Source organism: Salmo salar, chromosome ssa17, assembly GCF_905237065.1.
Source record: "Salmo salar chromosome ssa17, Ssal_v3.1, whole genome shotgun sequence".
NCBI lineage: Eukaryota > Metazoa > Chordata > Actinopteri > Salmoniformes > Salmonidae > Salmo > Salmo salar.
This window is the reverse complement of record NC_059458.1, coordinates 78,372,322-78,438,403: the sequence shown is the minus strand read 5'-3', so window position 1 is coordinate 78,438,403 and position 66,082 is coordinate 78,372,322. Positions and strand designations below refer to the sequence as shown.

At 43.6% G+C, this 66,082-nt stretch overlaps 3 protein-coding genes across 3 annotated transcripts; all 3 read right to left on the bottom strand.

Annotated features, from left to right (window-relative positions):
- Positions 1 to 10,474: 10,474 nt before the first annotated feature.
- LOC123728109 (interferon gamma 1) lies at positions 10,475 to 16,745 on the bottom strand. Its single transcript, XM_045698695.1, has 4 exons — positions 16,475 to 16,745; positions 14,984 to 15,043; positions 14,601 to 14,804; positions 10,475 to 11,042 (listed from the first exon to the last, which is right to left on the bottom strand). The coding sequence occupies exons 1-4, from the start codon at positions 16,601 to 16,603 to the stop codon at positions 10,893 to 10,895; spliced, it is 543 nt and encodes a 180-aa protein (XP_045554651.1). The 5' UTR covers positions 16,604 to 16,745; the 3' UTR covers positions 10,475 to 10,892.
- Positions 16,746 to 25,668: 8,923 nt separating this feature from the next.
- LOC123728108 (interferon gamma 1) lies at positions 25,669 to 32,826 on the bottom strand. The gene is made up of 4 exons (XM_045698694.1): positions 32,556 to 32,826; positions 31,031 to 31,090; positions 30,622 to 30,825; positions 25,669 to 26,227 (listed from the first exon to the last, which is right to left on the bottom strand). The coding sequence occupies exons 1-4, from the start codon at positions 32,682 to 32,684 to the stop codon at positions 26,090 to 26,092; spliced, it is 531 nt and encodes a 176-aa protein (XP_045554650.1). The 5' UTR covers positions 32,685 to 32,826; the 3' UTR covers positions 25,669 to 26,089.
- An 8,383-nt stretch (positions 32,827 to 41,209) lies between these two features.
- On the bottom strand, positions 41,210 to 46,434 carry ifng (interferon gamma). Its single transcript, NM_001123558.1, is given in 4 exon segments — positions 41,210 to 41,786; positions 44,166 to 44,369; positions 44,677 to 44,736; positions 46,167 to 46,434. Coding segments are annotated over 4 exon segments (543 nt in total). The 5' UTR covers positions 46,296 to 46,434; the 3' UTR covers positions 41,210 to 41,636.
- Between the last annotated feature and the right edge of the window lie 19,648 nt (positions 46,435 to 66,082).

Sequence of the window (66,082 nt, the reverse complement as noted above, 5' to 3'; positions counted from 1 at the left end):
GTACCAGTACACCCCCTGGACAGGACACTAGTCTATCTCCTGTTTCTGTAGTGAGGCAGCTTGATGTACAGTACACCCCCTGGACAGGACACTAGTCTATCTCCTGTTTCTGTAGTGAGACAGCTTGATGTACAGTACACCCCCTGGACAGGACACTAGTCTATCTCCTGTTTCTGTAGTGAGACAGCTTGATGTACAGTACACCCCCTGGACAGGACACTAGTCTATCTCCTGTTTCTGTAGTGAGACAGCTTGATGTACCAGTACACCCCCTGGACAGGACACTAGTCTATCTCCTGTTTCTGTAGTGAGGCAGCTTGATGTACAGTACACCCCCTGGACAGGACACTAGTCTATCTCCTGTTTCTGTAGTGAGACAGCTTGATGTACAGTACACCCCCTGGACAGGACACTAGTCTATCTCCTGTTTCTGTAGTGAGACAGCTTGATGTACCAGTACACCCCCTGGACAGGACACTAGTCTATCTCCTGTTTCTGTAGTGAGACAGCTTGATGTACCAGTACACCCCCTGGACAGGACACTAGTCTATCTCCTGTTTCTGTAGTGAGGCAGCTTGATGTACAGTACACCCCCTGGACAGGACACTAGTCTATCTCCTGTTTCTGTAGTGAGACAGCTTGATGTACCAGTACACCCCCTGGACAGGACACTAGTCTATCTCCTGTTTCTGTAGTGAGACAGCTTGATGTACCAGTACACCCCCTGGACAGGACACTAGTCTATCTCCTGTTTCTGTAGTGAGGCAGCTTGATGTACAGTACACCCCCTGGACAGGACACTAGTCTATCTCCTGTTTCTGTAGTGAGACAGCTTGATGTACAGTACACCCCCTGGACATGATGCTAGTTGGTCTTATATGTTGTCACAATATCACCTAAACATTATATATCTTTTGAGGGCTGTTATATCATTGTAATGTACAATATAATAACTTTCTCATCTCAGTGTATCAGTGGCTCTTCCTGTATTTCCCTTTTGTATGGTTTATTAAACTACTTGCTGGTACAGTCTTTTTGTGTGGTTTATTAATCTACTTCCTGGTACAGTCCTTTTGTGTGGTTTATTAATCTACTTCCCGGTACAGTCCTTTTGTGTGGTTTATTAATCTACTTCCTGGTACAGTCCTTTTGTGTGGTTTATTAATCTACTTCCTGGTACAGTCCTTTTGTGTTGTTTATTAATCTACTTCCTGGTACAGTCCTTTTGTGTGGTTTATTAATCTACTTCCTGGTACAGTCCTTTTGTGTTGTTTATTAATCTACTTCCTGGTACAGTCCTTTTGTGTTGTTTATTAATCTACTTCCTGGTACAGTCCTTTTGTGTGGTTTATTAATCTACTTCCTGGTACAGTCCTTTTGTGTGGTTTATTAATCTACTTGCTGCTACTGTACAGACCTTTGGGCTGCATTCCAAACACTTAACAGACACACCCTATCCCCTCAGCCCTCAAATTAAGTGGACACTTCTGATGATGTTCCGTGACATCTGACGAGTTTACACTTGCAGGGCGAGGGGCAAGGGAAGAGGGGCGAGGGGGGAAGGAATAAATTATAAATGGACCGCCTTTGCCCGGAAAATCGTCACTCGTTCGTCCCGCGACAATTGTATTTTCAGCCTCTTACTTACACTTGTATGTTGACTCCATATTGACGTTGAGGTTTTAAGTTTTGGTTAACTTTTCTTAGCTGATGTACAATCATCATGAATTGAATTATGGGGCGTTTCAGGCCCCGAAGTGAACATAATTGTACACTCGCACACAAGACTAAAAAGCGAATGCTGAGGGGCTTACATTGCAATCTTCCCTTGCTTGGCTAATCATTTGGTTCGATGAGTGTAACGACTGTCGTCTAATGGGGACCAAGACGCGGCGTGTGACGTGCTCATATTTACTTTTATTTAACTCAAAATCAAACAAACAACAACAAAACGACCGTAAACAGTCCCGTCAGGTGCAACATACACAAAACAGGAAACACCCACCCACAGAACACAGGAAAAACACCCCCTACTAAATAGGACCTTCAATTAGAGGCAACGAGGAACAGCTGCCTCCAATTGAAGGTCAACCCAAGAAACTTAAACATAGAAATAGACACACTAGAATAAACATAGAAATATACTAACATAGAACATAAACCAAAAACCCCGAAACACATAAAACAAACGCCCCCCTGTCACGCCCTGACCAAACTACAATAACAAATAACCCCTTTACTGGTCAGGACGTGACAATGAGAAACATAGCCGCGGTGATTCGCCCAAGAGCATAACACGAGGTTAAGTGGATGAGGATGTGTCTTTTATGAGTTTGAAACGCAGCTCAGGTGTGGTTTATTCATCTACTTCCTGGTATTGTATATAAAGGCTTTACGTCCACAGTGACTAGACTATCATTAGCATCATACAACAATTACAGGAAAATCCCAGCTCCACATTGTGTTGACGAAACAAATCACAGCACACCTCGTAATATGAGCGATGGATTTAGGTGTGTCCCCCGAATGATGGGCCTGGGATTCATGAAACAGTGTATGTAATAAACCATCCTTCTTCTCTGGTTAACTTCAATGACTAAAGCAACGAGGGAACAGAATTACCCTCTCATGGAGTTGTATTTTACCTCTGTATGATTTTAGTGTATGTGTGTGTATGTGTATGTGTATGTGTATGTGTATGTGTATGTGTATGTGTGTGTGTGTGTGTGTGTGTATGTGTATGTGTGTGTGTGTGTGTGTGTGTGTGTGTGTGTGTGTGTGTGTGTGTGTGTGTGTGTGTGTGTGTGTGTGTGTACAAACAAAACCGGTCCTCTGCTAGATCATTATCCTTTCTCGGGCTCATCTGATTGTATTTCCAAACTTCACAAAAAGAGTTGTTGGACCTGCTTTGGTCTGTAACCACACCAAGTGTGAAGGGACAAGCTCCTCCCTGCCTGCCTGCCCGCCCGCCCGCCTGCCTGCCTGCCTGCCTGCCTGCCTGCCTGCCTGCCTGCCTGCCTGCCTGCCTGCCTGCCTGCCTATCTACCTACCCTGTCTTTCCTGTCTTCCCTGTCTACACAAGCATTTTGCTACACTCGCATTAACATCTGCTAACCATGTGTATGTGACCAATAAAATTTGATTTGATTTGCCCTCCCTGTCTGTTCCCTTTGTCCTCCCTGTCTGCCCTGTCTGTGTGCCCTCCCTGTCTGCCCTGTCTGTTCCCCTGTCTGCCCTGTCTGTCTTCCCTGTCTGTCTGCCCTCCCTGTCTGTTCCCTTTGTCCTCCCTGTCTGCCCTGTCTGTCTGCCCTGTCTGTCTGCCCTGTCTGTCTGCCCTGTCTGTCCCCCTGTCTGCCCTGTCTGTCTGCCCTGTCAGATCCCCTGTCTGCCCTGTCTGTCTGCCCTCCCTGTCTGTTCCCTTTGTCCTCCCTGTCTTCCCTGTCTGTCTGCCCTGTCTGTCTGCCCTGTCTGTTCCCCTGTCTGTCTGCACTGTCTGCCCTGTCTGTTCCCCTGTCTGCCCTGTCTGTCTGCCCTCCCTGTCTGTTCCCTTTGTCCTCCCTGTCTGCCCTGTCTGTCTGCCCTGTCTGTTCCCCTGTCTGCCTGCCCTGTCTGCCCTGTCTGTTCCCCTGTCTGCCTGCCCTGTCTGCCCTGTCTGTTCCCCTGTCTGCCCTGTCTGTCTGCCCTGTCTGTCTGCCCTGTCTGTCTGCCCTGTCTGTTCCCCTGTCTGCCTGCCCTGTCTGCCCTCCCTGCATTTCTAAATGGCACCTTATTCCCTATAAAGTGCACAACTTTTGCCCAGAGTCCTATGGGCCCTGTAGTAGTGCACTATATAGGGAATAGGGTGCCATTTGGGAACGTAACATAAAGCAGTGGCAGGTAACCTGACCTTAGCTGTGTCTGTTAATCTGTATGACAAACACTGTTGGAGTATATATGGGAGGATGGGGACTATCTGGTCTGCACTGGTCTATCACAGTGCCATCCGTTTTGTCACCAAAGCCCCATATACTACCCACCACTGCGACCTGTACGCTCTCGTTGGCTGGCCCTCGCTTCATACTCGTCGCCAAACCCACTGGCTCCAGGTCATCTACAAGACCCTGCTAGGTAAAGTCCCCCCTTATCTCAGCTCACTGGTCACCATAGCAGCACCCACCTGTAGCACGCGCTCCAGCAGGTATATCTCTCTGGTCACCCCTAAAGCCAATTCCTCCTTCGGCCGTCTCTCCTTCCAGTTCTCTGCTGCCAATGACTGGAACGAACTACAAAAATCTCTGAAACTGGAAACACATCTCCCTCACTAGCTTTAAGCACCACCCCATTATTTCTATTTCTACTTTGCACTTTCTTCCACTACAAATCTACCATTCCAATGTTTTACTTGCTATATTGTATTTACTTTGCCACCATGGCCTTTTTTGCCTTTACCTCCCTTATCTCACCTCATTTGCTCACATTGTATATAGACTTATTTTTCTACTGTATTATTGACTGTAAGTTTGTTTTACTCCATGTGTAACTCTGTGTTGTTGTATAACTGCTTTGCTTTATCTTGGCCAGGTCGCAATTGTAAATGAGAACTTGTTCTCAACTTGCCTACCTGGTTAAATAAAGGTGAAATAAAATAAATAAATAAATAAATAAATAAAAATGACAAACACTGTTGAAGTCTATATGGGATGACGGGGACTGTCTACATGACAAACACTGTTGAAGTCTATATGGGAGGATGGGGACTGTCTGCATGACAAACACTGTTGAAGTCTATATGGGAGGATGGGGACTGTCTGCATGACAAACACTGTTGAAGTCTATAGGGGAGGATGGGACTGTCTACATGACAAACACTGTTGAAGTCTATATGGGAGGATGGGACTGTCTACATGACAAACACTGTTAAAGTCTATATGGGAGGATGGGGACTGTCTGCATGACAAACACTGTTGAAGTCTATATGGGAGGATGGGACTGTCTACATGACAAACACTGTTGAAGTCTATATGGGAGGATGGGGACTGTCTGCATGACAAACACTGTTGAAGTCTATATGGGAGGATGGGGACTGTCTGCCTGACAAACACTGTTGAAGTCTATAGGGGAGGATGGGGACTGTCTGCATGACAAACACTGTTGAAGTCTATATGGGAGGATGGGGACTGTCTGCATGACAAACACTGTTGAAGTCTATATGGGAGGATGGGGACTGTCTGCATGACAAACACTGTTGAAGTCTATATGGGAGGATGGGGACTGTCTGCATGACAAACACTGTTGAAGTCTATATGGGAGGAAGGGGACTGTCTGCCTGACAAACACTGTTGAAGTCTATAGGGGAGGATGGGGACAGTCTGCATGACAAACACTGTTGAAGTCTATATGGGAGGACGGGGACTGTCTGCATGACAAACACTGTTGAAGTCTATATGGGAGGATGGGGACTGTCTGCATGACAAACACTGTTGAAGTCTATATGGGAGGATGGGGACTGTCTGCATGACAAACACTGTTGAAGTCTATATGGGAGGATGGGGACTGTCTGCATGACAAACACTGTTGATGTCTATATGGGAGGATGGGGACTGTCTGCATGACAAACACTGTTGAAGTCTATATGGGAGGATGGGGACTGTCTGCATGACAAACACTGTTGAAGGCTATATGGGAGGATGGGACTGTCTGCATGACAAACACTGTTGAAGTCTATATGGGAGGATGGGGACTGTCTGCATGACAAACACTGTTGAAGTCTATAGAGGAGGATGGGACTGTCTGCATGACAAACACTGTTGAAGTCTATATGGGAGGATGGGACTGTCTGCATGACAAACACTGTTGAAGTCTATATGGGAGGATGGGGACTGTCTGCATGACAAACACTGTTGAAGTCTATATGGGAGGATGGGGACTGTCTGCCTGACAAACACTGTTGAAGTCTATAGGGGAGGATGGGGACAGTCTGCATGACAAACACTGTTGAAGTCTATATGGGAGGACGGGGACTGTCTGCATGACAAACACTGTTGAAGTCTATATGGGAGGATGGGGACTGTCTGCATGATAAACACTGTTGAAGTCTATATGGGAGGATGGGGACTGTCTGCATGACAAACACTGTTGAAGTCTATATGGGAGGATGGGGACTGTCTGCATGATAAACACTGTTGAAGTCTATATAGGAGGATGGGGACTGTCTGCATGACAAACACTGTTGAAGTCTATATGGGAGGATGGGGACTGTCTGCATGACAAACACGGTTGAAGTCTATGTGGGAGGATGGGGACTGTCTGCATGACAAACACTTTTGAAGTCTATATGGGAGGATGGGGACTGTCTGCATGACAAACACTGTTGAAGTCTATATGGGAGGATGGGGACTGTCTGCATGACAAACACTGTTGAAGTCTATATGGGAGGATGGGGACTGTCTGCATGACAAACACTGTTGATGTCTATATGGGAGGATGGGGACTGTCTGCATGACAAACAATGTTGAAGTCTACATGGGAGGATGGGGACTGTCTGCATGACAAACACTGTTGAAGTCTATATGGGAGGATGGGGACTGTCTGCATGACAAACACTGTTGAAGTCTATATGGGAGGATGGGGACTGTCTGCATGACAAACACTGTTGCAGTCTATATGGGAGGATGGGGACTGTCTGCATGACAAACACTGTTGAAGTCTATATGGGAGGATGGGACTGTCTACATGACAAACACTGTTGAAGTCTATATGGGAGGATGGGGACTGTCTACATGACAAACACTGTTGAAGTCTATATGGGAGGATGGGGACTGTCTACATGACAAACACTGTTGAAGTCTATATGGGAGGATGGGACTGTCTACATGACAAACACTGTTGAAGTCTATATGGGAGGATGGGGACTGTCTGTATGACAAACACTGTTGAAGTCTATAAGGGAGGATGGGGACTGTTTAAATGAATGAAAGCCTGTCAGGGCTATGGCAAAAATTGAGAGTTTTCTTTAAGAAATACATGTTTAAATGGCTAAATGATTTAACAGTGCACCAGGAGTACTTGCTACTGTGATTCCTGTAATGCATAGCCTGTCGAATCTGAAATTATACTTTTGATATATTGTTTGCTAGCTCAGCTGGTTAGCTAGCTCTCGGTCTCACTGACCACCAAACGTTGCTAACACTAGGTAGCTAGCCACTTAATATAAATAGTTTTCTCAAAATGCACAGTATGTTAGCTAGCTAAGTTAGCAATGTTATGAATCCAACTCCCATCTGATGTCAACATCAGAATATGATTTCAGAGTGCTAGTTAGCTCCAAAAGTGGTTATAGTTTTGACTGCATGCTAACAGTGAATTCTGAGCCATTCAGTGGCTAGCTACACTAGGCTACAAACATAATTTTACCAGGTTCCCATGAAGCAATTGTAATAACAGTCCACCACCCAAGAGTTTCCTGATTAGCAAGAAGTAGTCTGTTTTTAATTTAATCTCTTCCAATGGTGCGGTTGCTGTCGGCATCCAAAGATTATCCAACTTGAATAAACACTTGGAGGTAAGGATGAAAGCAGCGGTGAAGTCTACGACGATCACTTATTATTGATATCTACATAGCACGTTGATGTGAATCACACTGCTGCTCTCTCATTTCGCTATTTGCGCCTTACGGATTGTGGTTGTTGAGGATGGCTGTTCACAAATCACACATTCTGATTGACTTAAAGAGGAAATCTGTAGTTGCAGCATCCATTTCTGTATTTATAAATTATATATATATCCATTGATTCTTGAAGAATATAACTTATAAATGCCTCATGGGCTTAGTTCAACTGTCGTACCCCATCAGAACCCAAAATATAAGCTTGTTTTTCTCCAATGTTCGTAAACATTGTAAATGTAAACAAACACTGTATAGCCTCAAAACATGCTTAAACAATACTTTTGATATCATGGATGGTCAGTCCTTGCATCCATAGCTCTGAGAGTGGTTACTACCCAACCCTGATTGTGTACTGGAAACACAGTTTGAGATCACTGTGAGGGGATTTCAGCATTGTTTAGAAGGGGGAATTGGGCTTCCCGGGAAAATGTTGTCCGAGGTTGCAACAGTAACCAAGGTGGGCGGAGCTTAGCAAAGGGTCAATTATACCTCTATCTCTGCAGGGGGAAGTCCCTAGTGGATGTTTGGCATCTTAGCTGAGCAGTCATGTCTATTTATAAGTCTATTCTTAGGTGATTTGTTTGTGAGTTTGTCTATTTTTAGAATAGAATTACTTTAATGTTCCTAGAAAAAAACTGGCAAGTTGTGTCAAGTTGGATAAGATGTGTAAAGTAAACATATAACAGCAATATGACATCAGAATTCACACAAGACAGACACACATACAGTTGAAGTCGGAATTTTACATTCATCTTAGCCAAATACATTTCAACTCAGTTTTTTTCACAATTGCTGACATTTAATCCTAGTAAACATTCCCTGTTTCAGGTCAGTTAGGATCACCACTTTATTTTAAGAATGTGAAATGTCAGAATAATAGTAGAGAGAATGATTTATTTCAGCTTTTATTTTTCATCACATTCCCATTGGGTCAGAAGTTAACATACACTCAATTAGTATTTGGTAGCATTGCCTTTAAATTGTTTAACTTGGGTCAAACGTTTTGGGTAGCCTTCCACAAGCTTCCCACAATACGTTGGGTGAATTTTGGCCCATTCCTCCTGACAGAGCTGGTGTAACAGAGTCAGGTTTGTAGATCTCCTTGCTCGACATGCTTTTTCAGTTCTGTCCACACATTTTTTATAGGATTGATGTCAGGGCTTCATGATGGCCACTCCAATATCTTGACTTTGTTGTCCTTAAGCCATTTTGCCACAACTTTGGAAGTATGCTAGGGGTCATTGTCCATTTGGAAGACCCATTTGCGACCAAGCTTTAACTTCCTGACTGATGTCTTGAGATGTTGCTTCAATATATCCACATCATTTTTCTACCTCATGATGCCATCTATTTTGTGAAGTGCACCAGTCCCTCCTGCAGCAAAGCACCCCCACAACAAGATGCTGCCACCCCCGTGCTTCACGGTTGGGATGGTGTTCTTCGGCATGGAAGTCTCCCCTTTTCTCCTCCAAAAATGACTATGGTCATTATGGCCAAACAGTTCTATTTTTGTTTCATCAGAGCAGAGGACATTTCTCCAAAAAGTACGATCTTTGTCCCCATGTGCAGTTGCAAACCGTAGTCTGGCATTTTTATGGCGGTTTTGGAGCAGTGGCTTCTTCCTTGCTGAGCGGCCTTTCAGGTTAGGTTGATATAGAACTCGTTTTACTGTGGATATAGATACTTTTGTACCCGTTTCCTCCATCATCTTCACAAGGTCCTTTGCTGTTGTTCTGTGATTGATTTGCACTTTTCGCACCAAAGTACGTTAATCTCCAGGAGACAGAACACATCTCCTTCTTGAGTGGTATGATGGCTACATGGTCCCATGGTGTTTATACTTGTGTACTATTGTTTGTACAGATGAACGCGGTACCTTCAGGCGTTTGGAAATTGCTCCCAAGGATGAACCAGACTTCTGGTCTACAATTTTTTACTGAAGTCTTGTCTGATTTCTTTTGATTTTCCCATGATGTCAAGCAAAGAGGCACTGAGTTTGAAGGTAGGCCTTGAAATACATCCACAGGTACACCTCCAATTGACTCAAATGATGTCAATTAGCATATCAGAAGCTTCTAAAGCTATGACATAATTTCTGGAATTTTCCAAGCTGTTTAAAGGCACAGTCAACTTAGTGTATGTAAACTTCTGACCCACTGGAATTGTGATACAGTGAGTTATAAGTTAAATAATCTGTCTGTAAACAATTGTTTGAAAAATGACTTGTGTCATGCACAAAGTAGATGTCCTTACCGACTTGCCAAACCTTAGTGTGTTAACAAGACATTTGTGGAGTGGTTGGAAAACAAATTTTAATGACTCTAATGACTGTAAACTTCAGACTTCAACAGTAAGGGTTGATCTTAACCCTATAAACACAAGTGTTTAGGTTAGTGTATTTGGTTTATTCCTGTTTCTGAGGACGGACGGCTTGTGGTGTTATCTTGTGGGCATCCCAAATCGCAGCCTAGCCCCTATAGAGTGCACTACCTTTGGCCAGGACCCTATGGGCCGCCCATTTGGGACACGGCCGTTGTGTGGGCCCCAGCCGTTGTGTGGGCCCCATGCAGGGGAGGGTTTTGGTTTCAATACAAGAACAATTATAAAAGTCAGTCCGCCAATGTGTGATATTTCCATACAGCACCATACATAGATTTGTGTGTGTGTGTGTGTGTGTGTGTGTGTGTGTGTGTGTGTGTGTGTGTGTGTGTGTGTGTGTGTGTGTGTGTGTGTGTGTGTGTGTGTGTGTGTGTGTGTGTGTGTGTGTGTGTAGATAGATAATATCAGTCATCAGAATTGTTTCCTCAGTGTCCATTTATTCAGTCATAGATTTTACAGATCCTGCATAATCTGCAATAAATAACTATTTATAAAAAAAACATTTTCTAGATAATGAATAATAAATATAAATTAACAACATTTATTGATTCAAGAAAAATAGATACTCTTAACAATGATAATATACCATTGAGTATTGTGCATGATTTCATAGATTAAATAAATACATTTTATAAATAGATGGCCAGTTGAGGCATTTTGTATCAAGGAAATATGTAACTTCAATATGTATCTCCACTGTGGCTCCGGAGGGAAGTTTCCCCTTGGTACACACAGATCTAGAATCAGCTCCCCCTCCCACAATCCTAACCTTCACCGTTAGAGGGAGAAATGCTAAACTGACCCAAGATCAGCTTCCAGGTGTAACTTCACCCTACACCTAGCCTTCACACTAGACACGGTTGGTCATCTACATGATGTGTGATTTGAGCCTCTGGGCTTGCCGTCTCTTCCTGCGGTTGTCCTTCTTTAGATGGATCTTAAGGGCCAGTTTGGAGGCTTTCTCGTAGATGGTAATGAACTCGGACAGAGCCTTCCCCTGGACTGTGGTGTTACTGGTCTGAGACAGAAGATACAGGCATTAACGATCAGGTAATTAGTTCATCAGGTGTCATGATGACGGTGTCTATACAGTAGACTATACTACAGTCATAATGATGGTGTCTATACAGTAGACTATACTACAGTCATGATGATGGTGTCTATACAGTAGACTATACTACAGTCATGATGATGGTGTCTATACAGTAGACTATACTACAGTCATAATGATGGTGTCTATACAGTAGACTATACTACAGTCATAATGATGGTGTCTATACAGTAGACTATACTACAGTCATGATGATGGTGTCTATACAGTAGACTATACTACAGTCATGATGACGGTGTCTATACAGTAGACTATACTACAGTCATAATGATGGTGTCTATACAGTAGACTATACTACAGTCATAATGATGGTGTCTATACAGTAGACTATACTACAGTCATAATGATGGTGTCTATACAGTAGACTATACTACAGTCATGATGATGGTGTCTATACAGTAGACTATACTACAGTCATGATGATGGTGTCTATACAGTAGACTATACTACAGTCATGATGATGGTGTCTATACAGTAGACTATACTACAGTCATGATGATGGTGTCTATACAGTAGACTATACTACAGTCATAATGATGGTGTCTATACAGTAGACTATACTACAGTCATGATGATGGTGTCTATACAGTAGACTATACTACAGTCATAATGATGGTGTCTATACAGTAGACTATACTACAGTCATGATGATGGTGTCTATACAGTAGACTATACTACAGTCATGATGATGGTGTCTATACAGTAGACTATACTACAGTCATAATGATGGTGTCTATACAGTAGACTATACTACAGTCATGATGATGGTGTCTATACAGTAGACTATACTACAGTCATGATGATGGTGTCTATACAGTAGACTATACTACAGTCATGATGACGGTGTCTATACAGTAGACTATACTACAGTCATGATGATGGTGTCTATACAGTAGACTATACTACAGTCATGATGATGGTGTCTATACAGTAGACTATACTACAGTCATGATGATGGTGTCTATACAGTAGACTATACTACAGTCATAATGATGGTGTCTATACAGTAGACTATACTACAGTCATAATGATGGTGTCTATACAGTAGACTATACTACAGTCATGATGATGGTGTCTATACAGTAGACTATACTACAGTCATGATGACGGTGTCTATACAGTAGACTATACTACAGTCATAATGATGGTGTCTATACAGTAGACTATACTACAGTCATAATGATGGTGTCTATACAGTAGACTATACTACAGTCATAATGATGGTGTCTATACAGTAGACTATACTACAGTCATGATGATGGTGTCTATACAGTAGACTATACTACAGTCATGATGATGGTGTCTATACAGTAGACTATACTACAGTCATGATGATGGTGTCTATACAGTAGACTATACTACAGTCATGATGATGGTGTCTATACAGTAGACTATACTACAGTCATAATGATGGTGTCTATACAGTAGACTATACTACAGTCATGATGATGGTGTCTATACAGTAGACTATACTACAGTCATAATGATGGTGTCTATACAGTAGACTATACTACAGTCATGATGATGGTGTCTATACAGTAGACTATACTACAGTCATGATGATGGTGTCTATACAGTAGACTATACTACAGTCATAATGATGGTGTCTATACAGTAGACTATACTACAGTCATGATGATGGTGTCTATACAGTAGACTATACTACAGTCATGATGATGGTGTCTATACAGTAGACTATACTACAGTCATGATGACGGTGTCTATACAGTAGACTATACTACAGTCATGATGATGGTGTCTATACAGTAGACTATACTACAGTCATGATGATGGTGTCTATACAGTAGACTATACTACAGTCATGATGATGGTGTCTATACAGTAGACTATACTACAGTCATGATGATGGTGTCTATACAGTAGACTATACTACAGTCATAATGACGGTGTCTATACAGTAGACTATACTACAGTCATAATGATGGTGTCTATACAGTAGACTATACTACAGTCATGATGATGGTGTCTATACAGTAGACTATACTACAGTCATGATGATGGTGTCTATACAGTAGACTATACTACAGTCATGATGATGGTGTCTATACAGTAGACTATACTACAGTCATGATGATGGTGTCTATACAGTAGACTATACTACAGTCATAATGACGGTGTCTATACAGTAGACTATACTACAGTCATGATGATGGTGTCTATACAGTAGACTATACTACAGTCATGATGATGGTGTCTATACAGTAGACTATACTACAGTCATGATGATGGTGTCTATACAGTAGACTATACTACAGTCATGATGATGGTGTCTATACAGTAGACTATACTACAGTCATGATGACGGTGTCTATACAGTAGACTATACTACAGTCATGATGATGGTGTCTATACAGTAGACTATACTACAGTCATAATGATGGTGTCTATACAGTAGACTATACTACAGTCATAATGATGGTGTCTATACAGTAGACTATACTACAGTCATAATGATGGTGTCTATACAGTAGACTATACTACAGTCATAATGATGGTGTCTATACAGTAGACTATACTACAGTCATGATGATGGTGTCTATACAGTAGACTATACTACAGTCATGATGATGGTGTCTATACAGTAGACTATACTACAGTCATGATGATGGTGTCTATACAGTAGACTATACTACAGTCATAATGATGGTGTCTATACAGTAGACTATACTACAGTCATGATGATGGTGTCTATACAGTAGACTATACTACAGTCATAATGACGGTGTCTATACAGTAGACTATACTACAGTCATAATGATGGTGTCTATACAGTAGACTATACTACAGTCATAATGATGGTGTCTATACAGTAGACTATACTACAGTCATGATGATGGTGTCTATACAGTAGACTATACTACAGTCATAATGACGGTGTCTATACAGTAGACTATACTACAGTCATGATGATGGTGTCTATACAGTAGACTATACTACAGTCATGATGATGGTGTCTATACAGTAGACTATACTACAGTCATAATGATGGTGTCTATACAGTAGACTATACTACAGTCATGATGATGGTGTCTATACAGTAGACTATACTACAGTCATAATGATGGTGTCTATACAGTAGACTATACTACAGTCATGATGATGGTGTCTATACAGTAGACTATACTACAGTCATGATGATGGTGTCTATACAGTAGACTATACTACAGTCATAATGATGGTGTCTATACAGTAGACTATACTACAGTCATGATGATGGTAGCACAGTGCTAAAGGATTATTAATCCAGAATGCTGCTGATTTAAATGTTGCATAGTCCATGGGATGTTTCATTCTAATTCACATATCCTTAATATCATTATTTTTTTTTTATATGCAGAAGTACATGTCATTGCTATGTGTCTTCATCTGCTAACATATTAAGCGATGACCATGTGAAAGTCGACTATACCAGATCTGTGTTCTACTTCATGGAGGGAAGCTCACCTCGATGGCCCACAGGTTCTGCAGGTGTGTCCTCAGCTCAGGTATCCTCTTCAGGAAGTAGTGTTTCTGGAGATCCTGAATTTTCCCCTTGACATATTTCAGACTCTCAATCACTTCCTGGTCCACCGTCTGGTTCAGCATCTGGCTGAAGATACTCCGATACACGTCCAGAACCACACTCATTAACACCCTCCGCTCACTGTCCTGAGGGAGGGAGGGAGGAGGAGGAGGGAGGGAGGGAGGGAGGGAGGGAGGGAGGGAGGAGAATATTTTTAATATCTTGAAACGTAGTTTTGTCTCCAGCCTAGCCCGAGGGTAAGCAGTAGTTCCACATTGGTGATATTAGCCTGAAAGGGATAACAATGTGTAACTATATATCTTACCTCAAACGTGTCCTTGGGGAAAACAGGTTTTCCGTTGAACAGCTGGTCCTTGGAGATCTTCTGAAAGAGCAAGACATGATGACAATCAGTGATGTTGCTTTTCTCCTTCAACTTGTTGCAGTTTATTGCATATAGTGGACTCTTCTACCCCTAATCACAAGTATAGAGTCTGTCAGACCTGGGCTAAATATGTCAAATAACTTAAAATACATCATTTAGTTTGTCAGGTACAATGGCAACAATGGAGTAGTCCCAAACGTGCAAACTCTAAACTACATCTAAGCTAAAGCTCACCTCAGATGGAAGTGTTTGAGCCAGGTCTGGTGTCTATGGGCCTACCTGGAAATGCACTGTTATGATGATGTCATCATTTTCAGATTCATTTCAGTCTCACTGACAAGTCTTTCCTGCTTGGGCAGGAAGTGTGGAACTCCTCTTGGTTTTAGTCAAACATTTTATCTCTAACTCATCAACATCCAATGTTCTCCCTGTTCTGTCCTACTGTTGGTCTCCCATTAGGAAGGAGATCTCCCTGTTCTGTCCTACTGTTGGTCTCCCATTAGGAAGGAGATCTCCCTGTTCTGTCCTACTGTTGGTCTCCCATTAGGAAGGAGATCTCCCTGTTCTGTCCTACTGTTGGTCTCCCATTAGGAAGGAGATCTCCCTGTTCTGTCCTACTGTTGGCCTCCCATTAGGAAGGAGATCTCCCTGTTCTGTCCTACTGTTGGTCTCCCATTAGGAAGGAGATCTCCCTGTTCTGTCCTACTGTTGGTCTCCCATTAGGAAGGAGATCTCCCTGTTCTGTCCTACTGTTGGTCTCCCATTAGGAAGGAGATCTCCCTGTTCTGTCCTACTGTTGGTCTCCCATTAGGAAGGAGATCTCCCTGTTCTGTCCTACTGTTGGTCTCCCATTAGGAAGGAGATCTCCCTGTTCTGTCCTACTGTTGGTCTCCCATTAGGAAGGAGATCTCCCTGTTCTGTCCTACTGTTGGCCTCCCATTAGGAAGGAGATCTCCCTGTTCTGTCCTACTGTTGGTCTCCCATTAGGAAGGAGATCTCACTGTTCTGTCCTACTGTTGGTCTCCCCATTAGGAAGGAGGAGTCTAAAGTTTGCTAATGCAAACACAGTCAGTAGAGGCCAATCTATCTATCTATCTATCTATCTATCTATCTATCTATCTATCTATCTATCTATCTATCTATCTATCTATCTATCTATCTATCTATCTATCTATCTATCTATCTATCTGTCTGTCTGTCTGTCTGTCTGTCTGTCTGTCTGTCTGTCTGTCTGTCTGTCTGTCTGTCTGTCTGTCTGTCTGTCTGTCTGTCTGTCTGTCTGTCTGTCTGTCTGTCTCGTCTGTCTGTCTGTCTGTCTGTCTGTCTGTCTGTCTGTCTGTCTGTCTGTCTGTCTGTCTGTCTGTCTGTCTGTCTGTCTGTCTGTCTGTCTAAACCCCTGTTTCCCCAGTTAATAATGTGTATGATACTTACATAGTGGACCTTCAGTTTGTCTATGTTGCTCTTCATGTTAATTGATGTGTACTGAGCGGCATTACTCCATCCTAAAGTCATCCAGCCCATCAAGCAGAAACACATCACTGCCCTTAATAACACATCCATGGCTCTCAACCTCACGCTGAAGTTCCCTCAAAGCTCAATAGTCCTCAATCGGTGTACGGTAACTTCAGTCAAAGGCCTTGACTTGAGTTGACTTAACGAGACCGCCTTGTATCTGACACTATCCAAGTCTTGTTCTTCTGTGTCTGTCTGACTGATGCTGAGGCTAAGACAGACAAGTATTTATATAGTTGAGGCAGAGGCAGAAACGATAGAGGTGTGAGGTTGTGGGTTCTCTGACTGAGCGAAGTTTCCTTTAAATCACACACCAACACACGGCCACTCATTAACACCTTGTTTTTGCAGCAGAGCATGGGGTCTTGGGTTGGAATCCCTAGGAAACAGGTAGTTTTGACACATTCTGGGGAAGTTCTTTGGTGATGTGGGTATGATGAGGGGGAAGAGGAGGAAAATCAGGAGAAGGTATGTGGGGAGGGGGATGTCTGGGTTGAAGTCATCTTGGGTTGAAGTCATGAACAGGTGAAGAGCTTGTGTGCGTCCCAAACGGCACACTATTCCCCTACATAGTACGCTACTTTTGACCAGAGCCATGATTGGCGGTTGGTGATTAGTGGTTGTAGCTGATCAACTAATGAAACTGTGGTGTTTCCTCTGACTGGCTTTGTAGTAAATGATGCATGGTTTGATGTAATAGTGAAACTAACATCAATGCCATCTTGCTCTTATTAGATACTGTCATTACTGATATATACCTTCTGTTGGTCTCTGTAGGTGTACTTCTCATTCATCATTGTAGGTCTGCCTCTCAAATGGCACCCTATTCCCTATGAGGTGCACTACTTTAGATCAGGGCCCATAGGGGTAGTGCACTACTTTAGACCAGGGCCCATAGGGGTGGTGCACTACTTTAGATCAGGGCCCATTGGAGTAGTGTACTACTTTAGATCAGGGCCCATAGGAGTAGTGTACTACTTTAGACCAGGGCCCATAGGGGTAGTGCACTACTTTAGACCAGGGTGAATAGGGTAGTGAACTACTTTAGACCAGGGCCCATAGGGTAGTGCACTACTTTAGACCAGGGCCCATAGGGGTAGTGCACTACTTTAGACCAGGGCCCATAGGGTAGTGCACTACTTTAGACCAGGGACCATAGGGTAGTGCATTACTTTAGACCAGGGCCCATAGGGTAGTGCACTACTTTAGACCAGGGCCCATAGGGGTAGTGCACTACTTTAGACCAGGGACCATAGGGTAGTGCACTACTTTAGACCAGGGTGAATAGGGTAGTGAACTACTTTAGACCAGGGCCCATGGGGGTAGTGCACTACTTTAGACCAGGGACCATAGGGTAGTGCACTACTTTAGATCAGGGCCCATAGGAGTAGTGTACTACTTTAGATCAGGGCCCATAGGAGTAGTGTACTACTTTAGACCAGGGCCCATAGGGGTAGTGCACTACTTTAGACCAGGGTCCATAGGGGTAGTGCACTACTTTAGACCAGGGTCCATAGGGGTAGTGCACTACTTTAGACCAGGGTGAATAGGGTAGTGAACGACTTTAGACCAGGGACCATAGGGTAGTGCACTACTTTAGACCAGGGCCCATAGGGTAGTGCACTACTTTAGACCAGGGCCCATAGGGGTAGTGCACTACTTTAGACCAGGGACCATAGGGTAGTGCACTACTTTAGACCAGGGTGAATAGGGTAGTGAACTACTTTAGACCAGGACCCATAGGGTAGTGCACTACTTTAGACCAGGGCCCATAGGGGTAGTGCACTACTTTAGACCAGGGCCCATAGGGTGCCATTTGGGATATATCCCTCGTTTCTGTAAGAATACAGTGTATGTCTCTTTCGTCAGTGAATGAATAGGTTTTATAGACAGCTGAAAGTTGAAGACATAGTCATAATATCAATACATATAGACTACATGACCAACAGGATGTGGACACCTGCTCGTCCCACATCTCATTCTAAAATCATGGGCATTAATATGGAGTTGGTCCCCCCCTTGCTGCTATAACTCTTCTGGGAAGGCTTTCCACTAGATGTTGGAACATTGCTGCGGGGACTTGCTTCCATTCAGCCACAAGGGCATTAGTGAGGTCGAGCCCTGATGTTGGGGAGGTTAGGCCTGGCTCGCAGTCGGCATTCCAATTCATCCCAAAGGTGTTCGAGGGGGTTGATGTCAGGGCTCTGTGCAGGCCAGTCGAGTTCTTTCACACCAATCTCCACACAAAACCATTTCTGTATGGAGCTCGCTTTGTGCACGGAAGCATTGTCTTGCTGAAACAGGAACTTCCCCAAACAAAGTTGGAAGCACAGAATCGTCTAGAATGTCATTGTATGCTGTAGCGTTAAGATTTCCCTTCACAAGGGGCCTAGCCCGAACCATGAAAAACAGGCCCAGACCATTATCCCTCCTCCATCAAACTTTACAGTTGGCACTATGCATTCAGACAGGTAGCGTTCTCCTGGCATCCGCAAAACTCAAATTCGTCCGTCGGACTGCCAGATGGTGAAGCATGATTCATCACTCCAGAGAACGTGTTTCCACTGCTGGCGAGCTTTACACCACTCCAGCTGACGCTTGGCATTGCGCATGGTGATCTTATGCTTGTGTGTGGCTGCTTGGCCATGGAAACCCATTTCATGAAGCTCCCGACAAACAGTTATTGTGCTGACGTTGCTCCCAGAAGCAGTTTGGAACTCGGTGAGTGTTGCATCTCAGCACTCGGTGGTCCTGTTCTGTGGGCTTGCGTGGCCTACCACTTTGCGGCTTAGCCGTTGTTGCTCCTAGACGTTTCCACTTCACTATAACAGTACTTCCAGTTGACCAGGGCAGCTCTAGCAGGGCAGTAATTTGACAAACTGACTTGTTGGAAAGTTGACATCCTATGATGGTGCCATGTTGAAAGTCACTGAGCTCTTCAGTAAGGCCATTCTACTACAAATGTTTGTCAATGGAGATCACGTGTGCTAGATTTTATACACCTGTCAGCAACTGGTGTGGCTGAAATAGCCGAATCCACTCATTTGAAACGCTGTCCACGTACTTTTGTATATATAGTGTACGATGTAAATGCACATAGACGTTTCAGTATTTAGAGAAAATTAATCAATATTCCCAAGAAAACGTCATTCATTCAGAGCAGGATTTGCATTGACTGTAAACCAGCTATATCCTATCTATTTTATCATCAACTATAGTTTACATATAGTTCATATTTCACCACTGCATTGTTTATTTATTGTGAATGGGAAAGAAAAGCTACTTATTCTTGGTATTTATTGCTATCTAGGCCAAAGTGCATTCATTGTGTCTGCTGGCATTACAAAGGCACAGATAGCAGAGCAGTGGAGAATGCCTCTCTCTCTCTCGCTGTCTCTCTCTCTGTCTCACTGTCTCTCTCTCTCGCTCTCTCTTTCTCTCTCTGTCTCTCTCTTCCTCTCTCTAACTCTCTGTTTCTCTCTCTCTCTCCCTCTCTCTCTCTCTAACTCTCTGTTTCTCTCTCTCTCTCTAACTCTCTGTTTCTCTCTCTAACTCTCTGTTTCTCTCTCTAACTCTCTGTCTCTCTCTCTCTCTGTCTCTCTCTCTCTCTCACTGTCTCTCTCTCTCTCTCTCACCCCAGTCAGTGTGCTAGCTTCCTAAAATGGCACCCTATTCCCAATTTGTGCACTACTTTTGACCAGGTAGTGCACTATATAGGGAATGGGGTGTAATTTGAGACGCATCCTTTATCAGCACTCAGAAGAGACGGGCCCCATGTGGTGTGAAACAGGAAGGGGCTTGGGCGCTCATGTCACTTAGGAGTAACACTGTCATAAAGCATTTCTTAGAAGACTTCTGTGTTGCTAGATGCTAGTTGCTGCTTGCTAATGCTAGTACAGATAGATGCTGATGCTACTTTAATTGACACCCAGGCTTTTTCAAAGGGGGGACAGCGGCATCACATTCAGACAAATATTGATGTTGAAAGAATGTGGTTTGATTCAACTATCTATTGAAAATTGTTTATTTTCATGAACCACTTTTGCTTATTCAGGCTAGCTGCTAGTTGCTAGTGCATAGACGCTTGTCAGTTTCCATGAGAGAGAAATGGTTAGGGTTGAGGGTGTCACTCTGTCACCTCAGAAAGGGTGACAGGTTGGGGTTTCAGCGTAGGTCGGCCGCGCAACCCCATAACACATCAGGTGACAAAACGGAATGGTTGGATCTGAAATAAAGGTTCCTACAACACACTCATCCTGCGACACCACCGAATGAATGACCTCACCTTTACAATTCCAGAACCCCGGGACAACACCGAATGAATGATCTCACCGTCATAGTTCCAGAACCCCGGGACAACACCGAATGAATGATCTCACCGTCATAGTTCCAGAACAACACCGAATGAATGATCTCACCGTCATAGTTCCAGAACCCCGGGACAACACCGAATGAATGATTTCACGTCTTTACAGTTCCGGAACTGCAATCGGAAATAATGTGACTGAGCACAAATCAATTCACATCAGGGAAATAAAACTACGAAATGAACCCAATACTCAAATATCACTCACTGTAAGAAAAACTGTAGGTCTACTAAGAAAGAACAGCACTTCAGTAACATAGAATCCATAATAAAAACCAGACTCAAGACATGTAACAGGATATATTTTCAGGGTGATTTTATTTCCAGGATATAAATACAGTACATATGATCCATTGATTGTGAACTATGATATCAAATCAAATAGTACTACATTACCACTGTTATAGGATGTAACGGCCGTCGTCAGAATTAGACCAAGGTGCAGCGGAGGATGTGTTCATCCTTAGAATTTTAATTGAAAAAGAGAACACTACAAAAATAAACAAAAGACGACAGCAAAACAGTCCTGTCAGGATTAACTCTACACAGAAAACAATCACCCACAAAACCCAAAGGAAAAACAGGCTACTATTGTGTGACACCCAATCAGCAACAACGAACTACAGCTGTGCCTGATTAGGAGCCACACACGGCCCAAAACAAAGAAATACAAAAACATAGAAAAATGAACATAGAACACCCACCCAATGTAACACCCTGGCCTAACCAAAATAAAGAACAAAAACCCCTCTCTATGGCCAGGGCGTTACATAGGACCAATGGAAATTCCCTTCATACAAAGTTGATTAATATTCACTACTACAAATAATTACATAATTAAATTACATTGCACTTAAATATACAATAAATATGTTAAATGATGTTTAAGTTAAATAAATAGCACCGTGAACAAGCATGGTGACCAGTAGGTGAGGAAGCTGGGAGGCAGTTGTTAAGTAAACGTTGGGAAAGTGACTGTTTCCACCTTTCTTCAGGTATCCACTTTTCCTGTTTTTGACTGCACTTAAAGATGATATCATTCAATTCATGAAAACACGCCCATTTCAGGTAATATATGATGCTTTTTATGAAAGTGTTCAGTTGCGTTTTTATTTCTGCAGGTTTTGCGCTTGAAGTGGATACCGGCAGTGAAATGACATCACACTTTCCTAATGTATTACAGTCTGTAGTCTCCTCTGTCTTCAATCAGTCAGTTGGTGGTTCTGTCTGGTATCAGCTCTGTGTTTCAATCTCGGCTCTCGGATGGAGACAGGTCCCCAGCTGGGAAGCTCTCTGGTAGACCACTTTGAACTCGTTCACAGCCTTCCTCTGGACAACAGCATCATTGGTCTAAACAGAAGTCACAACATACATTTAGAGAGACGTCATCATCTTGACCTGACCAGTGGAGTGTCCACACTTGGAAGACGGCATTCAGACAACAATGGACTTTTTAAAAACTATGAGACACACAAGCACACATTTATTCTCTCTCTCTCTCTATCTCTCTCTCTCTCTCTCTCTCTCTCTCTCTCTCTCTCTCTCTCTCTCTGTCTCTCTCTCTCTGTCTCTCTCTCTCTGTCTCTCTCTCTCTGTCTCTCTCTCTCTCTCTCTGTCTCTCTCTCTCTGTCTCTCTCTCTCTGTCTCTCTCTCTCTCTCTCTGTCTCTCTCTCTCTGTCTCTCTCTGTCTCTCTCTGTCTCTCTCTGTCTCTCTCTGTCTCTCTCTCTCTCTCTCTCTCTCTCTCTCTCTCTCTCTCTCTCTCTCTCAATTCAATTTCAATTTAAGGTCTTTATTGGCATGGGAAACATGTAAACATTTCCAAAGCAAGTGAAGTAGATAATAAACAAAAGAGAAATAAACAATTAAAATGAACAGTAAACATATCTCTCACACATTTCTTTACATTGACTCAATCATCTGTTTTTTACCCACTTAACTCACACAGACATGATACCCAATGGTACCACATTACATATATAGAGCACTACGCTTGACCCATAGGGCTCTGGTCAAAAGTAGTGCACTATATAGGGAATAGAATGCCATTTGGACCACAGCCGTTGTGTGGGCCCCATGCAGGAGAGGGTTTTGGTTTCAATACAAGAACAATTATAAAAGTCAGTTCGCCAATGTGTGATATTTCCATACAGCACCATACATAGATTTGTGTGTGTGTGTGTGTGTGTGTGTGCGTGCGTGCGTGCTCATGCGTGTGTGTGTGTGCGTGCTCATGCGTGTGTGCGTGCGTGCTCATGCGTGCGTGCGTGCTCATGCGTGTGTGCGTGCGTACTCATGCGTGTGTGCGTGCGTGCTCGTGCGTGTGTGCTTGCGTGCGTGCTCATGCGTGTGTGCGTGTGTGCTCATGCGTGTGTGCGTGTGTGCGTGCGTGCTCATGCGTGTGTACGTGCGTGCTCATGCGTGTGTGCGTGTGTGTGTGTGTGCGTGCTCATGCGTGTGTGCGTGCGTGCGTGCTCGTGCGTGTGTGCTTGCGTGCGTGCTCATGCGTGTGTGCGTGCATGCTCATGCGTGTGTGCGTGTGTGCGTGCGTGCTCATGCGTGTGTACGTGCGTGCTCATGCGTGCGTGCTCATGCGTGTGTGCGTGTGTGCGTGCGTGTTCATACGTGTGTGGGTGCATGCGTGCTCATGCGTGTGTGCGTGCGTGCTCATGCGTGTGTGCGTGTGTGCGTGCGTGTTCATGCATGTGTGCGTGCATGCGTGCTCATGCGTGTGTGCGTGCGTGCGTGCTCATGCGTGCTCATGCGTGTGTGCGTGCGTGCTCATGTGTGCGTGCGTCCTCATGCGTGCGTGCGTGCTCATGCGTGCGTGCTCATGCGTGTGTGCGTGCGTGCTCATGTGTGTGTGCGCGCGTGCGTCCTCATATGTGCGTGCGTGCGTGCTCATGCGTGCTCATGCGTGCGTGCGTGCGTGCGTGCTCATGTGTGCTCATGCGTGCGTGTGCATGTGTGCGTGCGTGCTCATGCGTAAGTGCGTGCGTGCTCATGCGTGCGTGTGTGCGTGCGTGCTCATGCGTGCGTGCTCATGCGTGCGTGCTCATGCGTGCTCATGCGTGCGTGCGTGCTCATGCGTGCTCATGCGTGTGTGCGTGCGTGCGTGCTCATGCGTGTGTGCGTGCGTGCTCGTGCGTGTGTGCTTGCGTGCGTGCTCATGCGTGTGTGCGTGTGTGCTCATGCGTGTCTGCGTGTGTGCGTGCGTGCTCATGCGTGTGTGCGTGCGTGCTCATGCGCGTGTGTGTGTGCGTGCTCATGCGCTGTGTGCGTGTGTGCGTGCGTGTTCATACGTGTGTGGGTGCATGCGTGCTCATGCGTGTGTGCGTGCGTGTTCATGCATGTGTGCGTGCATGCGTGCTCATGCGTGTGTGCGTGCGTGCTCATGCGTGTGTGTGTGCGTGCTCATGCGTGCTCATGCGTGTGTGCGTGCGTGCTCATGTGTGTGTGCGTGCGTGCGTCCTCATGCGTGCGTGCGTGCGTGCTCATGCGTGCGTGCTCATGCGTGTGTGCGTGCGTCCTCATATGTGCGTGCGTGCGTGCTCATGCGTGCTCATGCGTGCGTGCGTGCGTGCTCATGTGTGCTCATGCGTGCGTGTGTGCGTGCGTGCTCATGCGTGCGTGCTCATGCGTGCTCATGCGTGCGTGCGTGCTCATGCGTGCTCATGCGTGTGTGCGTGCGTGCTCATGCGTGCTCATGCGTGCGTGCTCATGCGTGCTCATGCTCATGCGTGCTCATGCGTGTGTGCGTGCGTGCTCATGCGTGCTCATGCGTGCTCATGCGTGCGTGCGTGCGTGCGTGCTCATGCGTGTGTGCGTGCGTGCTCATGCGTGCTCATGCGTGCGTGCTCATGCGTGCTCATGCTCATGCGTGCTCATGCGTGTGTGCGTGCGTGCTCATGCGTGTGTGCGTGCGTGCTCATGCGTGCTCATGCGTGCGTGCTCATGCGTGCTCATGCTCATGCGTGCTCATGCGTGTGTGCGTGCGTGCTCATGCGTGTGTGCGTGCGTGCTCATGCGTGTGTGCGTGCGTGCTCATGCGTGCTCATGCGTGCGTGCTCATGCGTGCTCATGCTCATGCGTGCTCATGCGTGTGTGCGTGCGTGCTCATGTGTGTGTGCGTGCGTGCGTCCTCATATGTGCGTGCGTGCGTGCTCATGCGTGCTCATGCGTGCGTGCGTGCGTGCTCATGTGTGCTCATGCGTGCGTGTGTGCGTGCGTGCTCATGCGTGCGTGCTCATGCGTGCTCATGCGCGTGCGTGCGTGCTCATGCGTGCTCATGCGCGTGTGTGCGTGCGTGCTCATGCGTGCTCATGCGTGCGTGCTCATGCGTGCTCATGCTCATGCGTGCTCATGCGTGTGTGCGTGCGTGCTCATGCGTGCTCATGCGTGCTCATGCGTGCGTGCGTGCGTGCTCATGCGTGTGTGCGTGCGTGCTCATGCGTGCTCATGCGTGCGTGCTCATGCGTGCTCATGCTCATGCGTGCTCATGCGTGTGTGCGTGCGTGCTCATGCGTGTGTGCGTGCGTGCTCATGCGTGCTCATGCGTGCGTGCTCATGCGTGCTCATGCTCATGCGTGCTCATGCGTGTGTGCGTGCGTGCTCATGCGTGCTCATGCGTGCGTGCTCATGCGTGCTCATGCTCATGCGTGCTCATGCGTGTGTGCGTGCGTGCTCATGTGTGTGTGCGTGTGTGCGTGCGGATAGATAATATCAGTCACCAGAACTGTTTTCTTAATGTCAGTTTATTCACTCATAGAACTTACAGATCTTGCTTCAACTGCAAGAAATAACTCTTTATATTCCAAGAGAAAAGCATTTTCTAATTAATAAATAATAAATATGAATTAGCAAAATAGATTTCTTTTGATTCATGAAAAATAAATACTCTTTTGACAATGATAAATAACTTAATAATAGAATAAATATCTTAACAAAATAAATAGAGTTTTGTATCAAGGATGTATGTAGCTTCAATATGTATCTCCACTGTGGCTCCGGAGGGAAGTTTCCCCTTGGTACACACAGATCTAGAATCAGCTCCCCCTCCCACAATCCTAACCTTCACCGTTAGAGGGAGAAATGCTAAACTGACCCAAGATCAGCTTCCAGGTGTAACTTCACCCTACACCTAGCCTTCACAGTAGACATGATTGGTCATCTACATGATGCTTGATTTGAGCCTCTGGGCTTGTCGTCTATTCCTGCGGTTGTCCTTCTTATGGGCCAGTTCGGAGGCTTTCTCGTAGATGGTAATGAACTCGGACAGAGCCTTCCCCTGGACTGTGGTGTTACTGGTCTGAGACAGAAGATACAGGCATTAACAATCAGGTAATTAGTTCATCAGGTGTCATGATGATGGTGTCTATACAGTAGACTATACTACAGTCATAATGATGGTGTCTATACAGTAGACTATACTACAGTCATGATGATGGTGTCTATACAGTAGACTATACTACAGTCATGATGATGGTGTCTATACAGTAGACTATACTACAGTCATGATGATGGTGTCTATACAGTAGACTATACTACAGTCATGATGATGGTGTCTATACAGTAGACTATACTACAGTCATGATGATGGTGTCTATACAGTAGACTATACTACAGTCATGATGATGGTGTCTATACAGTAGACTATACTACAGTCATAATGATGGTGTCTATACAGTAGACTATACTACAGTCATGATGATGGTGTCTATACAGTAGACTATACTACAGTCATAATGATGGTGTCTATACAGTAGACTATACTACAGTCATGATGATGGTGTCTATACAGTAGACTATACTACAGTCATGATGATGGTGTCTATACAGTAGACTATACTACAGTCATGATGATGGTGTCTATACAGTAGACTATACTACAGTCATAATGATGGTGTCTATACAGTAGACTATACTACAGTCATGATGACGGTGTCTATACAGTAAACTATACTACAGTCATAATGATGGTGTCTATACAGTAGACTATACTACAGTCATAATGATGGTGTCTATACAGTAGACTATACTACAGTCATGATGATGGTGTCTATACAGTAGACTATACTACAGTCATGATGATGGTGTCTATACAGTAGACTATACTACAGTCATGATGATGGTGTCTATACAGTAGACTATACTACAGTCATGATGATGGTGTCTATACAGTAGACTATACTACAGTCATGATGATGGTGTCTATACAGTAGACTATACTACAGTCATGATGATGGTGTCTATACAGTAGACTATACTACAGTCATGATGACGGTGTCTATACAGTAAACTATACTACAGTCATAATGATGGTGTCTATACAGTAGACTATACTACAGTCATAATGATGGTGTCTATACAGTAGACTATACTACAGTCATGATGATTGTGTCTATACAGTAGACTATACTACAGTCATGATGATGGTGTCTATACAGTAGACTATACTACAGTCATAATGATGGTGTCTATACAGTAGACTATACTACAGTCATGATGATGGTGTCTATACAGTAGACTATACTACAGTCATGATGATGGTGTCTATACAGTAGACTATACTACAGTCATAATGATGGTGTCTATACAGTAGACTATACTACAGTCATAATGATGGTGTCTATACAGTAGACTATACTACAGTCATGATGATGGTGTCTATACAGTAGACTATACTACAGTCATGATGATGGTGTCTATACAGTAGACTATACTACAGTCATGATGATGGTGTCTATACAGTAGACTATACTACAGTCATGATGACGGTGTCTATACAGTAGACTATACTACAGTCATGATGATGGTGTCTATACAGTAGACTATACTACAGTCATGATGATGGTGTCTATACAGTAGACTATACTACAGTCATAATGACGGTGTCTATACAGTAGACTATACTACAGTCATGATGATGGTGTCTATACAGTATACTATACTACAGTCATGACGATGGTGTCTATACAGTAGACTATACTACAGTCATGATGATGGTGTCTATACAGTAGACTATACTACAGTCATGATGATGGTGTCTATACAGTAGACTATACTACAGTCATGATGATGGTGTCTATACAGTAGACTATACTACAGTCATAATGATGGTGTCTATACAGTAAACTATACTACAGTCATGATGATGGTGTCTATACAGTAGACTATACTACAGTCATGATGATGGTGTCTATACAGTAGACTATACTACAGTCATGATGATGGTGTCTATACAGTAGACTATACTACAGTCATAATGATGGTGTCTATACAGTAGACTATACTACAGTCATGATGATGGTGTCTATACAGTAGACTATACTACAGTCATAATGATGGTGTCTATACAGTAGACTATACTACAGTCATGATGATGGTGTCTATACAGTAGACTATACTACAGTCATGATGATGGTGTCTATACAGTAGACTATACTACAGTCATGATGATGGTGTCTATACAGTAGACTATACTACAGTCATGATGATGGTGTCTATACAGTAGACTATACTACAGTCATGATGATGGTGTCTATACAGTAGACTATACTACAGTCATGATGATGGTGTCTATACAGTAGACTATACTACAGTCATAATGATGGTGTCTATACAGTAGACTATACTACAGTCATAATGATGGTGTCTATACAGTAGACTATACTACAGTCATGATGATGGTGTCTATACAGTAGACTATACTACAGTCATAATGATGGTGTCTATACAGTAGACTATACTACAGTCATGATGATGGTGTCTATACAGTAGACTATACTACAGTCATGATGATGGTGTCTATACAGTAGACTATACTACAGTCATGATGATGGTGTCTATAAAGTAGACTATACTACAGTCATAATGATGGTGTCTATACAGTAGACTATACTACAGTCATGATGATGGTGTCTATACAGTAGACTATACTACAGTCATAATGATGGTGTCTATACAGTAGACTATACTACAGTCATGATGATGGTGTCTATACAGTAGACTATACTACAGTCATGATGATGGTGTCTATACAGTAGACTATACTACAGTCATAATGACGGTGTCTATACAGTAGACTATACTACAGTCATAATGATGGTGTCTATACAGTAGACTATACTACAGTCATGATGATGGTGTCTATACAGTAGACTATACTACAGTCATAATGACGGTGTCTATACAGTAGACTATACTACAGTCATAATGATGGTTTCTATACAGTAAACTATACTACAGTCATGATGATTGTGTCTATACAGTAGACTATACTACAGTCATGATGACGGTGTCTATACAGTAGACTATACTACAGTCATAATGACGGTGTCTATACAGTAGACTATACTACAGTCATGATGATGGTGTCTATACAGTAGACTATACTACAGTCATGATGATGGTGTCTATACAGTAGACTATACTACAGTCATAATGACGGTGTCTATACAGTAGACTATACTACAGTCATGATGATGGTGTCTATACAGTAGACTATACTACAGTCATGATGATGGTGTCTATACAGTAGACTATACTACAGTCATAATGATGGTGTCTATACAGTAGACTATACTACAGTCATGATGATGGTGTCTATACAGTAGACTATACTACAGTCATAATGACGGTGTCTATACAGTAGACTATACTACAGTCATAATGACGGTGTCTATACAGTAGACTATACTACAGTCATAATGATGGTGTCTATACAGTAGACTATACTACAGTCATGATGATGGTGTCTATACAGTAGACTATACTACAGTCATAATGACGGTGTCTATACAGTAGACTATACTACAGTCATAATGACGGTGTCTATACAGTAGACTATACTACAGTCATAATGACGGTGTCTATACAGTAGACTATACTACAGTCATAATGATGGTGTCTATACAGTAGACTATACTACAGTCATAATGATGGTGTCTATACAGTAGACTATACTACAGTCATAATGACGGTGTCTATACAGTAGACTATACTACAGTCATAATGACGGTGTCTATACAGTAGACTATACTACAGTCATGATGATGGTGTCTATACAGTAGACTATACTACAGTCATAATGATGGTGTCTATACAGTAGACTATACTACAGTCATGATGATGGTGTCTATACAGTAGACTATACTACAGTCATGATGATGGTGTCTATACAGTAGACTATACTACAGTCATAATGATGGTGTCTATACAGTAGACTATACTACAGTCATGATGATGGTGTCTATACAGTAGACTATACTACAGTCATGATGATGGTGTCTATACAGTAAACTATACTACAGTCATGATGATTGTGTCTATACAGTAGACTATACTACAGTCATGATGATGGTGTCTATACAGTAGACTATACTACAGTCATAATGACGGTGTCTATACAGTAGACTATACTACAGTCATAATGACGGTGTCTATACAGTAGACTATACTACAGTCATGATGATGGTAGCACAGTGCTAAAGGATTATTAATCCAGAATGCTGCTGATTTAAATGTTGCATAGTCCATGGGATGTTTCATTCTAATTCACATATCCTTAATTTCATTATTTTTTTTTTATATGCAGAAGTACATGTCATTGCTATGTGTCTTCATCTGCTAACATATTAAGCGATGACCATGTGAAAGTCGACTATACCAGATCTGTGTTCTACTTCATGGAGGGAAGCTCACCTCGATGGCCCACAGGTTCTGCAGGTGTGTCCTCAGCTCAGGTATCCTCTTCAGGAAGTAGTGTTTCTGGAGATCCTGAATTTTCCCCTTGACATATTTCAGACTCTCAATCACTTCCTGGTCCACCGTCTGGTTCAGCATCTGGCTGAAGATACTCCGATACACGTCCAGAACCACACTCATTAACACCCTCCGCTCACTGTCCTGAGGGAGGAGGGAGGGGAAGGGAGGGAGGGAGGAGGGAGGGAGGGAGGGAGGGAGGGAGGAGGGAGGGAGGGAGGGAGGGAGGAGAATATTTTTAATATCTTGAAACGTAGTTTTGTCTCCAGCCTAGCCCGAGGGTAAGCAGTAGTTCCACATTGGTGATATTAGCCTGAAAGGGATAACAATGTGTAACTATATATCTTACCTCAAACGTGTCCTTGGGGAAAACAGGTTTTCCGTTGAACAGCTGGTCCTTGGAGATCTTCTGAAAGAGCAAGACATGATGACAATCAGTGATGTTGCTTTTCTCCTTCAACTTGTTGCAGTTTATTGCATATAGTGGACTCTTCTACCCCTAATCACAAGTATAGAGTCTGTCAGACCTGGGCTAAATATGTCAAATAACTTAAAATACATCATTTAGTTTGTCAGGTACAATGGCAACAATGGAGTAGTCCCAAACGTGCAAACTCTAAACTACATCTAAGCTAAAGCTCACCTCAGATGGAAGTGTTTGAGCCAGGTCTGGTGTCTATGGGCCTACCTGGAAATGCACTGTTATGATGATGTCATCATTTTCAGATTCATTTCAGTCTCACTGACAAGTCTTTCCTGCTTGGGCAGGAAGTGTGGAACTCCTCTTGGTTTTAGTCAAACATTTTATCTCTAACTCATCAACATCCAATGTTCTCCCTGTTCTGTCCTACTGTTGGCCTCCCATTAGGAAGGAGATCTCCCTGTTCTGTCCTACTGTTGGTCTCCCATTAGGAAGGAGATCTCCCTGTTCTGTCCTACTGTTGGTCTCCCATTAGGAAGGAGATCTCCCTGTTCTGTCCTACTGTTGGTCTCCCATTAGGAAGGAGATCTCCCTGTTCTGTCCTACTGTTGGTCTCCCATTAGGAAGGAGATCTCCCTGTTCTGTTCTACTGTTGGCCTCCCATTAGGAAGGAGATCTCCCTGTTCTGTCCTACTGTTGGTCTCCCATTAGGAAGGAGATCTCCCTGTTCTGTCCTACTGTTGGTCTCCCATTAGGAAGGAGATCTCCCTGTTCTGTCCTACTGTTGGTCTCCCATTAGGAAGGAGATCTCCCTGTTCTGTCCTACTGTTGGTCTCCCATTAGGAAGGAGATCTCCCTGTTCTGTCCTACTGTTGGTCTCCCATTAGGAAGGAGATCTCCCTGTTCTGTCCTACTGTTGGTCTCCCATTAGGAAGGAGATCTCCCTGTTCTGTCCTACTGTTGGCCTCCCATTAGGAAGGAGATCTCCCTGTTCTGTCCTACTGTTGGTCTCCCATTAGGAAGGAGATCTCCCTGTTCTGTCCTACTGTTGGTCTCCCATTAGGAAGGAGGAGTCTAAAGTTTGCTAATGCAAACACAGTCAGTAGAGGCCAATCTATCTATCTATCTATCTATCTATCTATCTATCTATCTATCTATCTATCTATCTATCTATCTATCTATCTATCTATCTATCTATCTATCTATCTATCTATCTATCTATCTATCTATCTATCTATCTATCTATCTATCTATCTGTCTGTCTGTCTGTCTGTCTGTCTGTCTGTCTGTCTGTCTGTCTGTCTGTCTGTCTGTCTGTCTGTCTGTCTGTCTGTCTGTCTGTCTGTCTGTCTGTCTGTCTGTCTGTCTGTCTGTCTGTCTGTCTGTCTGTCTGTCTGTCTGTCTGTCTGTCTAAACCCCTGTTTCCCCAGTTAATAATGTGTATGATACTTACATAGTGGACCTTCAGTTTGTCTATGTTGCTCTTCATGTTAATTGATGTGTACTGAGCGGCATTACTCCATCCTAAAGTCATCCAGCCCATCAAGCAGAAACACATCACTGCCCTTAATAACACATCCATGGCTCTCAACCTCACGCTGAAGTTCCCTCAAAGCTCAATAGTCCTCAATCGGTGTACGGTAACTTCAGTCAAAGGCCTTGACTTGAGTTGACTTAACGAGACCGCCTTGTATCTGACACTATCCAAGTCTTGTTCTTCTGTGTCTGTCTGACTGATGCTGAGGCTAAGACAGACAAGTATTTATATAGTTGAGGCAGAGGCAGAAACGATAGAGGTGTGAGGTTGTGGGTTCTCTGACTGAGCGAAGTTTCCTTTAAATCACACACCAACACACGGCCACTCATTAACACCTTGTTTTTGCAGCAGAGCATGGGGTCTTGGGTTGGAATCCCTAGGAAACAGGTAGTTTTGACACATTCTGGGGAAGTTCTTTGGTGATGTGGCTATGATGAGGGGGGAAGAGGAGGAAAATCAGGAGAAGGTATGTGGGGAGGGGGATGTCTGGGTTGAAGTCATCTTGGGTTGAAGTCATGAACAGGTGAAGAGCTTGTGTGCGTCCCAAACGGCACACTATTCCCCTACATAGTACGCTACTTTTGACCAGAGCCATGATTGGCGGTTGGTGATTAGTGGTTGTAGCTGATCAACTAATGAAACTGTGGTGTTTCCTCTGACTGGCTTTGTAGTAAATGATGCATGGTTTGATGTAATAGTGAAACTAACATCAATGCCATCTTGCTCTTATTAGATACTGTCATTACTGATATATACCTTCTGTTGGTCTCTGTAGGTGTACTTCTCATTCATCATTGTAGGTCTGCCTCTCAAATGGCACCCTATTCCCTATGAGGTGCACTACTTTAGATCAGGGCCCATAGGGGTAGTGCACTACTTTAGACCAGGGCCCATAGGGGTGGTGCACTACTTTAGATCAGGGCCCATTGGAGTAGTGTACTACTTTAGATCAGGGCCCATAGGAGTAGTGTACTACTTTAGACCAGGGCCCATAGGGGTAGTGCACTACTTTAGACCAGGGTGAATAGGGTAGTGAACTACTTTAGACCAGGGCCCATAGGGTAGTGCACTACTTTAGACCAGGGCCCATAGGGGTAGTGCACTACTTTAGACCAGGGCCCATAGGGTAGTGCACTACTTTAGACCAGGGACCATAGGGTAGTGCACTACTTTAGACCAGGGCCCATAGGGTAGTGCACTACTTTAGACCAGGGCCCATAGGGGTAGTGCACTACTTTAGACCAGGGACCATAGGGTAGTGCACTACTTTAGACCAGCGTGAATAGGGTAGTGAACTACTTTAGACCAGGGCCCATGGGGGTAGTGCACTACTTTAGATCAGGGCCCATAGGAGTAGTGTACTACTTTAGATCAGGGCCCATAGGAGTAGTGTACTACTTTAGACCAGGGCCCATAGGGGTAGTGCACTACTTTAGACCAGGGTCCATAGGGGTAGTGCACTACTTTAGACCAGGGTGAATAGGGTAGTGAACGACTTTAGACCAGGGACCATAGGGTAGTGCACTACTTTAGACCAGGGCCCATAGGGGTAGTGCACTACTTTAGACCAGGGACCATAGGGTAGTGCACTACTTTAGACCAGGGTGAATAGGGTAGTGAACTACTTTAGACCAGGGCCCATAGGGGTAGTGCACTACTTTAGACCAGGGTGAATAGGGTAGTGAACTACTTTAGACCAGGGCCCATAGGGGTAGTGCACTACTTTAGACCAGGGCCCATAGGGTGCCATTTGGGATATATCCCTCGTTTCTGTAAGAATACAGTGTATGTCTCTTTCGTCAGTGAATTAATAGGTTTTATAGACAGCTGAAAGTTGAAGACATAGTCATAATATCAATACATATAGACTACATGACCAACAGGATGTGGACACCTGCTCGTCCCACATCTCATTCTAAAATCATGGGCATTAATATGGAGTTGGTCCCCCCCCCTTGCTGCTATAACTCTTCTGGGAAGGCTTTCCACTAGATGTTGGAACATTGCTGCGGGGACTTGCTTCCATTCAGCCACAAGGGCATTAGTGAGGTCGAGCACTGATGTTGGGGAGGTTAGGCCTGGCTCGCAGTCGGCATTCCAATTCATCCCAAAGGTGTTCGAGGGGGTTGATGTCAGGGCTCTGTGCAGGCCAGTCGAGTTCTTTCACACCAATCTCGACACAAAACCATTTCTGTATGGAGCTCGCTTTGTGCACGGAAGCATTGTCTTGCTGAAACAGGAACTTCCCCAAACAAAGTTGGAAGCACAGAATCGTCTAGAATGTCATTGTATGCTGTAGCGTTAAGATTTCCCTTCACAAGGGGCCTAGCCCGAACCATGAAAAACAGGCCCAGACCATTATCCCTCCTCCATCAAACTTTACAGTTGGCACTATGCATTCAGACAGGTAGCGTTCTCCTGGCATCCGCAAAACTCAAATTCGTCCGTCGGACTGCCAGATGGTGAAGCATGATTCATCACTCCAGAGAACGTGTTTCCACTGCTGGCGAGCTTTACACCACTCCAGCTGACGCTTGGCATTGCGCATGGTGATCTTATGCTTGTGTGTGGCTGCTTGGCCATGGAAACCCATTTCATGAAGCTCCCGACAAACAGTTATTGTGCTGACGTTGCTCCCAGAAGCAGTTTGGAACTCGGTGAGTGTTGCATCTCAGCACTCGGTGGTCCTGTTCTGTGGGCTTGCGTGGCCTACCACTTTGCGGCTTAGCCGTTGTTGCTCCTAGACGTTTCCACTTCACTATAACAGTACTTCCAGTTGACCAGGGCAGCTCTAGCAGGGCAGTAATTTGACAAACTGACTTGTTGGAAAGTTGACATCCTATGATGGTGCCATGTTGAAAGTCACTGAGCTCTTCAGTAAGGCCATTCTACTACAAATGTTTGTCAATGGAGATCACGTGTGCTAGATTTTATACACCTGTCAGCAACTGGTGTGGCTGAAATAGCCGAATCCACTCATTTGAAACGCTGTCCACGTACTTTTGTATATATAGTGTACGATGTAAATGCACATAGACGTTTCAGTATTTAGAGAAAATTAATCAATATTCCCAAGAAAACGTCATTCATTCAGAGCAGGATTTGCATTGACTGTAAACCAGCTATATCCTATCTATTTTATCATCAACTATAGTTTACATATAGTTCATATTTCACCACTTCATTGTTTATTTATTGTGAATGGGAAAGAAAAGCTACTTATTCTTGGTATTTATTGCTATCTAGGCCAAAGTGCATTCATTGTGTCTGCTGGCATTACAAAGGCACAGATAGCAGAGCAGTGGAGAATGCCTCTCTCTCTCTCGCTGTCTCTCTCTCTCTGTCTCACTGTCTCTCTCTCTCGCTCTCTCTTTCTCTCTCTGTCTCTCTCTTCCTCTCTCTAACTCTCTGTTTCTCTCTCTCTCCCTCTCTCTCTCTCTAACTCTCTGTTTCTCTCTCTCTCTCTAACTCTCTGTTTCTCTCTCTAACTCTGTTTCTCTCTCTAACTCTCTGTCTCTCTCTCTCTCTGTCTCTCTCTCTCTCACTGTCTCTCTCTCTCTCACCCCAGTCAGTGTGCTAGCTTCCTAAAATGGCACCCTATTCCCAATTTGTGCACTACTTTTGACCAGGTAGTGCACTATATAGGGAATGGGGTGTAATTTGAGACGCATCCTTTATCAGCACTCAGAAGAGACGGGCCCCATGTGGTGTGAAACAGGAAGGGGCTTGGGCGCTCATGTCACTTAGGAGTAACACTGTCATAAAGCATTTCTTAGAAGACTTCTGTGTTGCTAGATGCTAGTTGCTGCTTGCTAATGCTAGTACAGATAGATGCTGATGCTACTTTAATTGACACCCAGGCTTTTTCAAAGGGGGGACAGCGGCATCACATTCAGACAAATATTGATGTTGAAAGAATGTGGTTTGATTCAACTATCTATTGAAAATTGTTTATTTTCATGAACCACTTTTGCTTATTCAGGCTAGCTGCTAGTTGCTAGTGCATAGACGCTTGTCAGTTTCCATGAGAGAGAAATGGTTAGGGTTGAGGGTGTCACTCTGTCACCTCAGAAAGGGTGACAGGTTGGGGTTTCAGCGTAGGTCGGCCGCGCAACCCCATAACACATCAGGTGACAAAACGGAATGGTTGGATCTGAAATAAAGGTTCCTACAACACACTCATCCTGCGACACCACCGAATGAATGACCTCACCTTTACAATTCCAGAACCCCGGGACAACACCGAATGAATGATCTCACCGTCATAGTTCCAGAACAACACCGAATGAATGATCTCACCGTCATAGTTCCAGAACCCCGGGACAACACCGAATGAATGATTTCACGTCTTTACAGTTCCGGAACTGCAATCGGAAATAATGTGACTGAGCACAAATCAATTCACATCAGGGAAATAAAACTACGAAATATCACTCACTGTAAGAAAAACTGTAGGTCTACTAAGAAAGAACAGCACTTCAGTAACATAGAATCCATAATAAAAACCAGACTCAAGACATGTAACAGGATATATTTTCAGGGTGATTTTATTTCCAGGATATAAATACAGTACATATGATCCATTGATTGTGAACTATGATATCAAATCAAATAGTACTACATTACCACTGTTATAGGATGTAACGGCCGTCGTCAGAATTAGACCAAGGTGCAGCGGAGGATGTGTTCATCCTTAGAATTTTAATTGAAAAAGAGAACACTACAAAAATAAACAAAAGACAACAGCAAAACAGTCCTGTCAGGATTAACTCTACACAGAAAACAATCACCCACAAAACCCAAAGGAAAAACAGGCTACTATTGTGTGACACCCAATCAGCAACAACGAACTACAGCTGTGCCTGATTAGGAGCCACACACGGCCCAAAACAAAGAAATACAAAAACATAGAAAAATGAACATAGAACACCCACCCAATGTAACACCCTGGCCTAACCAAAATAAAGAACAAAACCCCTCTCTATGGCCAGGGCGTTACATAGGACCAATGGAAATTCCCTTCATACAAAGTTGATTAATATTCACTACTACAAATAATTACATAATTAAATTACATTGCACTTAAATATACAATAAATATGTTAAATGATGTTTAAGTTAAATAAATAGCACCGTGAACAAGCATGGTGACCAGTAGGTGAGGAAGCTGGGAGGCAGTTGTTAAGTAAACGTTGGGAAAGTGACTGTTTCCACCTTTCTTCAGGTATCCACTTTTCCTGTTTTTGACTGCACTTAAAGATGATATCATTCAATTCATGAAAACACGCCCATTTCAGGTAATATATGATGCTTTTTATGAAAGTGTTCAGTTGCGTTTTTATTTCTGCAGGTTTTGCGCTTGAAGTGGATACCGGCAGTGAAATGACATCACACTTTCCTAATGTATTACAGTCTGTAGTCTCCTCTGTCTTCAATCAGTCAGTTGGTGGTTCTGTCTGGTATCAGCTCTGTGTTTCAATCTCGGCTCTCGGATGGAGACAGGTCCCCAGCTGGGAAGCTCTCTGGTAGACCACTTTGAACTCGTTCACAGCCTTCCTCTGGACAACAGCATCATTGGTCTAAACAGAAGTCACAACATACATTTAGAGAGACGTCATCATCTTGACCTGACCAGTGGAGTGTCCACACTTGGAAGACGGCATTCAGACAACAATGGACTTTTTAAAAACTATGAGACACACAAGCACACATTTATTCTCTCTCTCTCTCTATCTCTCTCTCTCTCTCTCTCTCTCTCTCTCTCTCTCTCTCTCTCTCTCTCTCTCTGTCTCTCTCTCTCTGTCTCTCTCTCTCTCTCTCTTTCTTCTCTCTCTCTTTGTCTCTCTCTCTCTGTCTCTCTCTGTCTCTCCTTCTCTCTCTCTCTGTCTCTCTCTCTCTGTCTCTCTCTCTCTCTGTCTCTCTCTCTGTCTCTCTCTCTCTCTCTCTGTCTCTCTCTCTCGTCTCTCTCTCTCTGTCTCTCTCTCTCTCTGTCTCTCTCTCTGTCTCTCTCTGTCTCTCTCTGTCTCTCTCTGTCTCTCTCTCTCTCTCTCTCTCTCTCTCTCTCTCTCTCTCTCTCAATTCAATTTCAATTTAAGGTCTTTATTGGCATGGGAAACATGTAAACATTTCCAAAGCAAGTGAAGTAGATAATAAACAAAAGAGAAATAAACAATTAAAATGAACAGTAAACATATCTCTCACACATTTCTTTACATTGACTCAATCATCTGTTTTTTTTAACTCACACAGACATGATACCCAATGGTACCACATTACATATATAGAGCACTACGCTTGACCCATAGGGCTCTGGTCAAAAGTAGTGCACTATATAGGGAATAGAATGCCATTTGGACCACAGCCGTTGTGTGGGCCCCATGCAGGAGAGGGTTTTGGTTTCAATACAAGAACAATTATAAAAGTCAGTTCGCCAATGTGTGATATTTCCATACAGCACCATACATAGATTTGTGTGTGTGTGTGTGTGTGTGTGTGCGTGCGTGCGTGCTCATGCGTGTGTGTGTGTGCGTGCTCATGCGTGTGTGCGTGCGTGCTCATGCGTGCGTGCGTGCTCATGCGTGTGTGCGTGCGTACTCATGCGTGTGTGCGTGCGTGCTCGTGAGTGTGTGCTTGCGTGCGTGCTCATGCGTGTGTGCGTGTGTGCTCATGCGTGTGTGCGTGTGTGCGTGCGTGCTCAAGCGTGTGTGCGTGCGTGCTCATGCGTGTGTGCGTGTGTGTGTGTGCGTGCTCATGCGTGTGTGCGTGCGTGCGTGCTCGTGCGTGTGTGCTTGCGTGCGTGCTCATGCGTGTGTGCGTGCATGCTCATGCGTGTGTGCGTGTGTGCATGCGTGCTCATGCGTGTGTGCGTGCGTGCTCATGCGTGCGTGCTCATGCGTGTGTGCGTGTGTGCGTGCGTGTTCATACGTGTGTGGGTGCATGCGTGCTCATGCGTGTGTGCGTGCGTGCTCATGCGTGTGTGCGTGTGTGCGTGCGTGTTCATGCGTGTGTGCGTGCATGCGTGCTCATGCGTGTGTGCGTGCGTGCGTGCTCATGCGTGCTCATGCGTGTGTGCGTGCGTGCTCATGTGTGCGTGCGTCCTCATGCGTGCGTGCGTGCTCATGCGTGCGTGCTCATGCGTGTGTGCGTGCGTGCTCATGTGTGTGTGCGTGCGTCCTCATATGTGCGTGCGTGCGTGCTCATGCGTGCTCATGCGTGCGTGCGTGCGTGCGTGCTCATGTGTGCTCATGCGTGCGTGTGCATGTGTGCGTGCGTGCTCATGCGTAAGTGCGTGCGTGCTCATGCGTGCGTGTGTGAGTGCGTGCTCATGCGTGCGTGCTCATGCGTGCGTGCTCATGCGTGCGTGCGTGCTCATGCGTGCTCATGCGTGTGTGCGTGCGTGCTCATGCGTGTGTGCGTGCGTGCTCGTGCGTGTGTGCTTGCGTGCGTGCTCATGCGTGTGTGCGTGTGTGCTCATGCGTGTGTACGTGCGTGCTCATGCGTGTGTGCGTGTGTGTGCGTGCTCATGCGTGTGTGCGTGCGTGCTCGTGCGTGTGTGCTTGCGTACGTGCTCATGCGTGTGTGCGTGCGTGCTCATGCGCGTGTCTGCGTGTGTGCGTGCGTGCTCATGCGTGTGTACGTGCGTGCTCATGCGTGTGTGCGTGCGTGCTCATGCGTGTGTGCGTGTGTGCGTGCGTGTTCATACGTGTGTGGGTGCATGCGTGCTCATGCGTGTGTGCGTGCGTGTTCATGCATGTGTGCGTGCATGCGTGCTCATGCGTGTGTGCGTGCGTGCTCATGCGTGTGTGCGTGCGTGCTCATGCGTGCTCATGCGTGTGTGCGTGCGTGCTCATGTGTGTGTGCGTGCGTGCGTCCTCATGCGTGCGTGCGTGCTCATGCGTGCGTGCTCATGCGTGTGTGCGTGCGTGCTCATGTGTGTGTGCGTGCGTGCGTCCTCATATGTGCGTGCGTGCGTGCTCATGCGTGCTCATGCGTGCGTGCGTGCGTGCTCATGTGTGCTCATGCGTGCGTGTGTGCGTGCGTGCTCATGCGCGTGCGTGCTCATGCGTGCTCATGCGTGCGTGCATGCTCATGCGTGCTCATGCGTGTGTGCGTGCGTGCTCATGCGTGCTCATGCGTGCGTGCTCATGCGTGCTCATGCTCATGCGTGCTCATGCGTGTGTGCGTGCGTGCTCATGCGTGCTCATGCGTGCTCATGCGTGCGTGCTGCTCATGCGTGTGTGCGTGCGTGCTCATGCGCGTGCTCATGCGTGCGTGCTCATGCGTGCTCATGCTCATGCGTGCTCATGCGTGTGTGCGTGCGTGCTCATGCGTGTGTGCGTGCGTGCTCATGCGTGCTCATGCGTGCGTGCTCATGCCTGCTCATGCTCATGCGTGCTCATGTGTGTGTGCGTGCGTGCTCATGCGTGTGTGCGTGCGTGCTCATGCGTGCTCATGCGTGCGTGCTCATGCGTGCTCATGCTCATGCGTGCTCATGCGTGTGTGCGTGCGTGCTCATGTGTGTGTGCGTGTGTGCGTGCGGATAGATAATATCAGTCATCAGAACTGTTTTCTTAATGTCAGTTTATTCACTCATAGAACTTACAGATCTTGCTTCAACTGCAAGAAATAACTCTTTATATTCCAAGAGAAAAGCATTTTCTAATTAATAAATAATAAATATGAATTAGCAAAATAGATTTCTTTTGATTCATGAAAAATAAATACTCTTTTGACAATGATAAATAACTTAATAATAGAATAAATATCTTAACAAAATAAATAGAGTTTTGTATCAAGGATGTATGTAGCTTCAATATGTATCTCCACTGTGGCTCCGGAGGGAAGTTTCCCCTTGGTACACACAGATCTAGAATCAGCTCCCCCTCCCACAATCCTAACCTTCACCGTTAGAGGGAGAAATGCTAAACTGACCCAAGATCAGCTTCCAGGTGTAACTTCACCCTACACCTAGCCTTCACAGTAGACATGATTGGTCATCTACATGATGCTTGATTTGAGCCTCTGGGCTTGCCGTCTCTTCCTGCGGTTGTCCTTCTTTAGATGGATCTTAAGGGCCAGTTTGGAGGCTTTCTCGTAGATGGTAATGAACTCGGACAGAGCCTTCCCCTGGACTGTGGTGTTACTGGTCTGAGACAGAAGATACAGGCATTAACAATCAGGTAATTAGTTCATCAGGTGTCATGATGACGGTGTCTATACAGTAGACTATACTACAGTCATGATGATGGTGTCTATACAGTAGACTATACTACAGTCATAATGATGGTGTCTATACAGTAGACTATACTACAGTCATAATGATGGTGTCTATACAGTAGACTATACTACAGTCATGATGATGGTGTCTATACAGTAGACTATACTACAGTCATAATGATGGTGTCTATACAGTAGACTATACTACAGTCATGATGATGGTGTCTATACAGTAGACTATACTACAGTCATGATGATGGTGTCTATACAGTAGACTATACTACAGTCATGATGATGGTGTCTATACAGTAGACTATACTACAGTCATAATGACGGTGTCTATACAGTAGACTATACTACAGTCATAATGATGGTGTCTATACAGTAGACTATACTACAGTCATGATGATGGTGTCTATACAGTAGACTATACTACAGTCATGATGACGGTGTCTATACAGTAGACTATACTACAGTCATGATGATGGTGTCTATACAGTAGACTATACTACAGTCATAATGATGGTGTCTATACAGTAGACTATACTACAGTCATGATGATGGTGTCTATACAGTAGACTATACTACAGTCATAATGATGGTGTCTATACAGTAGACTATACTACAGTCATAATGATGGTGTCTATACAGTAGACTATACTACAGTCATGATGATGGTGTCTATACAGTAGACTATACTACAGTCATGATGACGGTGTCTATACAGTAGACTATACTACAGTCATGATGATGGTGTCTATACAGTAGACTATACTACAGTCATGATGATGGTGTCTATACAGTAGACTATACTACAGTCATAATGATGGTGTCTATACAGTAGACTATACTACAGTCATGATGATGGTGTCTATACAGTAGACTATACTACAGTCATGATGATGGTGTCTATACAGTAGACTATACTACAGTCATAATGATGGTGTCTATACAGTAGACTATACTACAGTCATGATGATGGTGTCTATACAGTAGACTATACTACAGTCATGATGATGGTGTCTATACAGTAGACTATACTACAGTCATGATGATGGTGTCTATACAGTAGACTATACTACAGTCATGATGATGGTGTCTATACAGTAGACTATACTACAGTCATAATGATGGTGTCTATACAGTAGACTATACTACAGTCATGATGACGGTGTCTATACAGTAGACTATACTACAGTCATGATGATGGTGTCTATACAGTAGACTATACTACAGTCATGATGACGGTGTCTATACAGTAGACTATACTACAGTCATAATGATGGTGTCTATACAGTAGACTATACTACAGTCATGATGATGGTGTCTATACAGTAGACTATACTACAGTCATAATGACGGTGTCTATACAGTAGACTATACTACAGTCATAATGACGGTGTCTATACAGTAGACTATACTACAGTCATGATGATGGTGTCTATACAGTAGACTATACTACAGTCATAATGACGGTGTCTATACAGTAGACTATACTACAGTCATGATGATGGTGTCTATACAGTAGACTATACTACAGTCATGATGATGGTGTCTATACAGTAGACTATACTACAGTCATAATGATGGTGTCTATACAGTAGACTATACTACAGTCATAATGATGGTGTCTATACAGTAGACTATACTACAGTCATGATGATGGTGTCTATACAGTAGACTATACTACAGTCATGATGATTGTGTCTATACAGTAGACTATACTACAGTCATAATGATGGTGTCTATACAGTAGACTATACTACAGTCATAATGATGGTGTCTATACAGTAGACTATACTACAGTCATGATGATGGTGTCTATACAGTAGACTATACTACAGTCATAATGACGGTGTCTATACAGTAGACTATACTACAGTCATAATGATGGTGTCTATACAGTAGACTATACTACAGTCATGATGATGGTGTCTATACAGTAGACTATACTACAGTCATAATGATGGTGTCTATACAGTAGACTATACTACAGTCATAATGATGGTGTCTATACAGTAGACTATACTTGATGAACGTGCTGCAGTTCGGTTAGCCAAACTCGACTGGGTGGCAGCCGAACGGCAGCATGTTGATAACTTTAGTCCCTGTAGACGAGTGTGGCTTGTTTCATTTACAGGCAGAGTAACAAAACAAATAATAGATTGAATGAAGACGTGTGGAAGTAGACTAAACCAGACCGGTCTACAGTAAGTTGGTCTTCTTCCCCATGGAAGGAAGCTCACCTTCACGGCCCAAAGGGTTAAATTACTGATTGACTGATTGATTGATGCTGTGGAAGGAGCTCACCTCGATGGCCCACAGGTTCTGCAGGTGTGTCCTCAGCTCAGGTATCCTTTTCAGGAAGTAGTGTTTCTGGGTCTCCTGAACCTTCCCCTTGACCTGGTCCAGCCTCTCCCTCACTTCCTGGTCCCCCGTCTGGTTCAGCATCTGGTTGAAGATACTCCGATACACGTCCAGAACCACACTCATCCACACCCTCCGCTCACTGTCCTGATGGAGGGAAGGAAGGAAGGAAGGAAGGAAGGAAGGAAGGAAGGAAGGGGAAGGAGGAAGGAAGGAAGGAAGGAAGGAAGGAAGGAAGGAAGGAAGGAAGGAGGAAGGAATGAGGGAGGGAGGGAGGGAAGAGGGAGGGAGGGAGGGAGGGAGGGAGGGAGGGAGGGAGGGAGGGAGGGAGGGAGGGAGGGAGGGAGGGAGGGAGAAAACATAGTTTTGTCTCCAGCCTAGCCCGAGGGTAAGCAGTAGTTCCACATTGGTGATATTAGCCTGAAAGGGATAACAATGTAACTATATATCTTACCTCAAACGTGTCCTTGGGGAAAACAGGTTTTCCGTTGAACAGCTGGTCCTTGGAGATCTTCTGAAAGAGCAAGACATGATGACAATCAGTGATGTTGCTTTTCTCCTTCAACTTGTTGCAGTTTATTGCATATAGTGGACTCTTCTACCCCTAATCACAAGTATAGTGTCTGTCAGACCTGGGCTAAATATGTCAAATAACTTAAAATACATCATTTAGTTTGCCAGGTACAATGGCAACAATGGAGTAGTCCCAAACGTGCAAACTCCAAACTACATCTAAGCTAAAGCTCACCTCAGATGGAAGTGTTTGAGCCAAGTCTGGTGTCTATGGGCCTACCTGGAAATGCACTGTTATGATGATGTCATCATTTTCAGATTCATTTCAGTCTCACTGACAAGTCTTTCCTGCTTGGGCAGGAAGTGTGGAACTCCTCTTGGTTTTAGTCAAACATTTTATCTCTAACTCATCAACATCCAATGTTCTCCCTGTTCTGTCCTACTGTTGGTCTCCCATTAGGAAGGAGATCTCCCTGTTCTGTCCTACTGTTGGTCTCCCATTAGGAAGGAGATCTCCCTGTTCTGTCCTACTGTTGGTCTCCCATTAGGAAGGAGATCTCCCTGTTCTGTCCTACTGTTGGTCTCCCATTAGGAAGGAGATCTCCCTGTTCTGTCCTACTGTTGGTCTCCCATTAGGAAGGAGATCTCCCTGTTCTGTCCTACTGTTGGTCTCCCATTAGGAAGGAGATCTCCCTGTTCTGTCCTACTGTTGGTCTCCCATTAGGAAGGAGATCTCCCTGTTCTGTCCTACTGTTGGCCTCCCATTAGGAAGGAGATCTCCCTGTTCTGTCCTACTGTTGGCCTCCCATTATGAAGGAGATCTCCCTGTTCTGTCCTACTGTTGGTCTCCCATTAGGAAGGAGATCTCCCTGTTCTGTCCTACTGTTGGTCTCCCATTAGGAAGGAGATCTCCCTGTTCTGTCCTACTGTTGGTCTCCCATTAGGAAGGAGGAGTCTAAAGTTTGCTAATGTTGCCCCAAACACAGTCAGTTGAGGTCTCCCTATCATCTATCTATCTATCTATCTATCTATCTATCTATCTATCTATCTATCTATCTATCTATCTATCTATCTATCTATCTATCTATCTATCTATCTATCTATCTATCTATCTATCTATCTATCTATCTATCTATCTATCTATCTATCTATCTATCTATCTATCTATCTATCTATCTATCTATCTATCTATCTATCTATCTATCTATCTGTCTGTCTGTCTGTCTGTCTGTCTGTCTGTCTGTCTGTCTGTCTGTCTGTCTGTCTGTCTGTCTGTCTGTCTGTCTGTCTGTCTGTCTGTCTGTCTGTCTGTCTGTCTGTCTGTCTGTCTGTCTGTCTGTCTGTCTGTCTGTCTGTCTGTCTGTCTGTCTGTCTGTCTGTCTGTCTGTCTAAACCCCTGTTTCCCCAGTTAATAATGTGTATGATACTTACATAGTGGACCTTCAGTTTGTCTATGTTGCTCTTCATGTTAATTGATGTGTACTGAGCGGCATTACTCCATCCTAAAGTCATCCAGCCCATCAAGCAGAAACACATCACAGCCCTTGATAACACATCCATGGCTCTCAACCTCACGCTGAAGTTCCCTCAAAGCTCAATAGTCCTCAATCGGTGTACGGTAACTTCAGTCAAAGGCCTTGACTTGAGTTGACTTAACGAGACCGCCTTGTATCTGACACTATCCAAGTCTTGTTCTTCTGTGTCTGTCTGACTGATGCTGAGGCTAAGACAGACAAGTATTTATATAGTTGAGGCAGAGGCAGAAACGATAGAGGTGTGAGGTTGTGGGTTCTCTGACTGAGCGAAGTTTCCTTTAAATCACACACCAACACACGGCCACTCATTAACACCTTTCTTTTTGCAGCAGAGCATGGGGTCTTGGGTTGGAATCCCTAGGAAACAGGTAGTTTTGACACATTCTGGGGAAGTTCTTTGGTGATGCAATAAAGTTCAGGTTGGTATGCATGTCTGTTGACTTCTGTGTTGCTGGAGGACAGAGCCCTGTCTGTTGACTTCTGTGTTGCTAGAGGACAGAGCCCTGTCTGTTGACTTCTGTGTTGCTAGAGGACAGAGCCCTGTCTGTTGACTTCTGTGTTGCTAGAGAACAGAGCCCTGTCTGTTGACTTCTGTGTTGCTAGAGGACAGAGCCCTGTCTGTTGACTTCTGTGTTGCTAGAGGACAGAGCCCTGTCTGTTGACTTCTGTGTTGCTAGAGAACAGAGCCCTGTCTGTTGACTTCTGTGTTGCTAGAGGACAGAGCCCTGTCTGTTGACTTCTGTGTTGCTAGAGGACAGAGCCCTGTCTGTTGACTTCTGTGTTGCTAGAGGACAGAGCCCTGTCTGTTGACTTCTGTGTTGCTAGAGAACAGAGCCCTGTCTGTTGACTTCTGTGTTGCTACAGTAGACGATAGTTGCTGGTTGCTAATGCTAGTACAGATAGATGCTGATGCTATCTTTCATTGACACCCAGGCGTTTTCAAAGGTGGGACAGTGGCATCACTTTCAAACAAATATTGATATTGAAAGAATGTGGTTTGATTTAACAAGGAACCACTTTTGCTTATTCAGGCTAGTTGCTAGTTTCTAGTGACACCCAGGCTTTTTCAGTTGTATCACTTTCACACAAATTGTAATGAATGTAGTATTTTTTAATCATCCTCTTCTACAATCATAAGTCCATGTTGACCCCTGTAACCTCCAACTGTCGTCTTCAGAGCTGCACTCTGTTGAAGGACACTCCCACATATAAATACAACCCAGAGAAGCCAAGGCAGCATGACTCAGTGGTATATCCATCTCATCAATGGCATTTGTGGGTGAATGTGTCAACTTTACACTGGAACTCAACAGATACTAGTCAGTTTCCATGAGAGAGAAATGGTTCATCTCTAGTATTGATGGTGTCACTCTGTCACCTCAGAAAGGACGACAAGTTGGGGTTTCTGTGTAGACCAGCCGCGCAACCCCAATACACGTCAGGTGACAACACGGAAATGTGGGATCTGAGTTAAAGGTTCCTACAACACACTCATCTCAGGACACAATCAAATGAATGGTCTGACCTTTACAGCTCCAGAACCACAATCTGAAATAATGTGACTCAGCATAATTTAATTCACATCAGGAAATAAACTGGATGCTTTCTACATCCATTATTAAAATGACCAAGAAATAGAAAATAACTAATTAAGACGAAGAGAATTAAGAAAGAACAGCACTTCAGTAACATAGAATCCTAATTGGAAAATGGATAAAAAACACATTTTTAAAAACCAGACTCAAGACATGTAACAGGATATATTTTCAAGGTGAATTTATTTCCAGGATATAAATACAGTACATATGATCCATTGATTGTGAACTATGATATCAAATCAAATAGTACCACATTACCACTGTTATAAGGACCAATGGAAATTCCCTTCATACAAAGTTGATAAATATTCACTACTATAAATACTAACATTATGTCATTGCACTTAAATTTATAATAAATATGTTAAGTTATGTTTAAGTTAAATAAATAGCACCGTGAACAAGCGTGGTGACCAGTAGGTGAGGAAGCTGTGAGGCAGTTGTTAAGTAAACGTTGGGAAAGTGACTGTTACCCCTTTTATGAAGGTGTTCGGTTGCGTTTTTATTTCTGCAGGTTTTGCGCTTGAAGTGGATACCGGCAGTGAAATGACATCACACTTTCCTAATGTATTACAGTCTGTAGTCCCCTCTGTCTTCAATCAGTCAGTTGGTGGTTCTGTCTGGTATCAGCTCTGTGTTTCAATCTCGGCTCTCTGATGGAGACAGGTCCCCAGCTGGGAAGCTCTCTGGTAGACCTCTTTGAACTCGTTCACAGCCTTCCTCTGGACAACAGCATCATTGGTCTAAACAGAAGTCACAACATACATTTAGAGAGACGTCATCATCTTGACCTGACCAGTGGAGTGTCCACACTTGGAAGACGGCATTCAGACAACAATGGACTTTTTAAAAACTATGAGACACACAAGCACACATTTACTCTCTCTCTCTCTCTCTCTCTCTCTCTCTCTCTCTCTCTCTCTCTCTCTCTCTCTCTCTCTCTCTCTCTCGCTCTCTCTCTCACACACTTTCTCTCAATCTCTCTCTCACTCTCTCTTTCTCTCACACACAATTCATTTTTTTGGTACCATATGGTACCATATTCCCGATATAGTGCACTGTCTATAGGGCTCTGGTTAAAAGTAGTGCACTATATAGGGAATAGGATGCCATTTGGGATGCAAACAGAATAAGTGAATATCTTAGTTTAGTCTTTTGACCTTAATGTCTGCCAGAGCCTGTATCTTCATCTTCAGTCTGTCCTGGTAGTAGCTCCTCTTCAGATCCTCCACCTTCCCACGGAGTCTGCTGAGGCCCTGCTTGACTTCCTCTGGATAGTTCTCCTTCAGCATGTTGGAGAAGATGTTTAGGTACACGTCCAGAGTGGCATTCAGGAGCAGCCACTGTTCATGCTTCTAATGGAGAGAAGACCACAAAAGGGGAGAGGAGCGAGAGGGAGAGAGAGAGAGAGAGAAAGACAGAGAGAGAGAGATGAATAGAGAGAGAGAAAGAGAGACAGACAGAGAGAGAGAAAGAGAGAGAGACAGAGAGAGAGAGAAAGAGAGAGAGAGAGAAAGAGAGAAAAAAGGCACACCATTAACAATGAGTTCGTCCTCAGTACATGTGACAGCAGGTTGACAGGGCCAGCAGGTTGAATCTACAATAGCAGGGCCAGCAGGTTGAATCTACAATGGCAGGGCCAGGAGGTTGAATCTACAATAGCAGGGCCAGCAGTTTGAATCTACAATAGCAGTGGCAGCAGTTTGAATCTAAAATAGCAGGCCAGCAGGTTGAATCTACAACAGCAGGGCCATCAGTTTGAATCTACAACAGCAGGGCCAGGAGGTTGAATCTACAATAGCAGGGCCAGGAGGTTGAATCTACAATAGCAGGGCCAGCAGTTTGAATCTACAATAGCAGTGGCAGCAGTTTGAATCTAAAATAGCAGGCCAGCAGGTTGAATCTACAACAGCAGGGCCATCAGTTTGAATCTACAACAGCAGGGCCAGGAGGTTGACAGAGCCATCAGGTTGAATCTACAACAGCAGGGCCAGCAGGTTGAATCTATAATAGCAGGGCCAGCATGTAGAATATACAGCAGCAGGGCCAGCATGTTGAATCTATAATAGCAAGGCCAGCAGGTTGAATCTATAATAGCAGGGCCAACAGGTTGAATATACAGCAGCAGGGCCAGCAGGTGGAATCTATAATAGCAGGGCCAGCAGGTTGAATATACAAATCATGTTGGCTTTAAAACTGAAAAATTCAACTATGTACAGAACTTTTTGAGTTCAGTAACATTTGTTGAAAAACTGAAATGAATATGAGATATTTACCTCAAACTTGCCATCAAGCTCTCTCATGAGCTCTAGGAAGACAGGTTGGCTGACCAAGTTGGTGTCCAGCAGATCCTGAATAAAATGAGTACATTTGTCATTTAGTACACAGACTCAAGCAGAGTTTTAAGAACAATTTATCATATAGTTCTTGCCTTTTTTAAAATGTGTACATCATGAAGTTGGAAAATACATCCCTTTAATTTACTGCTTTCGCCATCATAATCAAATGATGTAACTCAGGCCACCTTTCCCTCTCCTCCCCCTAGGGGGCGACCTCACTGTAGTCTATGGTTCTCTCTGATGGTGGGAACTAGGCTACTGTAACTGTAAACATCATAGCCCACATCTAACCCTTGGGGGGCTTTGAACATTTGCATGAAACTTTGAGACCCAGATAAAGAAGTGATAAAATCCCAAGACGTCTGTAAATTGACTGTAAGTTTGTTGTTTGTCATCTGATGAAGGCCAGGAGAAGGGAACCTCTCAGTAGTACAGGACAGGACTGTCATAGTACGACATGCATTAGGCATTATAACATATTATCAACCGGGTGGGTCGAGCCCTGAATGCTGATTGGCTGAAAGATGTGGTATATCAGACCCTACATCACAAAAAATGACTTATTTATGGTTCTAATTTACATCGGTAAACTATTTATAATAGCAAGAAGGCACCTCGGGTGTTTGTGGTATATGACCAAAGTAGTGTGCTATAAACTGAATAAGGTGCTATTTGGGACACATCCATGACCACGGACCAGAGAAATCAGTTTAAACAGGTTTAAGGCTTTCTATTGTAACTCACCAAAGGGCCTTGCAGGGTTTCGATGTCCTCCTCTATGATTCTGGACACGAAGCTGGGCCCATGGCCAGAGCCAGAGTGGTGGGGGCGTCCCAGAACCACAACAGAGCAGAATCCCAACCATACTACCACAACAAGATCCAGGGCTGAATTCATATTATTATCCTGGTTACAGTGGCTCACGTTCTTTCAATCCACAGAACAAAAGCCTCGTAAAATATATCAAAATATGCCCTTGAGAAGCCTTTCGAAGTCTTTGAGAAGTCTTTCAAGGAGTCCTTTTAGAGTTAAACTGTGGAGTCTATGTTGACTGTACCCGTCTGTAGATGGAGTGTCAATGTGAGTCAGTAATGGTGGCCTGGTGTCTCTCTGGGGTTTATTTATATGTGAGACAGAGAGCTGTGCAGCAGCAGAGTCTGCTGGAGACAGCGATGATGGTTAGAGGTTACGGAGGTTTTGGGGTTTGTGGGTTCCTCTTCTCGGTAGGTTTCCTTTAAATCAGAGGTGTTCTGCTCCTAAATGGGTGACTCTTCCTCAGTACCCCCCCAGCTACCTCAGATCAGGTCATTTTCGAGGGATTTTTTGGAAGGGCCACTATGGGGGTGGGGGAGCGGGGTGAGTCAGTTTGGTGAGTGACGTGAAGAAAAAGAGGTTGGTATTGTCACGTTTGTCATATGATGGAGACCAATGCACAGCGTGTGTAACTTTCCACATTTTATTGTCACTGTGAAACTATGCAAGACATACAAATAAACTAATGAACACAACAACAAACCGTGACGAAGAGGTGCAACATATACTTACTCAAAATAATCTCCCACAAAACCTAGTGGGAAAACCAACAACTTAAATATGATCCCCAATTAGAGACAACGATGACCAGCTGCCTCTAATTGGAGATCATCCCCCCAAAAAACAACATAGAAATACAGAAACTAGAAACCCACATAGAAATACAGAAACTAGACAAACCCCCAAGATAGAAAAAAGAAACTAGAACCAACATAGAAATAAATAAAGTAGACAAAACCCCCTGTCACGCCCTGACCTACTCTACCATAGAAAATAAAAGCTTTCTATGGTCAGAACGTGACAGTACCCCCCCCCCAAAGTGCGGACCCTGAACACAAAACCCTAAACAAAAAAAGGGTTAGGGTGGGTGTCTAATGTTGGTGGCGGCTCTGGTGCAGGACAAAGAACATTCTCATCCCGCGGATTCTCCTGCATCGGAGGCGGTTCTGGTGCAGGACAAAGAACCCTCTCATCCTGCTTATCCCCCAGCATAAGAGGTGGCTCCGGTTCGGGGCATAGCCCCCGCTCTGCCAGCTGATCCCTCCGCTTTCGTGTCACCGGACTGCGGATCATCGCCGGAGGCTCTGGACTGCAGAATATCGCTGGAGGCTCCGGACTGTGGGCCGCCGCCTCAGGAGGCTCCGGACTGGGAACTGTCGCCGGAAGCTCTGGACTGGGAACTGTCGCCGGACGCTCTGGACTGGGAACTGTCGCCGGAAGCTCTGGACTGGCAACTGTCGCCGGAAGCTCTGGACTGGGAATGTGCACTGGAGGCCTGATGCGTGGGGTTGGCACAGGTGGTGCCAGACTGGTAACACGCACCTCAGGGTGAGTGCTGGGAGCAGGAACAGGACACCCCGGACTGGGCAGGTGCACTGGAGGCCTGATGCGTGGGGCTGGCACAGGTGGTGCCAGACTGGTGACAGGCACTTCAGGGCGAGTATGAGGAGCAGGCACAGGGCGTACTGGGCTGTGGAGGCGCACTGGAGGTCTGAAGCGTAGGGCTGGCACAATCCGTCCTGGCTGGATGCTCACTTTAGCCCGGCAAGTGCGGGGCGCTGGCACAGGACACACTGGGCTGTGAATGCGCACTGGAGACACCGTGCATATCACCGCAAAACATGGTGCCTGACAGGTCACACGCTCCCTCAAGCGAGTGCGTGGAGGAGACACAAGACATACCAGACTCAGGAGGTGCACTGAAGGCCAGATGCGTGAAACTGGTGCATATGACACCGGACTGGTGTCACGCTCCTCAGCACGCCCGCTCTGCAGCGCTCTCAATGCCAACACCTCTCTCCGGAATCTTGCGTCGAGTTCCTCACTTGTCTCCCTGACTGGCTCTGGTTCACCCCTCAGCTCTCCACAGTAAGCACGAGGAGTTGGCTCAGGTCCCAAACCTGACTCCACCAAACTCCCCGTGTCCCCCCCCAAAAAAACATTTTGGGGGGAGCTGCCTTTCGGGCTTCCGTCGTTGCCATGCTAGTTCTTCGTGTTGTCGCCGTTCCTCTCTCGCTGTCTCCGCCTGCTTGCCTTGATGGTATAACGCCTCGTAATATCAGCGTTCTGCTCTCGCTGCTTCAATCTCCTCCTTTGGACGGCGATACTCCCCGGGCCTTGTCCAGGGTCCTGCCCCATCCAGGATTTCCTCCCAGGTCCAGTCCTCCTGACCACGCTGCTTGGTCCGTTGGTGGTGGGAGATTCTGTAACGTTTGTCGTATGATGGAGACCAAAGCGCAGCGTGTGTATCATTCCACATTTTACTGTGTTTTATTGTAACTGTGAAACTATGCAAGACATACAAATAAACTAATGAACAAAACAACAAACCGTGACGAAGAGGTGCAACATACACTTACTCAAAATAATCTCCCACAAAACCTAGTGGGAAAACCAACAACTTAAATATGATCCCCAATTAGAGACAACGATGACCAGCTGCCTCTAATTGGAGATCATCCCCCCAAATAAACATCGAAATACAGAAACTAGAACCCCACATAGAAATACAGAAACTAGACAAAGCCCCAACATAGAAAAAAGAAACTAGAACCAACATAGAAATAAATAAACTAGACAAAACCCCCTGTCACGCTCTGACCTACTCTACCATAGAAAATAAAAGCTTTCTATGGTCAGAAGGTGACAGGTATCTAGAACCTAAAAGGGTGTTTCGGCTGTCCTCATGGAGAAACCTTTCGAAAAACAGTTTTTGGTCGCAGGTAGAACCATTTTGAGTTCCATGTAGAACCCTCTGTATAAAGGGTTCTACATGGATCTCAAAGGGTTGAAAAGAACCGAAGAACCCTTTTGGAAGCCTTTTTTCTAAGAGTGTAGATACTGTTGTCAGAGGCTGGTGATTAGGAGTATGCCAATCTGTCTTCTCAGCTAATGCCCTTGTCTTTTCCTGCTACCACTGGCTACTTTGTTGAGGGAAAATCTACTTGCTACGATTGTGATAGGTTGTTTTGTCACCTAGCTATCTTAATATGAATGCAATGATGTAAGTCTCTCTGGATAAGAGCGTCTGATAGATGACTGAAATGGAAAAAATGGAAAAGAAATGACGTTTTATTAAAAATGATAAATGCTCTGACATTATGTTATATATGTTATATAATGTAATGTACTGTATGTTATCTATGTTATATAATGTAATGTACTGATGTGATCTATGTTATATAATGTAATGTACAGTACTGTATGTTATCCTGTATATACATTGGTGGAAAAAGTGCCCAATTGTCATACCTCAGTAGTGATGACCAGGGATGTTCCCTTGATAAGTACGTGAATGGGACCATTTTCCTGTCCTGCTAAGCATTCAAAATGATATGACAAAAACGTATAGAGTAAAAAGTACATTATTTTCTTTAGGAACGTAGTGAATTAAAGGTAAACGTTATCAAAAATATAAATAGTAAAGTACAGATACGCATGAAAACAACTTTTTTATCAATTTCGACCTAAAATTACTCAAATCTAACTGCCTGTAGCTCAGGACTTGAAGCAAGGATATGCATATTCTTGATACCGTTTGAAAGGAAACACTTTGAAGTTTGTGAAAATGTGAGAGGAATGTTGGCAAATACAACACATTAGATCTGGTAAAATATAATACAAAGAAAAAAACTATTTTTTGTTGTTGTACCATCATCTTTGAAATGCAAGAGAAAGGCCATAATGTATTATTCCAACCCAGTCACAATTTAGATTATGGCAACTAGATGGCAGCAGTGTATTTGCAAAGTTTTAGACTGATCCAATGAACCATTGCATATCTGTTGTATCAAGACTGCCCAAATGTGCCTAATTGGTTTATTAATAACTTCAAAACTGTGCACTCTCCTCAAACAATAGCATGCCATTACTTCACTGTAATAGCTACTGTAAATTGGACAGTGCAGTTAGATTAACAAGAATTTAAGCTTTCTGTCAATATATCTATGTCCTGGGAAATGATCTGGTTACGCACAACAACATGCTAATCGCATTAGCCTACGTTAGCTCAACCGTCCACGGGGGACACTGATCCTGAAGTTAAGTAGTACTTTAAATTATTTCTACTTAAGTACTTTACAGCACTGTGTATATGTTATATGGGAAATGTACTGTATATGGTAACCATATTTTGTAACCCTGTAGAATAGATAGACAATCATGGAACGTGAGCACTAACAGTAACCAGCTGTGGCTCAACCACCAGAGACATTTCTAAATACCTACCACCTCCACTACCCAGAGACATGTCTAAATACCTACCACCTCCACTACCCAGAGACATGTCTAATTACCTACCACCTCCACTACCCAGAGACATGTCTAAATACCTACCACCTCCATTACCCAGAGACATGTCTAATTACCTACCACCTCCACTACCCAGAGACATGTCTAAATACCTACCACCTCCACTACCCAGAGACATGTCTAAATACCTACCACCTCCACTACCCAGAGACATGTCTAAATACCTACCACCTCCACTACCCAGAGACATGTCTAATTACCTACCACCTCCACTACCCAGAGACATGTCTAAATACCTACCACCTCCACTACCCAGAGACATGTCTAATTACCTACCACCTCCACTACCCATCATTATCATGCTGATGATGTGGAGTAGGACCTACTAGTAACCAGCTGTGGTTAATCCTATAGATAATGCTGATGATGTGGAGTAGGAACTACTAGTAACCAGCTGTGGTTAATCCTATAGATAATGCTGCTGACGTGGAGTAGGAACTACTAGTGACCAGCTGTGGTTAATCCTATAGATAATGCTGATGATGTGGAGTAGGAAATACTAGTAACCAGCTGTGGTTAATCCTATAGATAATGCTGATGATGTGGAGTAGGAACTACTAGTAACCAGTTGTGGTTAATCCTATAGATAATGCTGATGACGTGGAGTAGGAGCTACTAGTAACCAGCTGTGGTTCCAACCATGATGCACAGAAAGACACTCAGCTATAGGGTGCTTTTACTAGCACTTTTACCTCAAATAACTTTGACAACAGCCTTAACAACGTTTTCAGGACCAATACATCTGCAATACAATACAATCCTCCCTTTATTGATCTATTTGTACAGAAACTCTATATGTTGTGAGGTCACAGTGGCCTTATGGATGACGTGTAGAGAGGAACTACATTGGCCAAAGTGAAACAAAGTGCATGATGAAGGGCTTGGAATACAAGAGAATATGAAGTGGCCTGTTCCTTATCAAGTGTCCTGTGTGGCTCAGTTGGTAGAGCATGGTGCTTACAAAGCCAGGGTTGTGGGATTGATTCCCATGGGAGACCAGTATGGGAATATAACAAAATGTATGTATTCACTACTGTAGGTTAAGAGTGTCTGCTAAATGACCAAAAATATATATGAGTCAACCTGGGGTTGGTGTGATATATAGGAGGTAACCTGGGCTGAGTTGTTGTGATATATAGGAGGTAACCTGGGCTGAGTTGGTGTGATATATAGGAGGTAACCTGAGCTGAGTTGGTGGGATATATGCAGTGAGGGGGAAAAAGTATTTGATCCCCAGCTGATTTTGTAAGTTTGCCCACTGACAAAGAAATGATCAGTCTATCATTTTAATGGTAGGTTTATTTGAACAGTGAGAGACAAAATAACAACAAAAAGTCCAGAAAAATGCATGTCATAAATGTTATAAATTGATTTGCATTTTAATGAGGGAAATAAGTGTTTGACCCCTCTGCAAAACATGACTTAGTACTTGGTGGCAAAACCCTTGTTGGCAATCACAGAGGTCAGAAGTTTCTTGTAGTTGGCCACCAGGTGTGCACACATCTCAGGGGGATTTTGTCCCAGTCCTCTTTGCAGATATTCTCCAAGTCATTAAGGTTTCGAGTCTGACGTTTGGCAACTCGAACCTTCAGCTCCCTCCACAGATTTTCTATGGGATTAAGGTCTGGAGACTGGCTAGGCCACTCCAGGACCTTAATGTGCTTCTTCTTCAGCCACTCCTTTGTTGCCTTGGCCGTGTGTTTTGGGTCATTGTCATGCTGGAATACCCATCCACGACCCATTTTCAATGCCCTGGCGAGGGAAGGAGGTTCTCACCCAAGATTTGACGGTACATGGCCCCGTCTATTGTCCCTTTGATGCAGTGAAGTTGTCCTGTCCCCTTAGCAGAAAAACACCTCCAAAGCATAATGTTTCCACCTCCATGTTTGACGGTGGGGATGGTGTTCTTGGGGTCATAGGCAGCATTCCTCCTCCTCCAAACACGGCGAGTTGAGTTGATGCCAAAGAGCTCCATTTTGGTCTCATCTGACCACAACACTTTCACCCAGTTGTCCTCTGAATCATTCAAATATTCATTGGCAAACTTCAGATGGGCATGTATATGTGCTTTCTTGAGCAGGGGGACCTTGCGGGCGCTGCAGGATTTCAGTCCTTCACGGCGTAGTGTTACCAATTGTTTTCTTGGTGACTATGGTCCCAGCTGCCTTGAGATTATTGACAAGATCCTCCCGCGTAGTTCTGGACTGATTCCTCACCGTTCTCATGATCATTGCAACTCCACGAGGTGAGATCTTGCATGGAGCCCCAGGCCGAGGGAGATTGACAGTTCTTTGGTGTTTCTTCCATTTGCGAATAATCGCACCAACTGTTGTCACCTTCTCACCAAGCTGCTTGGCGATGGTCTTGTAGCCCATTCCAGCCTTGTGTAGGTCTACAATCTTGTCCCTGACATCCTTGGAGAGCTCTTTGGTCTTGGCCATGGTGGAGAGTTTGGAATCTAATTGATTGATTGCTTGTGTGGACAGGTGTCTTTTATACAGGTAACAAGCTGAGATTAGGAGCACTCCCTTTAAGAGTGTGCTCCTAATCTCAGCTCGTTACCTGTATAAAAGACACCTGGGAGCCAGAAATCTTTCTGATTGAGAGGGGGTCAAATACTTATTTCCCTCATTAAAATGCAAATCAATTTATAACATTTTTGACATGCGTTTTTCTGGATTTGTTTTTGTATTCTGTCTCTCACTGTTCAAATAAACCTACCATTAAAATTATAGACTGATCATTTCTTTGTCAGTGGGCAAACGTACAAAATCAGCAGGGAATCAAATACTTTTTTCCCTCACTGTAGGAGAGTTCTTGTAAAAATTGCAAATTTACATCACCAATATGGCGTCCCAAAAGGCAACCTATTCCCTACATAGTGCACTATGCTATGGGCCTTGGCCAAAAGTAGTGAACTATATAGTGAACATGGTGAGATTTGGGATACAGCGAGAGTCTGAGTTTTCGTGCTGTAAGCATTACTAGAAATTGAAGGTGTCTAGCAGCAAAGTTATTTCCAAACCACAGTTCATTGTCTTACCAAGGTAAAAGTGTCTCTGTGGCTGCTAGAATTTCTGAATTCCCCACAGGAAGTTAGGTGTTGTGCAGCACTCAGCTATTTCTACCAAAATGGACATTTATCTCTTAACTTTATCTAATCGTATCTGTATGCTATGTCATGTTATCTTATCTTTATGTCATGTCTTGTCATGTGAAGTTATCTCATCTTTATGTCACGTCATATTTTGTTAGCTTTGTCTTATCTTCATATTATCTTATCTTCATGTTATCTTATCCAATGTTATCTCATCTTCATGTTATCTTATCCTATGTTAACTCATCTTCATGTTATTTTATCTTCATGTTATCTTATCCTATGTTATCTCATCTTCATGTTATCTTATCCTATGTTATCTCATCTTCATGTTATTTTATCTGCATGTTATCTCATCTTCATGTTATCTCATCTTCATGTTATCTTATCCTATGTTATCTCATCTTCATGTTATCTTATCCTATGTTATCTCATCTTCATGTTATCTCATCTTTATGTCACGTCATGTTATGTTATCTTTGTCTTATCTTCATGTTATCTCATCTTCATGTTATTTTATCATTGTTATTTTATCTTTACCTTATAGAATAAAATGAAATACAATATTTTTATCATAGAATAGTAACCAGTTGTGGTTAATCCTATAGATAATGCTGATGACATGGAGTAGGAACTACTAGTAACCAGCTGTGGTTAGTCCTATAGATAATGCTGATGATGTGGAATAGGAACTACTAGTAACCAGCTGTGGTTAATCCTATAGATAATGCTGATGATGTGGAGTAGGAACTACTAGTAACCAGCTGTGGTTAGTCCTATAGATAATGCTGATGATGTGGAGTAGGAACTACTAGTAACCAGCTGTGGTTAATCCTATAGATAATGCTGATGACGTTGAGTAGGAACTACTAGTAACCAGCTGTGGTTAATCCTATAGATAATGCTGATGATGTGGAGTAGGAACTACTAGTAACCAGCTGTGGTTAATCCTATAGATAATGCTGATAATGTGGAGTAGGAACTGCTAGTGACCAGCTGTGGTTAATCCGATAGATAATGCTGATGATGTGGAGTAGGAACTACTAGTAACCAGCTGTGGTTAATCCTATAGATAATGCTGATGATGTGGAGTAGGAACTACTAGTAACCAGCTGTGGTTAATCCTATAGATAATGCTGATGACGTTGAGTAGGAACTACTAGTAACCAGCTGTGGTTAATCCTATAGATAATGCTGATGATGTGGAGTAGGAACTACTAGTAACCAGCTGTGGTTAATCCTATAGATAATGCTGATGATGTGGAGTAGGAACTACTAGTAACCAGCTGTGGTTAATCCTATAGATAATGCTGATGATGTGGAGTAGGAACTACTAGTGACCAGCTGTGGTTAATCCTATAGATAATGCTGATGATGTGGAGTAGGAACTACTAGTAACCAGCTGTGGTTAATCCTATAGATAATGCTGCTGATGTGGAGTAGGAACTACTTCTAACCAGCTGTGGTTAATCCTATAGATAATGCTGATGATGTGGAGTAGGAACTACTAGTCACCAGCTGTGGTTAATCCTATAGATAATGCTGAAGATGTGGAGTAGGAACTACTAGTAACCAGCTGTGGTTAATCCTATAGATAATGCTGATGATGTGGAGTAGGAACTACTAGTAACCAGCTGTGGTTAATCCTATAGATAATGCTGATGACGTTGAGTAGGAACTACTAGTAACCAGCTGTGGTTAATCCTGTAGATAATGTTGATGACATGGAGTAGGAACTACTAGTAACCAGCTGTGGTTAATCCTATAGATAATGCTGCTGATATGGAGAAGGCACTACTAATAACCAGCTGTGGTTAGTCCTATAGATAATGCTGATGATGTGGAGAAGGCACTACTAGTAACCAGCTGTGGTTAATCCTATAGATAATGCTGATGATGTGGAGTAGGAACTACTAGTAACCAGCTGTGGTTAGTCCTATAGATAATGCTGATAATGTGGAGTAGGAACTACTAGTAACCAGCTGTGGTTAATCATATAGATAATGCTGATGACATGGAGTAGGAACTACTAGTAACCAGCTGTGGTTAATCCTATAGATAATGCTGATGATGTGGAGTAGGAACTACTAGTAACCAGCTGTGGTTAATCCTATAGATAATGCTGATGATGTGGAGTAGGAACTACTAGTAACCAGCTGTGGTTAATCCTATAGATAATGCTGATGATGTGGAGTAGGAACTACTAGTAACCAGCTGTGGTTAATCCTATAGATAATGCTGATGATGTGGAGTAGGAACTACTAGTAACCAGCTGTGGTTAATCCTATAGATAATGCTGATGATGTGGAGTAGGAACTACTAGTAACCAGCTGTGGTTAATCCTATAGATAATGCTGATGATGTGGAGTAGGAACTACTAGTAACCAGCTGTGGTTAATCCTATGGGGGGTAGAGGGTAGAGGCGTTGGACCAGCAACTGAAAGGTTGCTGGATAGAATCTCCAAGCTGACAAAAAACGTTGTTGTTTAAATATTCCTCCCTGAACACGGCAGTTAAGCCACTGTTCCCCAGGTGCCTTGGATGTCGATTAAAGCAGCCCCCCTCTCTGATTCAGAGGGGTTGGGTTAACTGCAGAAGACACATTAATGCTGATGACATGGAGAAGGCACTACTAATAACCAGCTGTGGTTAGTCCTATAGATAATGCTGATGACATGGAGAAGGCACTACTAATAACCAGCTGTGGTTAGTCCTATAGATAATGCTGATGACATGGAGAAGGCACTACTAATAACCAGCTGTGGTTAGTCCTATAGATAATGCTGATGACATGGAGAAGGCACTACTAATAACCAGCTGTGGTTAGTCCTATAGATAATGCTGATGACATGGAGAAGGCACTACTAATAACCAGCTGTGGTTAGTCCTATAGATAATGCTGATGACATGGAGAAGGCACTACTAATAACCAGCTGTGGTTAGTCCTATAGATAATGCTGATGACATGGAGAAGGCACTACTAATAACCAGCTGTGGTTAGTCCTATAGATAATGCTGATGACATGGAGAAGGCACTACTAATAACCAGCTGTGGTTAGTCCTATAGATAATGCTGATGACATGGAGAAGGCACTACTAATAACCAGCTGTGGTTAATCCTATAGATAATGCTGATGACATGGAGAAGGCACTACTAATAACCAGCTGTGGTTAGTCCTATAGATAATGCTGATGACATGGAGAAGGCACTACTAATAACCAGCTGTGGTTAATCCTATAGATAATGCTGATGACATGGAGAAGGCACTACTAATAACCAGCTGTGGTTAGTCCTATAGATAATGCTGATGACATGGAGAAGGCACTACTAATAACAGCTGTGGTTAGTCCTATAGATAATGCTGATGACATGGAGAAGGCACTACTAATAACCAGCTGTGGTTAGTCCTATAGATAATGCTGATGACATGGAGAAGGCACTACTAATAACCAGCTGTGGTTAGTCCTATAGATAATGCTGATGACATGGAGAAGGCACTACTAATAACCAGCTGTGGTTAGTCCTATAGATAATGCTGATGACATGGAGAAGGCACTACTAATAACCAGCTGTGGTTAGTCCTATAGATAATGCTGATGACATGGAGAAGGCACTACTAATAACCAGCTGTGGTTAGTCTTTTAGATAGTTATGATGATGTGGAGTAGGAAATATTAGGAACCAGTTGTGGTTCCAACCATGATGCACAGAAAGACACTTTTCTCCCCCGCTCACTATTCCGCTCAGTACACACACTGCTTTCACTCAAAGCCTGCACCCTAATCCTTATATAGTGCACTACCCTATGGGTCCTGGTCTAAAGTAGTGCACTACCCAATGGGCCCTGGTCTAAAGTAGTGAACTACCCTATGGGTCCTGGTCTAAAGTAGTGCACTACCCTATGGGTCCTGGTCTAAAGTAGTGCACTACCCAATGGGCCCTGGTCTAAAGTTGTGCACTACCCTATGGGTCCTGGTCTAAAGTAGTGCACTACCCAATGGGCCCTGGTCTAAAGTTGTGCACTACCCTATGGGCCCTGGTCTAAAGTAGTGCACTACCCTTTGGGGCCTGGTCTAAAGTAGTGCACTACCCTATGGGACCTGGTCTAAAGTAGTGCACTACCCTATGGGCCCTGGTCTAAAGTAGTGCACTACCCTATGGACTATGAAATTAGTGCACTAAAAAGGGAATAGAGTTCCATTTGGAACTTATCCACTTGTTCAACAGCCTCATCTCTTTTACCTCAAATAACTTTGACAACAGCCTTAACAACGTTTTCAGGACCAATACATCTGCAATACAATACAATCCTACCTTTATTGATCTATTTGCACAGAAACTCTATATGTTGTGAGGTCACAGTGGCCTTATGGATGACGTGTAGAGAGGAACTGCATTGGAAAAATACATATGAGTTGGTGTGATATATAGGAGGTAACCTGTGCTGAGTTGGTGTGATATATAGGAGGTAACCTGGGCTGAGTTGGTGTGATATATAGGAGGTAACCTGGGCTGAGTTGGTGTGATATATAGGAGTAAACCTGGGCTGAGTTGGTGTGATATATAGGAGGTAACCTGGGCTGAGTTGGTGTGATATATAGGAGGTAACCTGGGCTGAGTTGGTGTGATATATAGGAGGTAACCTGGGCTGAGTTGGTGTGATATACAGGAGTAAACCTGCGCTGAGTTGGTGTGATATATAGGAGTAAACCTGGGCTGAGTTGGTGTGATATATAGGAGGTAACCTGGGCTGAGTTGGTGTGATATATAGGAGTAAACCTGGGCTGAGTTGGTGTGATATATAGGAGTAAACCTGGGCTGAGTTGGTGTGATATATTGGAGTAAACCTGGGCTGAGTTGGTGTGATATATAGGAGTAAACCTGGGCTGAGTTGGTGTGATATATAGGAGTAAACCTGGGCTGAGTTGGTGTGATATATAGGAGTAAACCTGGGCTGAGTTGGTGTGATATATAGGAGGTAACCTGGGCTGAGTTGGTGTGATATATAGGAGGTAACCTGGGCTGAGTTGGTGTGATATATAGGAGTAAACCTGGGCTGAGTTGGTGTGATATATAGGAGTTAACCTGGGCTGAGTTGGTGTGATATATAGGAGTAAACCTGGGCTGAGTTGGTGTGATATATAGGAGGTAACCTGGGCTGAGTTGGTGTGATATATAGGAGTAAACCTGGGCTGAGTTGGTGTGATATATAGGAGAGTTGTTCTTGTAAAAATTGCACATTTGCATCAACAATAATACATCCCAAATGCCTCCCTATTCCCTACATAGTGCACTACCCTATGGGCCCTGGTCAAATGGCACCCTATTCCCTACATAGTGCACTACCCTATGGGCCCTGGTCAAATGGCACCCTATTCCCTACATAGTGCACTACCCTATGGGCCCTGGTCAAATGGCACCCTATTCCCTACATAATGCACTACCCTATGGGCCCTGGTCAAAAGTAGTGAACTATATAGTGAACATGGTGAGATTTGGGATGCATCGAGAGTCTGAGTTTTCGTGCTGTAAGCATTACTAGAAATTGAAGGTGTGTAGCAGCAAAGTTATTTCCAAACCACAGTTCATTGTCTTACCAAGGTAAAAGTTTCACTGTGGCTGCTACACTTCCTGAATTCCCCACAGGAAGTATGATGATGTGTAGCACTCAGCTATTTCTACCAAAATGAAAGTATATCTCTTATCTTTATCTAATCTAATCTATTCTTTATGTTATGTCATGTTATCTTATGTTTATCTAATCTATTCTTTATGTCATGTCATCTTATCTTTATGTCATGTTATGTAATCTTATCTTATCTTTATCTAATCTATTCTTTATGTCATGTCATCTTATCTTTTCTTTATGTCATGTTATGTAATCTTATCTTCACCTTTATCTTATGTTATCTTATGTTTATGTTATCTTATCTTCAGCTTTGTCTTATGTTATCTTATCTTTATGTTGTCTTATCTTTATGTTATCTTATCTTCAGCTTTGTCTTATGTTATCTTATCTTTATGTTATCTTAATGTTATCTTATCTTCAGCTTTGTCTTATCTTATCTTATCTTTATGTTATCTTATCTTTATGTTATCTTATCTTTATGTTGTCTTATGTTATCTTATCTTTATGTAATCTTATCTTCAGCTTTGTCTTATCTTATCTTATCTTCATATTTGTCTTATCTTTATGTTATCTTATCTTCAGCTTTATCTTTATGTTATCTTATCTTTATGTTGTATTATCTTTATGTTATCTTATCTTTATGTTGTCTTATGTTATCTTATCTTTATGTTGTCTTATGTTATCTTATCTTTATGTTATCTTATCTTCATATTTGTCTTATGTTATCTTATCTTTATGTAATCTTATCTTCATATTTGTCTTATCTTTATGTTATCTTATCTTCAGCTTTATCTTATGTTATCTTATCTTTATGTTGTCTTATCTTTATGTAATCTTATCTTCAGCTTTGTCTTATGTTATCTTATCTTTATGTTATCTTATCTTTATGTTATCTTATCTTCAGCTTTGTCTTATGTTATCTTATCTTTATGTTGTCTTATCTTTATGTTATCTTATCTTCAGCTTTGTCTTATGTTATCTTATCTTTATGTTGTCTTATCTTTATGTTGTCTTATGTTATCTTATCTTTATGTTATCTTATCTTCATATTTGTCTTATCTTTATGTTATCTTATCTTTATCCTATGTTATCTTTATGTTATCTTATCTTTATCCTATGTTATCTTATGTTATCTTATCTTTGTTATTTTATCTTTATCTTATAGAATAAATGAAATACAATATTTGTATCATAGAATAATAGAAAACAATGGAATGGCAATACTTTATTAATGGTATCAATCAATGTTGTTATCCAAAATGGTTTGTCAAAATGTTTATTGGGATGGATTTGATAAACTCTTTACCAAGTGATAAATGATCATTTGACAGAGAGAGATAAAAGTTATTTCTGTCCAACCACAAAGTGGATTACTTGTCATCGTACTGCTGATGTAACTGATACCCACGTAGGGCCTTTCTTCCAGTCATTCAGTCACTGATTATAGAAGGAGAACTGTTTCCTCCAGTCAGTCAGTCAGTTCTGAGAGAAGGAGAAATGTTTCCGATTGGCTCTGAGGCTGACATAGTGGCATGCGTGTTGGTGGAGAGTATTTCCATAAAGCAGTTTGTGGTTTGCTGCTGTCTGACTGAGTCTAACAGAATGATGCTCAGATAGTGCAGGCAGGATACCAGTGGCAGGATACCAGTGGCAGGATACCAGTGGCAGGATACCAGTGGCAGGATACCAGTGGCAGGATAACAGTGGCAGGATACCAGGATACCAGGATACCAGTGGCAGGATACCAGTGGCAGGATACCAGTGGCAGGATAACAGTGGCAGGATACCAGGATACCAGGATACCA

Excerpts from the sequence above, each read along its gene's own strand:
- LOC123728109 (XM_045698695.1), bottom strand. The coding sequence starts at position 16,603 with ATGGATGTGTTATTAAGGGCAGTGATGTGTTTCTGCTTGATGGGCTGG. Across the intron at positions 14,805-14,983 it reads TCCCCAAGGACACGTTTGAG|GACAGTGAGCGGAGGGTGTT; the intron begins GTAAGATATATA and ends TCCCTCCCTCAG. Across the intron at positions 11,043-14,600 it reads AGAACCTGTGGGCCATCGAG|ACCAGTAACACCACAGTCCA; the intron begins GTGAGCTTCCCT and ends CTTCTGTCTCAG.
- LOC123728108 (XM_045698694.1), bottom strand. The coding sequence starts at position 32,684 with ATGGATGTGTTATTAAGGGCAGTGATGTGTTTCTGCTTGATGGGCTGG. Across the intron at positions 30,826-31,030 it reads TCCCCAAGGACACGTTTGAG|GACAGTGAGCGGAGGGTGTT; the intron begins GTAAGATATATA and ends CTCCTCCCTCAG. Across the intron at positions 26,228-30,621 it reads AGAACCTGTGGGCCATCGAG|ACCAGTAACACCACAGTCCA; the intron begins GTGAGCTTCCCT and ends CTTCTGTCTCAG.